The sequence below is a fragment of the Aquarana catesbeiana genome, linkage group LG12, assembly GCF_042186555.1.
Source record: "Aquarana catesbeiana isolate 2022-GZ linkage group LG12, ASM4218655v1, whole genome shotgun sequence".
In the NCBI taxonomy this organism is placed as follows: domain Eukaryota; kingdom Metazoa; phylum Chordata; class Amphibia; order Anura; family Ranidae; genus Aquarana; species Aquarana catesbeiana.
The window spans coordinates 80,913,935-80,986,023 of record NC_133335.1 but is presented as its reverse complement, the minus strand read 5'-3'; the positions used below and the strand labels follow the sequence as shown (position 1 = coordinate 80,986,023).

Below are 72,089 nucleotides of genomic sequence, written 5' to 3'. Positions count from 1 at the left end.
ACTTAGATTGCACACAGGTGGACATCATTTCACTAATTATGTGACTTCTTAAGGTAATTGGTTGCACCAGAGTTTTTTATGGCCTTCATAACAAAGGAGGTGAATACATACGCACATGCCAATTATCATTTTTTTTATTTCTGAAAAATAGTTTTATGTATATATTTTTCTAATTTTACTTCACCGACTTAGACTATTGTGTTCTGATCCATCACATATAATTCAGATTAAAAAAACATTGAACTAAAGGCTGTAATGTAACAAAATAGGTAAAAAGCCAAGGGGGTGAATACCTTTGCAAGGCACTGTATGGCTCTCTCAGCAGAGCGAGCTGTGATTGGCCAAAGCATGCAGGTCAGGTCTCGCAGTGCATTATGGGGCGTTCCGCGGCGCTCAAATTTCCCATGAATGCCCCATAATATTTGCTGTTCCGAGATCAGGGGAACACCCGATGTTCGATTCGAACATCGAGCTCATCCCTAATTATAAGGACAAAAACGCAAACAAGAAGGTATTGCTCATTAGTAAATGTATTTTTGTATTTGTTTAGCTGGCTATGACTTTAATCTGCAATTGATGAAAGTATGAAAATACTGCTGGACCCATAAGGTTATTTTATGGTACTGTGATTTTAAAGTTCTGATATCAATTAGCATAATCTGGTTCCCAGGCAGTAAGCTTCCACATCCCAGAGAATATCCATGGTTTCCTTGGCTTGTAATGTAACAAAAATTAAATTTGCAGCGTCACACTAATGCTAAGAGGTTCAGATACAACTTTATTCCAATAAAACTCAGAGGGACAACCCAAAGAGTAGCCAACAGGTTTTGGGGGCCCAAAAAATGCCCCCTTCATTTGGGTTTAATTGATTGATTACAAGCACAGGTCTTGCCAGCAGCTGGTTTGGTAGCTAGTGGTCATAATCACACTGGAAAAAATATAAAGTTCAATTCTAGCCTATTCACATTATTTCTAATCAAGCCCTGATGAAGACAGCATTTTTAGACCGCTGAAATGCGCTGGGTACTTTTTGAATCATCCTTCTTTTTTTGGACTTTTGTTGGAATAAAGTTGTCTGAACCTCTTAGCAGTGGTGTGACACTTCAGAATACTTTTTTTTAAGTCTATACAGTCTATTTAAAGTGCTTCACGGGGACAGGAAGTGAATGGAGATTTCTTTCATTATAGGCAGGCAGCAAAAAATAAGCTGACAGAGGTTTTGTATCTGCCTGTATTTCTCAGCATTGAGGACACCATTGATCGAGCAGTGTTGAGAATCATAGACGCAGTGATTGGCTAAAGAAAATTGTATGCAAGGGATGAAAGACACATCATGCTTACTTCCCTTCAACATCGGAAGATGTCCAATAGTGCCATCAGCACAGAACAGTGGGACCAGATACACCCCTCTACTGTCTGGAGAAGTATGGCCAGGAGTGGTCTTCATGGAAGAATTGACCCCAAAAAGCCATACCTACGACATGGAAACAAGGCTAAGCGATTCAACTATTCATAAAAAAAATGGACTGATAAATCAAGCTTTGAAATATTTGGCTGTAGCAGGAGACAGTTTGTTTGCAAAGAATACTATAATGAGTGTCTGCAAGCAATAGTGAAGCATGGTGGAGGTTCCTTTCAAATTTGGGGCTGCATTTCTGCAAATAGAGTTGGAGATTTGGGCAGGAGCAATGGTGTTACAGGCAGATACTTATCCATCATGCCATACCATTAGGGAGGTGTTAAACTAGAGCACTGTGCAGCACATAGTGCAGCTGTGCATTGTAGCCAATCAGCTTCTAACTTTAACTTGTTCAGTTAAGCTTTGGCAATAAAACCTGGAAGCTGATTAGTTCCTATGCAGAAGTGGGCCTGATTTTGCACACTCCAGCTTTAGTAAATAAACCCCAGTGTCATTAAGAACTGTCAGTATAAAGAAGAACATGGAGTCCTGGAGGTGATGGTTTGGCCCCCACAGAGCCCTGATCTCACCAACATTGAGCCTGTCTGGTATTACATGAAGGGACAGAAGGATCTGAGTCATCCTACATCCACCGAAGATCTGTGGTTAGTTCTCCAAGATGTTTGGAATTACCTATCTGCTGAGTTTCTTCAAAAACTGTGTGCAGGAGTACCTAGAAGAATTAATGCTGTTTTGAAGGTAAAGGGTGGTCACCCCAAATATTGATTTGATTTGAAGTTCTCTTCTGTTCATCTAATGAGTATGACCAGTAGGGATGGGTGAACGGCCATTTGTCAAACACTCGAATGTGCAGGGTGTTTGACAAATGTCCGAAAACAGTCTGATGAGAGGCAGCTGGAGTTGTTGTCTGCAGCCGGGAGTGGCTCTTGTTTTGGGAGATCTAGGACATTTTGTGCCCCTCCAAAGATCTAATTTTGGGAAGCTACTGACCAGTTCTTTGGATACGCCGATCGGTGAAGTGCTGAGCAGGAGACCGGTTTGGGCATCCTGGTCCGGTGGAATAGCAGGAGAAGCTAGTGAGGAATGTCATAACAGGCTATGGGCAGACCACTGAAAAAGCCACCAAGGGAGACAACCCATGGTTATCCATATATGCCTACCACCCCTGCAGGGGTACTAGGAGCTGGTGAGTGGGGATCCACAAGGGGGAGCACATGAGTCACCTGATCTGTTGAGCACAAGAGTCACTTGATCGTTTGAACACTTGGTCGTTTTGGAGCTCCACCAATCTCACACTGTTTTTGGACTTTTTATTATATATATATATTTTTTTATCACTTGGACTGTTTGATGATACATATATTAATTTTTTGATGAACTTTTTTGATGAATTTGGGAATCATTTTCTGGTATTCATTATTTTTTATACACAGGAGTAAATAATTTTGGTCACTTACTATATATCTGTTAGCTATGATTTGGTTTGGTTGTATTAGTATTTGAGATCCCATGGTGATATCTAAAGATTTGCCCAATCAGGGCGCAGTGTTTGCTGGTTGTTAAGGAGCTGGGTCGGGAAGCTGGCTGCGGTGTCCTTAACAACCAATCAGTCATCAGCTGTCAATGGGTTTCCCCGCTGACAGCTGAAAAATAAAAAACAAGAAAAAACAGTCCATACCGGGCATTTCGGGTCTGGTATGGATTTGGGGGGGAACCCCACACCAAAATGTAAAAAAAATGGAGTGGGGTTCTCCCAAAAATCCATGCTACACCCTTATCCGGGTATGCAGCCTGGCAGGTCAGATAAGGGGGTGGACAAGTGAGTGCCCCCCCTTCTGAACCATACCAGGCCACATGCCCTCAACATGCCCCCACCCCAAAGCACCTTGTCCATATGTTGATGGGCACAAGGGCCTCTTCCCAACAACCCTGGGCTGTGGTTGTCGGGGTATCCAGGTGGGGGACTTGTCGGAATCTGAAAGCCCCCTTTAACAAGGGGGCCCCCAGATCCCACCCTCCTATGTGAATAAGTCTCGGATACATAGTACCCCTACCCATTAACCAAAAAAGTGGCAAAAAATAAACACAAGAGACAGTTTTTGACAAATCCTTTATTAAAAAAATAAAAAAATAGTGTCCCTCAATGTCAATCACGCTGCCCACCAACCCGAATAATAAAATTAAAAAAAAAAAATCCGCTTTGACATTTCTTATATAGGTAAGGGGTGGGGTCACCTAGCTACCTCACCCAGTGGTCTCACCCCCACGTGACATCATATGCCCAGCATGCACCAGTCTGTGATGTCAGAAGGGGCGGTGTCACTGGGTGATGTAGCTAGGTGGCCCTGGCTCTTACCTTTATAAGGAATGTCAAAGCACAGAGCAGGCATTCGGCGGGAGTCCTCCCAGTAGGCGGGAACAATTTTTTTGGGGGGGTCGGCAGGCGGCGTGATTGACAATGGATTTACATCAGGGGACACTATTTTTTTATTTTTTATTTTTTCAAAAGGATTTGTCAAAAACTGTCTCTTGTGTTTATTATATTTTGCCACTTTTTTGGTGAATTGATAAGGGTACTATGTACCCGATACTCATTCACACATGGGGGGCCGGGATCTGGGGGCACTCTTGTTAAAGGAGGCTTCCAGATTCCGATAAGCCCCCTATCTGCAGACCCCGACAACCACAACCTAGGGTTGTTGGGAAGAGGCCCTTGTCCCCATTGTCAATCACGCCACCTTCCGACCCTAAAAAAAAAAAAAAGTTCCCGCCTCCTGGGAGGACTGATGGTAAGAGTGTTGGGTGCTTGTGGCGGCTTTTCTATCCATCCTTATCTGGATTTATCTAATAGAGGACTTTTGTTTCGATCGTCTTCAACAAGCTCAATATTGACAAACTTTATTGTTCATTTATTTATTTTGTATTTTTAGCGCTACACCTCTTTTTATATTTTTTTTTATTGTACCTAGCAATATAGTGTCAGCTGCTTTTTGAGTGTATATTGTTTTTCAAGCGCAACAGATTTGTATGTTTATTATGCTGCTATGTCAACAACAAAAAAATCCCAAAAAGCACCTGCATCGTGCGACCTTTAAGAAGCAGGAAGAGGTTAATAGAGCTGGTAGAGCTGTAATAGGCACTTATCAAGAGAGCCTGAATATGCCTACCCTTTACACCCCCTCCTGCATTCATAGAAGCTGGTACTACAGCATCTATGAATGAAAAACAATCTATGAATGGAGGATGGGCAGATGATTGTAAGGCCTACCTCCTCCATTCATGGAAAAAAAAAAGTAAAAATCCCAAATATCCTCCAAAACAATCTTCAATATACCATTCTTTTTTATTTTCTGAACTCACTTTTAATTTCCTATTTTTCTTTCTGAAAACTGAACCTTCCCTCTTCTGTAGAGGTAAATGTCTGAACATGTTATCTACAAAATAACATTCTTGAAGTAAAAATGCAAGCACTACAGAAAAAGTTTTCTAATGTTTTTTACTCGGCTTTGCTTTGCTTGTTCTATGATAGATAACTGACATGATTTCTATATTCAAGATGAATGGAATTGTAAATTATTTTATACCATATTTGTAAACCACAACCCTTTTGTCTAAAATATACTTTTTATATTGTTATTTCACATATAGTAATTTATTAAAATATTTAAAAAAGCAAAATCCATAGAAATCACTTGAGGATCATGGGTGTAGGGGATACACCCTAAATAATGTAACCACGGCATTAGGATGCATCTCCTATGCCAGGGGTAGGCAACCTAGGCACGCGAGATATGGTGAATATGGTAAAGATACAAATCCCATGGGGCACTGCAAGACATCAGGTAGAGGAATGATGGGATTTGTAATTTCAACACATCTGGTTTCCTACCCCTGTTCCATAGTTTCCAACATTGTAAAAAAAAAATGTGGGACACTTTTGTGGCTGTAGGCGGAGCCGTACAATAATTAGGGGGCGGGGCATTTGTTTGTAGGCGTGGCTTAGAAAAATATACAAGTGTGGTGCGCGTAGCGCGTCGCGGCAAAAAATGGGCGACATAGTGGTCGTGGCTTAAATGGGCATGGCTCAAGAGGGTGTGGTTAGAGTCTGAGATGAATGAGGGATGGAGAGGGAGAGAGGGGGAGAGGGGGAGAGGGATTAGAGGGGGAGAGGGGGAGAGGGAAATGACGGGACAGCAGCCCCAGATCCTACACAGTAAAAATATGTGTATTCTAGAAAGTTTAACAATCAGCAGATAAAGATACTCCAAACACCTGGTGTTAGCACTTCAATCATCCCGGCACCATGGTTGTTATGGTGTCAGGATGATTGAAGTGCATTATTTCTATTATTACATTGTAATATAAAATGAAATAATTCAACTCACTATAATGCAGAATCAGTGGGATCCCTGAGCGTGTCACTAGCCACGTCGCCTGCCACCAGCCGTCCGTCCTTGCGTCAGATGTCCCAGCAGAGTCCGTCCTTGCATTAGGTGTCCCCAGCGGAGCCCCCCTTACATCAGATGTCCCCAGCGGAGCCCCCCCTCACACCAGGAGTCCCCAGCGGAGCCCCCCTCATATCAGGAATCCCCGGCGGAGCTCCTCCTCACATCAGGAGTCCCTGGCGGAGCTCCCCCTCACATCAGTAGTCCCCAGCGGAGCTCCCCCTCACATCAGGTGTCCCCGGCAGAGCTCCCCCTCACATCAGGTGTCCCCGGCGGAGCCCCCCTCACATCAGGTGTCCCCGGCGGAACTCCCCCTCATATCAAGTGTCCCCGGCGGAGCTCCCCCTCACATCAGGTGTCCCCGGCGGAGCTCCCCCTCACATCAGGTGTCCCCAGTGGACCCCCCCTCACATCAGGTGTCCCCAGTGGACCCCCCTCACATCAGATGTCCCCAGTGGAGCCCCCCTTGCATCAGGTGTCCCCAGTGGAGGCCCCCTTGCATCCAAAGGAGCCCCCCCTCACATCAGGAGTCCCACAGTGGTGCGCCCCCCCCACCTCAGAGGTGTCCTAGTAGTGTCCGGCTAGAACCCCCGCCCCTTTCCATATCAGACAGGAAGACGGCTGGTGGGTAGACGGAGCTCCTGCGTCGCCTCACCCCGCCTACCCCCCGCCTACCCCCCGCCTACCCCCCGCCCCGCTGCCAGTCTGATATGGAAAGGGGCAGGGGGTAGGCGGGGCGAGGCGGGTTGAGGCGGAGGGAGGGCGGCGACGCAGGAGCTCCGTCTACCCCCCCAGCCATCTTCCTGAAACTACATCAAAATGGCGGCCGGCGGAGACATTGTCTCCGCCGGCTGCTGACCTCCAGCGGCGGCGGCGAACCGTGAAGAACCGGATTTCTCGGGACATTTCCGGGACACCAGAAATTCGGGAATGGCGTCCAAGTCCTGGGAATGTCCCGGGAAATCCGGGACAGTTGGCAAGTATGCTGTTCTACGCCCTGCTCTTTTCCCCATGTTGCCACTATTACTAGGAATTTTAAGTACCCCTCCTACTATATAAAACATAGAAAGTCCCAGCATTTTGGCACAGCAGGACAAGCAGTGGTGACCCGTCCATTAGGGGCGCATGGGAGCCGCCCCCCCCTATCCATGTGTCCGGCCCCCTGATCAACATGCAGGGTGCAGGATGCATGGATTCCAAATGGGTTTTTTTTTTAAGCACGTGATTAGAGCCACAGGCCATAATAGGCTTCAAAAAAGGGTGGGTTCGGGGCGCAGGGCACTGCGCCCTAAGCCCACCCACTTGTGTGACAATAGCGAACTAATATTCGCTATTGCAACACTGATTCTCCTCCCAGCCAATCAGGAAGCGGGTCATGAGACCTGTTACCCAATTGGCCAAAAGGAGATCCGATTGGATTGGACCATAAGGAGGAGGGAGGAAATGCAGAGGAACTGAGAAAACAAAAGCCCGGAGAGAAGCCGCCGCTGCCCAGATCACCGGGGGGGTTGGCTTTGAGAGGATTATTTGCCCCCCGCCAAAAAAAAGAAAAAACACCAGCGGCCATGGTGGAGAAGCAGCTGCTTCTGTGTAAAATGACACTTGAAGATAGTGTTTAAGGCTAGGTTCACATTATCTGCATTTTGTGTGGGCCGTGTTTACGTGGGCACGGCAGCCCATCAAATGAATGGGCTGCTGTGCCTGTGCTTCCGCAAAAAAAAGTGGCCTCAGCAAAATCGCATGGTTTTTTGACCATGCGATTTCACTGTGGTTCCCACACTTGCAAATGCGCTGCTTGCTGAGATGTGTGGGGTGCTATTCAGAATGAATGGCAGCCTCACAAATCTCCTAAGAGCAGCGTCATTTAGCTTCGGGTGGTTGCGGGTGCAGGAACAAATGCGATTCCCACACCTGCAGCCACAAGCAGAAGTGTGAACTTAGCCTAATGCCCGTACACACAGATTTTCAGACGGAAAATGATCGATGGGAGCCTTTTGTCGGAAATTCCGACCGTGTGTAGGCTCCATCTGACATTTTCCATCGGAATTCCCTTCACACAAAATTTGAGAGCTGGTTCTCAAATTTTCCAACAACAAAATCCGTTCTCGTAAATTCCGATCGTGTGTACACAATTCCGACACACAAAGTGCCACGCATGCTCGGAATCAAGCAGAAGAGCAGCACTGGCTATTGAACTTAATTTTTCTCGGCTCCTCATACGTGTTGTACATCATCGCGTTCTTGACGTTTGGAATTTCCATCCAACTTTGTGTGACCGTGTATGCAAGACAAGTTTGAGCCAACATCCGTCGGGAAAAATCCATGGATTTTGTTGTCGGAATGTGCGATTGTGTGTACGAGACATTAGTATTATTTTTCTTTTTTATCTTTCTTTTTTTTGCCATTAAAGTGAAACGTCTTAAAACTTTTTTTTCCCCTTTTTTTACTCATTGTTCTCAGGGTCACAAACATGTGCAAACATTTCAAATAGTGCTTTTTTTTTTTTCAATTGCAAGTACCAGATTTGGAACATCAAATCATTTTTGTGTCATTATAAATGGCACAAATTATTGAATAAACCGTATACCACTATTAATTTCAAAACTAGCACTGGTTAAAATTGAAAAAATTTATTTTGTAATTGTGATATGTATTTTTACCAATAGATCACATAAAAAATAAAATAGTTTCTGCAAGACAATGTTGCCAAAATGAAAGCCTCGTTTGTTATTAAAAAAAACAATATATGTCATAAATCATTATATTAAATTATGAAAAATTATCGACCAGTAAATAGGCCCATAGTGGAAATGTAAAAAATGATGTAAAAGGTTGTTGTGTAAATCTAATCACAGAAGTGTATTGCTCTGAATCAGCCCTCTTGCCTGCTATAGTAAATTGTCTAATAAATCAGTGATTAGAAACTACTGATGATATAGGCAGCTTCACGATTTAAAAGGGTCTTCTCAGGTGTGGTGTTAGTTCTGGACTGCTCAGAGGAGTCATATAATGGAGTTAGCTGTGAAAGGTGTTGTGCTCTGTTTGGTGTTACTGAGCTTATACTGCAGTGATGTGGTAGGTTCTTCATTTTCATTATGTGTTTGGTGTTGAAATTTAGCTAGCAGTCACTTCTTTGTTTTCCAAACTTCATGGTATATTAGTTGTGGAATGTGAGAACTGCTTGCATGTGATGTTGCATGGCTTCAGAAAGATGGCGGTCATTGGTGCTTATGAATAGGAATGAGCTGAACACCCACTGGTTTGGTTTGCACCAGAACTTGCGAACAGGCAAAAAATTTGTGTGAACATGGTTAGTCTATGGGGCACGAACACGAAAAATCAAAAGTGCTAATTTTAAAGGCTTATGCAAGTTATTGCCATAAAAAGTGTTTTGGGGATGTGGGTCCTTTCCCAAGGGACATGTATCAATGCAAAAAAAAAAAAAAAGTTTTAAAAAAAGGCTGTGATTTTAATAATCCTTAAAGTGAAACAATAAATGAAATATTCCTTTTTAAATATTTGTGCCTGGGTGTCCCCTTAGTATGCCTGTAAAGTAGTGCATCTTTCCTGTGTTTAAAACCATACCACAGCAAAATGACATTGGCATGGGTGTTCCCCCCCCCCAATTACCAGGCCCTTCGGGTCTGGTATGAATATTAAGGGGAACCCTGCACCAAAAAAATGGCGTAGGGGGTCCCCCCAAAATCCATACCAGACCCTTATCTGAGCACGCAACCTGGCAGGAAAGGGTGGGGGGGAAAAGGGAGCGCCCCCCCCCCCGATCCGTACCAGGCCACATGCCCTCAACATGGGGAGGATGCTTTGGCGTCGTCCCGATGTTGATGGGGACAAGGGCCTCATCATCCCTCCCCCCCCCCCCCCCAACCCTTGCCAAGTGGTTGTGGGGGGCTTATCAGAATCTGGAAGCCCCTTTAACAAAGGGGCCCCAAGATCCTGCTACTTAAGGACTAGCCTCATTTTGAGATTTTGGTGTTTTGTGTGTGTGGGGTTTTTATTTATTTTTTTGTGAAAGCTAATGTTACGCCAAGTAAATTGATACTCAACATGTCACGCTTCAAAATTGCTTGTGGAATGGCGTCAAACTTTTACCGTTAATCTCCATAGGCAACATTTAAAAATTTCTACAGGTTGCATGTTTTGAGTTAGAGCGATAATTCTAGCCCTAGACCTCCTCTAACGATCATGGCGATATCTCACATTTGTGGTTTGACCACCGTCTTCATATGCGGGTGCTACTTACATATGCGTTCGCTTCTGTGTATGAGCTCATCGGGATGGGGCGCTTTAAAAAAAAATTTGATTTTTTTTTTTTTACTGTAAAAAAAAAAAAAAAAAAAAAAGTCACTTTTTTTTTTTTTATTCCTATTACAAGGAATGTAAACATCCCTTGTAATAGAAAAAAGCATGACAGGTCCTCTTAAATATGAGATCTGGGGTCAAAAAGTCCTCAGATCTCGTATTTGGACTAAAATGTAATATAAAAAAAAAAAAAAAAATTGTCATTTGAAAAAATGGCCCTTTAAGACACGACGGAAGTGACGTTATGTCGCTTCCGCCCTGCTATGGTATGGAGACGGGAGACACCTGTGCTGAAATCAGGAGATAGTGTCTCCTCCAGCCCCTCCCACTTCACATTCTCACCAATCAGCTGCCCTCTAGTCTCTGCCCCCCCAGCCATGCTGTGAAATGAATGGGCGGCTGCGGGCTCTCCAGGGACAGCCCAGCTGGGCGGCCACAGGCGAAAAGGCTGGGAGAGCAGAGTGGGCTTCGGGAACAGCCCAGGATTCGGTGACCCCTGGCAAATCGTCATTCGACACCCCCCCCCCCTGCATTCTTTAAGGACCAGTTCACACCTCATGCAGTCCAGTGCATGAGAGATTTTATTTTTTCTGCATTAAACTCATAGGTTATGTTTTCCAATGACATAATTTACACCAGTGTGGTCAGTTCCAATGTGTTCCAGGAAAATAGAACATTCTACTGTACTGTACTGTACTGCAATGCAGTAATACGCACATGTCCTTAGTCAAGGTAAAGGAAAAGGGAGGGGGGAATGCACCAGAAAATTTACGTGCAGAAACGCATCTTGACTGCTTCTTTCTTGTGAACTGATCCTAAGGCAGGATTCACATTGGTATGACCTACGCTCTGACTTTGGGAGCACATGTCACGTGATGTGTGTAAATCAATGATTCCTTATGAGGGCCGTCTTAACTGGTCCAACTTTGAAAGGTTCCTGCACTACTTTGGTCCTAATTCAGCCCATTGAATATCATTGAAGTCGGATCCTTGTCCTAACTAGGGATGGGCGAATGGTTCAGCCCGAGCATAAGTTCAGGCTGAACTTTTGGTTGTTTGGATGTTCGGCGAACAACAAACATTATGCAGTGTTCGTGGCAAATTCGAAAGCCGCGGAACCCCGTTAAAGTCTATGGGACACTAATATGAAAAACCAAAAGTGCTAATTTTAAAGGCTTATATGCAAGTTATTGTCATAAAAGGTGTTTGGGGACCCGGGTCCTGCCCCAGGGGATATGTATCAATGCAAAAAAAAGTTGTTTTTTTTTTTTTGGAGCAGTGATTTTAATGATGCTTAAAGTGACACAATAAAAAATGAAATATTCCTTTACATATCGTGCCTGGGGGTGTCTATAGTATGCCTGTAAAGTGGCGCAGTTCTCCCGTGTTTAGAACAATACCACAGCAAAATGACCTTTCTAATTAGAAAAAGTCATTTAAAACTGATCGTGGCTGTAATGAATTGTCAGGTCTCGCCAATATAGATAAAACTCATTTGTAAAAAAACGGCATGGGTTCCCTCCCAGTCCATTACCAGGCCCTTTGGGTCTGGTATGAATATTTAAGGGAAACCCTGAACCAAAATTAAAAAATTGCATGGGGGGTCCCCCTGAAATCCATACCATGACCTTCAGGTCTGGTATGGATATTAAGGGGAAACCTGCGCCAAATTTAGAAAAAAATGGCATAGGGGTCCCCCAAAATCCATACCAGACCCTTATTTGAGCATGCAATGTGGCAGGCCGCAGGAAAGGGGGGTGATGAGAGCGCCCCTCTCACGAACCGGACCAGGCCACATGCCCTCAACATGGGGAGGATGCTTTGGAGTCGCCCCCAAAACATCTTGTCTCCATGTTGATGGGGACAAAGGCCTCATCCCCCACAACCCTTGCCCGGTGGCTGTATATTGAAGCCCCTTTAAGAGGGGACGCCCAGATCCTGGGCCCCCCCCATGTGAATTGGTAAAGGGTACCCCTACCAATTCACAAACATTTTTAAAAAAAATAGTAAAAATGACTTTTTTTTTTTTTTTTTTTAATTTTACTTTAAGCATTATTAAAATCACTGCTCCTGAAAACATCAGTTTTTAAACCCCCCCCCCCCCCAAGTTGTCTTCCAGGACAGTCCTTGAGAGATGGAGTCCCTCCCATCGACCCAGGAAACACATTGCCACGGTTCAAAAAGGCGGTCCCTCAGGTCCCTGGTCAGTCATTTGTGTTTCCTCCGTTGGAGGAACATTTTGCCAGGAACCAGGAGAAGGACTATATCTCTCAGGGGGTGCCTGAAGGGAGCGGAGCTGCACAGGGAGACTGGGTCCTATCCAGTGGTGGCTTGGGTACCGTCCAGCTGACAGGAGCAGACCCGTTACCCCCCCCCCCCCTTTCCAGTGCCGAGGTGTGCCAGTGGCAGGGTGATGCAGGTTCCCCCCAGGAGCGGTGTAGATGGATTCTTCCATCCCAGCTCCTTGCTGTAATGGCGGTGGGGGTCAGAGACATCATTTCCGGCAGAACCGTGTCATCGCTGTGTGCCGAGACTTCCGGTTACGGGTCTCTAGCGGCACAAGGAGGAGGAGAAAGCCCGCGCTGAGCCTACAGAATCCCGACCAGCGTCCAGCTATACCGGACTAGCAGCGGGTCCAGGAGCTCAAGAGGGGGACCATGGAGGCTAATCCCCAGGACACTCCGGTGGATGCAGGCACCAACCAAACCCAGGTAGGCTGCTGGGCAAGCCCTTACTGTGGTTTTTTTTTGTTTTTTTTTTTTTTTTTCTGGGGTTTTTGTTGTATGGCTGGGATTTGTAGTATCTCATGGTGGTGGATACCTCAGTCCCGGATATATACAGCGATGGTTGTAGCACGGGTGTTTTCAATGAGTTAAAAGGTTTTCTGATGCTAAGATCGTTTATTCTATTTCAGGCTAAGGAGGCCCCAAGGGAAGACAAGTCGGGTCGCAAAAAATGCCCTAATTGTGGAAATAAGTTGTCCTCAGGCTCTAACAAAGCTTTAGGCAGACAGTGTATTGCAGGCTTATTTAAAACACGCAGACTCTCCCTTGGCAAAATTCCTTGGCTCCTTTAAAGATGAGATGGCATCAACCTTTAAATCTCTGCTGGAGTTAATCGCAGATGTAAAAACGTCTGCTTCCACCAGTAGAGCAGCTGCGATTCCCCCCTCACCATGCCTTACAACACCCAGCTCTGGGGAGCCCCATACAGTCAGGGAGCATAGCCCCGCATTAGTTAACCCTGAATCCTCTGATGCAGACTCAGACCAGGATGGGTATCAGGCTGTAGCTAACAAAGCAGGAAAAAGAAAGCTAAAGTATTCCCTGTACATAAAGTGCTTTCTGACCTTGTCCGCAAGGAGTGGGTCGAACCAGATAGTCTTCTTTCCTAACTCCCTCAAAAGAAGATTCCCCTTTTGATGAGAGCCCAGAGGCAGTCTAGAATAAAAATCCTAAACTAGACGCCCCTCTGTCCAAAGTCTCAAAACAGTCTGACCTTGCTTTTGAGGATATGGGGCATTTGAAAGGACCCAATGGACAGGAGAACAGACAGTCTTAAAGAGGGCCTGGGATGCTTTTATGGCAGGGTTAAAACCAGCTCTAGCCACTTCTTGCATGGCTAGAAATCTGGAGTTCTGGTTATCCCAACTAGAAGAACACCTAAAAGCAGACACACCTAGGGGGAGCTCTTGAAAATCTTCCCTATGCTTTTCAAGGCGACAAGTTATATCTCTGACGCTTCTACTGATTCCGTAAAGTTTATGGCTAAAATTACAACGCTTTCTACTGCAGCCAGGAGGTCAGTATGGATGAAAATTTAGTGGGGAGACACGGCATCCAAAAGACGCCTGTGCAGTGTCCCTTTTACAGGAGACTTAGTCTTCGGGCCTGAATTAGATACCGCCTTAGAACGGCGGATAAAAAAAACCTTTCCCACTAAAAAAAATTTTCAGAGGAAATTTTTTTTTTTTTTTTTTTTTTTTTTTGTCCCTCAAAGGAACCCTCCAAGTCAGAAAAGGAGCTCAAACCCAAAAAACACTGGACAGGACAAAAAGGTAAAGGAAAAGGAAGCAAACTTTTTAACTGCCCCAATCAAAACCCTAAACCCCAGTGACATCCAGGTCCCTGTGGGAGGAAGGTTAATGACTTTTCTCCCATAGTGGGAAACCAGTCCCTATTCAGGAACAGGGGGGCGGTTTTTACTCGCACATCTTTGTGGTGAAAAAGCCGTCAGGAAAGTTCAGATTTATCATGAACCTCTCTATCAGTTACCCAAAATTTTGAATGGAGTCCATTTATTCAATACGGAATCTCCTCCAAAAAGGTGTTTATGGCTACCCTGGATTAAAGGAATGCCTATCTGCATATCCCAATAAGGAAGGAATGCCAGAAATTTCTTCGGATGGCGATTCAGATAGACATAAAAATGTATCATTTACAGTGCAGAGCACTTCCATTCGGACTGTCATCCTCCCCGAGAATCTTTACCAAGGTTCTCGGGGAGGCACTAGTTCCGTTAAGACTTGTTAGTCTCAATCATTCCATATCTAGACGACTTGCTCCTCACGGCCCACTCGGAGCAACAACTTTGTCAGGACTTAGAGTTAACACAGCTCAGCCTGAGTCAATTGGGGTGGATAATCAGTCTGGAAAAGTCCAAAACTAACCCAACACAGGAAATTCTGTACTTGGGGGGTACAAGATCCTGTCAGAGCAGAGAATAGTCCTGCCGGAAGAAAAGATATTGACTCTATGGCAGAGAATGTCTTTTCTTCAAAGCAGCACCAACTGTACAGTGAGGGAGGTGATGTCGGTCTTAGGGCTTATGACAGCAGCCATTCCAGCTGTACAATGGGCCAGTTTTCACCAAAGAGACCTTCAGAGGTTCTTGTTGGAAAAGTTAAGACAGGGATCTGGAAGAAGAGATTTCAATCCTCACCAGAGTAAAACGCTCCCTCTGGTGGTGGAAGGACACAGAATTTAAACAAAGGGGTTCTCTGGATCTCTCCTATCACATCCATTCTAACTACAGATGCGAGCAGCTGGGGTTGAGGAGCACATCTCAACTCAGGCTGGGCCCAGGGCAGGTGGATGTCAGAGGAGAAACTTCTTCTCTCATCCAATTGGAAGGAGCTAACGGCTATCCTCAGAGCTCTACTAGCATTTCAGAACACAATACAGGGTCATCATCCACAAGTTTGTTCATACAATATGATGGCTGTAGCTTATATAAACAAGCAAGGGGTCACCAGAAGTCCTTGACTAATGTTGGTAGCCAGTCACATATTTCAATGGGCAGAATCCAATCTAGCATCCATCTCTGCAATACATCTGAAAGGGGAGCTGAACAACACTGCAGACTTCTTGAGTCGACAAAGTTTCGAATCAAGAATGGTTTCTACACCCGGAAGTGTTCGACTACATAGCAGCTTATGGGGAAAACCAGTAGTGGACCTAATTGCAAACAAAGAATGCAAAAGTTCCCTTTTTTTTTTTTTTTTTTTTTTTGCGCTATACCCAGGAGATCAGCCCTTGGCAGTAGATGCCTTACAGACTCCATGGACCTTCAGCTTGGCGTATGTGTTTCCTCCGCTTCACCTCATCCCGAGGGTTCTAGTGAAATTTCTAGCGGAAGAAACATGTTTAATCTTAGGTAGCACCGTTTTGGCCCAACCTACTCAGACTTCCCTGCAGACAAGTCCTTCTGTCTCGGGGACCTCTTTCATCGCAAGTAACCATGCTGAACCGCTCATCGTTGTTACTGAGGAAGAAATATTGAGGAGCAAAGGCCTGACTGTAAGAGTGATTCAGACCTTGCTACAGAGTCGAAAACCTGTCACCTCAGCTATTTATAGAAAGTCTGGAGAAAATTTAACAGCTGGCTGAATAGCCTAGGTGAGGTAAACATGGATACAGCAAGTATCCTACAGTTTCTCCAGGAGGGGATAGACAAGGGACTAACTCCTAGTACTATTTGGGTTCAGATAGCCACCTTAAGTGTATACTTGGAGAAACGGTTACAGGAAGATCCTTTCATTGCTAGGTTCTGTAAGGCAATCTCTAGACTCAAACCAGTCAGTTAATATAGCTTCATCCTGGGATCTATCAATCGTTCTAAGGCCTTTTTGGGGGTTACCTTTTTGAACCTATCTCAGAGGCCTCTCTAAGACTAATTACATTCAGGACAGTACTTGTGGCAATCACTTCAGCCCAAAGGGTTAGTGAAATCCAAGCCCTCCATCAGCCATTCCTCCAGATTCTAGAGGATAGTCTTCCTAAAGACGGACCCTGGGTTCTTGCCAAAGGTGGCATCTAGTTTCTATAGGTCACAAGATATTGTCCTCCCTTCTTTCTGTCAGAATGCTTCAAATGAGAAAGAGAAAAACAATTTAATTTATTAGCTGTGAGGAGGTGTATCCTAGAATATCTAAGGGTAACCAGTCCATTCAGAATTTCAGATTCACTTTTTGTTCATTTTTCCCGGACAACTAAGGGGCAAAAAGCTTCTAAAGTCACCATAGCTAGATGGATTAGGCTAGCTATAGCAGAGGGGTATAAGACAATAAACATCCTCGGTGTATTAAAGCCCACTCCACAAGGGCATTGTCTGCATCCTGGGCAGAAAGAGCTGGTGCCACCCTGGAGCAAATATGTAAAGCACCCACATGGTCAAGCTTCTCCACCTTTACAAGGCATTATTGACTAGACTTAATGTCCAGTCAGGATCAGGCTTTTGGGAGGAAAGTCCTCCAAGCCGTTGTACCCCCCCCCCCCCCCCCCCCTAATCTGGTGAGTACTTGGGGATCCTCTCAAGGGCTGTCCTGGAAAACTGGGGAAAACTGGAGCTGGACTTACCGGTAACTCCTTTTCCAGTGGTCTTCCAGGACAGCATGATCCCACCCTTTTTTTGATTATGTTGATGTACTAACGTTATTGCCTGTTATGGTTATATTTTTCAGTTCCATCCTTCGGTTCTTGGTAAATGACTGACCAAGGACCGGAGGGACCACCTTTTTGAACTGTGGCAATGTGTTTCCTGGGTCGATGGGAGGGACTCCATCTCTCAAGGGCTGTCCTGGAAGACCACTGGAAAAGGAGTTACTGGTAAGTCTAACTCCAGTTTTTGCATTGAAGCATGTCCCTTGGGGCAGGACCTGGGTCCCCAAACTTTTTTTTTTTTTTTTTTTTTTTTTTTTTTTTTTTTTTATGGCAAGAACTTGCATATAAGCCTTAAAAATTGGCACTTTCAGTTTTTCATGTTTGTGTCCCATAGCCTTTAAAGGTGTTCGTATGTTAGCCTGAATTTTGTTGCCTGTTCACAAGTTCTGGTGCGAACCAAACCGGGGGGGGGGGGGGGGGTTCAGCTCATCCCTAGTCCTAACCATCTAACATGGTGATTACTGTAGTAGTAAAAGGAATTTATCATGCTGGGATTGTTTTGATTGGTCAAGAGACAAATCAGACTATCTCAAAGTCGGAGCAAAATCTTATCTTCAAGTTGGATGTAAGTAGGACTGATGTCACAGGGCAAAGTAGGATGACAGTCTTACAACAGTTGTGTTGTACCAGTGTGAACACGTCTAAAATGAGAGTTCAAAAAATGGCAGCCTCACTTCTGCTCTGACAGACTAGCTTGAATGTTTTGGTACTAAATTTTTTTTTTTTTTTTTTTTTTTTTTCCAGCAGGGGGCACAGTGTAACATGACTGGTGTGTGGTTCAATTCAGAGGGGTCAGTTCTCAGCCTTCATAGGGATGGACCACATCTTGGTGGTTCTCTGCACTCTTCTGTGAAGCTCTCTCAAGAGGGTGGCGGTGATGAGAAGACCGGAAGGCTGATTGGAACAGTTGGGAAAGGGAAAGAGCCAACCTTTAGCATGTCTATAAGCTGGAAAGGAGGAGGTGAGTGAACAATACTTCATGTGGTTTAATGGAAAAAGCTTGTCTATGGAGGAAATTGCTGGTACGTAATTGCTTAAATTAGGCTAAATTTTACCAAAGCTGGAAACTGCAACAAATGGCTCCAGAAGCCCGCTGGTGTGACCAAGCCATATTTGTTGTACTGGAAGTTGTGGAAAGAGAGAGGCAATTATGGGTTAAGCATAGCTCCCAACTGTCCCTGATTTTGAGGGACTGTCCCTCTTTCCTCATTTTGGTCTGATCTATGTAATATAAAAAAATGCATTATTTATCTTTCAAAACATTTCAGTGCTAAACATTTCATCCAATTTCTAAATTGCTGCATTTGTAATTTAAAAATCCAGAATAAAAGAATTGTAGTTAAAAAAAAAAACAAAAAAAAAAAACACTTGTGGGTGATAGATATCCATCTTGCTTCATTTTTGTTATGACTAGCCATGCCTCGTTTTTTCAATACACCCGTAGTGCTCAGTTTTTCTATAGTTTAATTACAATGCAAATGTCTTTTTGCAGAAACTGTCACTGCATGCATTGGCCAGTGCTTCGTAAAACCTCATTGCTCTTATCTGCACTCCACGTGGCTAATAAGATCACATAGTACAGAAGAAGAGGACTGGAAAGCTACCAGGTAATTGGAACCACTGAAATAGTTTGTTAAATTGATAATTAGGAAGTCTTGCTATATTAGAGCATGGGGTAAAGTCTTGGTGATGTGCAGATAGCCCTGTCCATGGAGACTTGGCTCTTGCCATATGTCCAAACTGAAAGCTTCACCAATGGTACAGAAACTGCAATTACACCTGACTCGCCTGACGAACTAATCTATGCAGAACTCACTGAATGTGGAAGTCTCTAAAAATTGATATGTATGAAGTATCTCACAACTTGGGTGGGGAGAATAATGGGACCTTTCCAAATTAATAAACACATATCCTGTGGTTGTGACACACTTAAACTTCATTTCATAGGCTCTACTTGGCTGACCATACAGACATCCCAACCTGCAAAAACTAATTTCAGGAAGGCGGCGTTTCGAGTTTTTAAAAAACAAAAAATCACAATGCTTTTTGGGGGGGGGGGGGAGGGGGGTTGGGACAGTGGACAGTGTTGGCAGGGGTGAGTGGTGTGTGGGTGTGGTGTGTGTGTGGGGTTTTTTTTTTTTTTTTTTTTTTGAGATGTCAGGGGTCTAAACCCCCAACATCTCCCCTTTGAGACAGGGAAAAGGACTGAGGACACAGATTCCCCAGTCCCTTTCTCAGCACTGAAGATGAATGACAGAGGCTCCTGTTGCTCTCCCCCACCCCCCCCCTCCCCGGTTCTATGATCATTCCCGGGAGATCAGGAGGCGCTTGCAGGTGCTATCACAGAAATGCAGGAGACTACCGCACCTCACGGGAGAATTGGAATGTCTGACCATATATGAGCACATGGGGATGGCCAGCCTTGTCTGTTATGAGCGCTCATGGCAATAACCTGATCTTTCTTGCAATAAGTGTGAGAGATTAATGCCATGGATGCGCTAATGGTTAGCCTGATAGGAAATGGGATCTATTGTAACTTTATTTCTATAATGACAAATGCCCTTTATAACAGTGTTCTGTGTGTGTGGGGGGGGGGGGGGGGGGAGGGGTAGATTTATGGAAAGCATTTGCTGCAGATATTCTTAGCTAAAATGTCTTCTCATTGAGTCTGTGGACCATATACAGTACATAACATGTGGCTTCTTGTTTCAGGATTGTTGAAGACTACTTTTATCCTAAAAATTGTGATGAAAACGAACTGGCATAAAATAAATATTGTGATGAAATGGAGTTTGCATGGATTCTTTTTTTTTTTTGGGCCCTTTCACACGGGGTCGGCGGTAAAGTGCCAATGGGCAGGAGCGGTGAAGGAGCAGTATACACTCCGCTCCTTCACTGCTCCAAAGATGCTGCTAGCAGGACTTTTTTTCCCGTCCTGCTAGCGCACCGCCCCAGTGTGAAAGCCCTCGGGGCTTTCACACTGGAATTAAAGCAGCGGCACTTTCGGGTCGGTTTGCAGGCGCTATTAGCGCAATAGCGCCTGCAAACTGCCCCAGTGTGAAAGGACCCTAAGAGCTCATCTATTACAATGTAGTACCTGTGTGCTGTATACACATCCAGACCAATACTGCAAGCTGATATGTGCTGGCCCTTGTGTTGGGCTTGTCCAATATTGGGATATCCTTTAGATAAATTTGCAAAGCATGCTAATTACAGAAAGCTCATTTAAAGGCCCATACACGGGCCAAATGTCGGGCAATATCAGCCAGTTCAAACCTTTCCAGAAGGTGGGGGGAGGTCTCAGTGATGCTGCCTGTAAGTCATTAATTTCTCCCTGGATTTCTGCCAACCCAGGAAACAGACAAAAACAAGGAAGAGGGGCGCCACTGAATATGTATCAAATTAAATTTATTAAAAACAATAGCCACTCACATGTAAAACTGAAGTGTAGATCTCAGGTACATCTCACAACACAAGAAGGAGCGGAGGACTACAGGTGGCAACAAGTCCGGATGCACTGACATCACCTCTCATAAACTGAAGATGAGCTGCACTAATGTTGTAGTCAAAAAAACACACCAAGTACAGGAGAGCAGGGGAGCCGTCTAGGGCGGTGTGGGTTTCAGAAAAGGTGAGGGCGTCCAAGCTGGTACTTCCGTGTGTAACCCAAAGTCTCGTCCAGCATCCGTGATGGAAGTGAAGCACGGCCGTGTGATCGGAGCCAGAACGAGGCTTGGATCGCAAAACACAGTGGCGCTGAGCTATGATGTCACTCCTGTGCGACGCGTTTCTGAGATAGCTCGCTATCGATGGAGATAGCGGCACTCCTTTATCAAGCATAGGGGAGTGATACTAGACTGCGATATTATAGTCCATCGGGGGTGAGGCCAGGATGGAAAGCATTAAACACACATTGGTAAAAATCAAATGGCACACCATACGGACATACAGTAAAATAGAGATAAAAAAACACAGATTACATTGTTCTATGAAGCAGTAAATTTTACAAAGACTAATCATAAGAATAAAGGAAAAAAGCAGGTATTACTGCGTGCATAATTGGATGAAACCAAAAGAAGCATTGGCCCTGGGAGTGAATGTATGTAATATCAAATGAGAGATGTTGGATGAGAAGGCTCATATGAAGTATACAATTATTTTAAATGAAAATTTATTTTAAAAAGTATATTACGGTTATGGAAAAAACATCCCTAGCTTGGGAGTAAATGGATGTGAGTGGTAATATAATGGTATAATCTAAAAAATAATAATAAAAATAGAAAGGGAGTATAATGTATTAATTAAATCTGAACGCCAGAGGTACTTGGACTATAAAGGTAAATGTCTGATAGACATGTTAAATAAAAAGGCTCATATAGAATATACCTATATTTTATAGTAAGATGTTCCTGTTAAGCTAGAATATCCATATCTAGAAATGGGTTGATATTAGTAGTGGTTTAATAATAGTAGTAAAACCACACATGATATTAATATCTAAAAGTAGCATAATCTAAAAGGACAGAATATAAATATATTATCCAAAGGTAAAATAAATATATATGTGTGTGTGTGTGTGTGTGTGTGAGCACACACATCTATATGGAGATAATGTATAAGAAAATATCTGATCTGTAAAAAAAACTTTTATAAAACGGTAGAGATTTCTATACTCTTGTTGAGGCCACCAGGCGAAAAGAACGTCGAATATAGATCCAAAAAGTCTACCTGGCACAAAGCTTTTGAAACATTCAGGAATTTGTTCAATAACCCACACACGGAGGCCAGTGGTGGATTTTTTATGAAATTCTGCATAATGTCGTGGGACACTGTGCATGTCCTTCCCACCCTCTATAAGTCGGCGATGTTGTCCGAATCGCTGCCCCCTCACCCGCAGGGGCAGGTGAGGGCATACACCACAAAATTAGAGGAGCAATTATAAAATTGGTCCAGCTGATAAGTTTTGCCCTTACAAAAAAGGATTTCTGGCCATGTGTAATATAGGGACAAGTTTTACACAGCACCTTTTTTGCATTGAAACATGCCAACTAAAGGTATTAAAGTAATAGGATGGTCTGTAGACTGGATGATGAGATGATTAGTTTGCTAGGAGCGATTTTGTTTTTTAAATTTTGGGCTTTGCGATATGTGACTCTGGGTTTAGTAGGAAGACTGGTATTCAAAAGAGGGTCCTGTAGTAGGATATCCCAGTGTTTGCTCATTATTTTTTTCCATTTTCCTATATTGAAAATGGAAGGTGGTGATGAATCGCGTGGAGTGGTCAATTTCACTTTTTTTGGGTCTCACAGGTTGCCTTTTAGAGTAGAAGGTGCATGCTTCATCTATCAAATCATTAGGAATATAATTTGTCTGCAAATTTCTTTTTCAAAGAAATGCTAGATGCAGCGTAATCAATATTGGCGGGTGCAGTTCTGTCTAAGGCGACAGAACTGCCCTTTCGGTATATTTTTAATCCACTTAGGATAATGGCAGCTATGAACATGCAAGTAAGAATTGCCAGCCGTTGGTTTGGTATAATTTCGGGCAATAATACTTCTATCTTTATGGCTTAGTTCTAAGTCAAGAAAGATCAAATTATTGGAGTCAAAAACATGAGTAAAAGCCAGTCCGTATGGATTACGATTACAATGTTCTACAAATAAAGTAATTAAGTCAACAGGGCCATCCCAAATCACGATGATATCGTCGCTGTATCGCCCAAAAAATACAATGTTGGCTGAATAGGGATTATTGTACCAAATGTGATTCTTCTCCCAATAGCCCATGGCCAAATTTGGGGGGGGGGAGAAGTATCATTAGGATCAGATCCAGAGAATGCATTCATGAAATAATCATGAATAATAAATAAAGGGGGGGGGGGGGTATTGAACAAATTCCCGAATGTTTCAAAAAGCTTTGTGCCAGGGAGACTTTTTGGATCTATACTCTCGACGTTCTTTCGCCTGGTGGCCTCAACGAGAGTATAGAAATCTCTACTGTTTTTTACAGATCAGATATTTTCTTATACATTATCTCCCATATAGATGTGTGTACTCACACGCAATATTTTATTTTACCTTTGGAAAATATATTTATATTCTGTCCTTTTAGATTATGCTACTTTTAGATATTAATATCATGTGTGGTTTTACTACTATTATTAAACCACTACTAATATCAACCTATTTCCTAGATATGGATATTTCTAGCTTAACAGGAACATCTTACTATAAAATATAGGTATATTCTATATGAGCCTTTTTATTTAACATGTCTATCAGACATTTACCTTTATAGTCCAAGTACCTCCTGGAGTTCAGATTTAATTAATACATATAATACATTATACTCCCTTTCTATTTTTATTATTTATTATTATTTTTAGATTATACCATTATATTACCACTCACATCCATTTACTCCAAGCTAGGGATGTTTTTTCCATAACCGTAATATACTTTTTAAAATAAATTTTCATTTAAAACTGTATACTTCATATGAGCCTTCTCATCCAACCTCTCTCATTTGATATTACATACATTCACTCCCAGGGCCAATGCTTCTTTTGGTTTCATCCAATTATGCAAGCAGTAATACCTGCTTTTTTCCTTTTATTCTTATGATTAGTCTTTGTAAAATTTACTGCTTCATAGAACAATGTGATCTGTGTTTTTTATCTCTATTTTACTGTATGTCCGTATGGTGTTCCATTTGATTTTTACCAATGTGTGTTTAATGCTTTCCATCCTGGCCCCACCCCCTGATGGACTATATAATATCGCAGTCTAGTATCACTCTCCTATGCTTGATAAAGGAGTGCCGCTATCTCGGAAACACGTCGCACAGGAGTGACGTCATAGCTCGGCGCCACTATGTTTTGCGATCCAAGCCTCGTTCTGGCTCCGATCACACGGCCGTGCTTCACTTCCATCACGGATGCTGGATGAGACTTTGGGTTACACCGCTACACACGGAAGTACCAGCTTGGACGCCCTCACCTTCTTTTCTGGAACCCACACCACCCTAGACGGCTCCCCTGCTCTCCTGTACTTGGGGTGTTTTTTTTTTTTTTTTTTTTTTTTATTGGACTACAACATTGGCTTAGTGCAAGCTCCTCTTCAATTTATAACAGAAATTATTAGTCGGCTTATTAACTGCAAAATGTGCCACGTCCAATAATTAAATCATCGAGCAAGAAGAAAGTTCCCCTATTGGTGGACTTTAAAGGCACGTATATATGAATATAAGAGAAGATTTGTAGTATATAAAAAAGCATTTATTCATTTCAGAGACATTTTTTTAAAGAAATATATATCAACAACAATGTGACTATAGCAAACAATAAAAGAAATGCGGTTTATGCATATATACATATGTTGGACATTGATACCAATATATTTGCACCCGACGCGTTTCGGAGAGAGTTGAGCCTCCTTCAGGGGTGGGTGTGGTTTAAATCAAGGATTTCTAAATTGGAGATAATGTATTTACAAGGAGATCATAAGTATGTGTGTGTACTGTATGTATATATATATATATATATATATATATATATATATATATATATATATATATATATATATCTCACGTTTTCACAGATAACGGTACATATCACGTATACATTACACTCACATTGGTAATATGTAGCTTGGCTTCGCATTCCAAACACAGAGTTAAAAACAGAAACGCAGGCGCTGTCAGCCCAAACAGTGTGTTTTTTCCAATTGCGATCAATACGGGTTGACTATCATACCCAAGGTATTGATGTTACATGTGTAGCAAGTACAGATGACTAAGTAGGGGGTATGTGGATAGGTTTACTTCCTCATATACTGGAGGAGAAGCCCGTAAATGTAGGGCATAGAGAGATGTTGGATCTGAGGTTCCACTGAGGGCCAGATGCGAGTCCTGTAAAGTGTGAAAATGTAAAAGTGTGTAGTAACCAATAAATAATTTCAAGTGTAGTTTATTTGTAGGAAAAAGGGGGGTACAACATACCTAATCCCGCCAATGTAGAAAATTCTGAAAAGAGTCAGGGGAGTAGTTGGTATACGTTATGTGTACCAGGTGGCTGGAAGAGAAATGGTATAGAGGGGGGGAAAAAAGAAAATGAGTAATTATCCGATTAGGGGTTGTAGACAATAAAGGACTTGTATATATCTCTAGGGGGTTGCTCTAGTCCAGATATGTCTGGATTGTCTTAAATGAGATGGTGATAATAAATTAATATAAAAATAAATTAGTGAAGAGGAAAGGGAAAGGGGGGGGGGGGGGGGGAGGGAGGAAGGGGGGGGGGTGATGTCAGTGCATCCGGACTTGTTGCCACCTGTAGTCCTCCGCTTCTTCTTGTGTTGTGAGATGTACCTGAGATCTACACTTCAGTTTTACATGTGAGTGGCTATTGTTTTTAATAATAAATTTAATTTGATACATATTCAGTGGCGCCCCTCTTCCTTGTTTTTCTCTAGTACATTGGACCTGGCTTTTTGGTTCTTTCTGGCGGCTGTATATATGTATGTGTTTGTATGGATCCTGCCCCTGTGTACATAGGCAATGGTATATAAGGTATTTTGTATTGCGCTTCTTTTACTTGTCTTACAGGAAACAGACAGGCTTTGCTACCAGCCATGCCTGCATAAATTTACCTGTGCTAAAAACAAACACCTATTTCTACTTCTAGCACTAGAGGGTGCCAATAATTGTATGTATAATTGACATCTAGTTCACACTACAATATTAAAAATTTTGTTATATATGAAATGTGTTATTTGTCATAGTGCAATGCCTTTTTAAAGTCCCTTATTTTCTGGAAAAATCTATTTATTTTTATTTCCCAGCATTTAATGTATCTATAGACATGTCTCCTGTCCCTCCCACCTGAGATTTTGTCAGGATGGGTTGTGTCTTAGGCTGGCCATACACTATACAATTTTCTGATTCAATTTCCTTTAGATTTACCTTCAACTATGTAGTGCAAGGGCCTGTCTGATTGCATACAAATTGAAAGGGTTTAGGTTTGACCTCATATTATATGGTTTTGGTAAATCTAAAGGAAAGTTGAACAGGAAAATTGTATAGTGTATGGCCAGCTTTAGAATGGCTGTGAGCCTCACAGATCTCTGCAGGGACCTTGGACAACAAAAGTGGTGGTCAGGTTGGAAATGTACCTTATGACATCTTCCATCTCTGGATCGGTACACAGTAGGTGCCTCTGGTCATCAGTGCAGCTCACTCATTCGAGTCATAGAAGACTTAAAGCTGCCCATAGTTGGCTTGAAATTCATTTTGCTCATCGGACTGGCTGAACTTCAGCTTATCTATGGCCATTTCCATTCATCTTATGAACAAATGTTAGAAATATTTTTGTTAAATGAGCACAGCGGCCAATCATAATACAATAGAGCAGTGAGGAGGATCCACATCCACTTTCCTTGTGTAGATGGAGGAATCTGTTAGCTGATCGAAAAAACTGATTACTGTATGGCCAGTTTTAGGCCGGGATCATACAGGAATGTGGTGGGTGCTTACCCCCCACACCCCTTCTTCCCCCCCCCCCCCCCCCCCCCCCCTTTAGCCTAACTAGATCGCACAAAGTATTGCATGCACTACTTTTGACAACGCACTGCACCAAATCACATGGTACTGCAATGTTATGTGATCTTCTTCCCCCCCCCCCCCCGACATGCACTACAACTGCAGTCAGTGTTTGGGGTGGTGTTAACAATGTATTGGCACCCACAGCAGACGTGAAGGCGGTGTGTTGTAAATGCAGTGCATGAAACACTCTTTTCTGCACCACTTTCTGGTGTGAACTGGACCTTACAGTATGTGAATCACTCTTCACTATCCATATACCCCAATTTCTGATAGATATGCACAGTGACACCATATTGACCATGTCCTTAGATGAGGCTGTGGGACAGAGAATGACAGTGCAGATAGGCCACAATACAAGAATATATAACACTGGAAAATACATTTTACAGAAATGAGAGCATTCTGTGCATCCTATAGGATTTATGGAAATCGAATATTATTGCTTGAGGTAAAATTTGTACTTTATTTTATCTGCTGTGAAAATTCTCTCTTCCTCTGATTGGCGGTTGTATTTTAGTGCTCATTCACATGAAGGCCTGTACAGTATGTGTTTTATATGCCCCAGGGTGACAGATGGTCCGTGCACCCTGATAACAAAAATCAATGCTAGGCTGACAGACACAGCAGCTTTATAGATCCTCCCACACATACAGGGAAGAGTGAATGTCCTAGGACAGCATTTCTAAACTCCAGTCCTCAAGGTGCCCCAACAGGTCATGTTTTCAGGCTCCATTATTTTGCACAGGTGATTTGATCAGTTTCATTGCCCTAGTAATTACCACAGCAGTTTCATCTGAGGGAAATACTGAAAACATGACCTGTTGGGGCACCCTGAGGACTGGAGTAGAGAAACATTGGCCTAGGACAGTGATGGCAAACCTTGGCACCCCAGATGTTTTAGAACTACATTTCCCATGGTGCTCAACTACACTGCAGAGTGCATGAGCATCATGGGAAATGTAGTTCCAGAACATCTGGAGTGCCAAGGTTCGCCATCACTGGCCTAGGATATAGACAGACTGGGAGAATTAATAGTGCCTAAGACCTACTTTGTCTCAAATGGAGCACAGCCAATCGGCTAACCTTTCTTTTTTTTTTTTTTTTTTTTTTTTTTTTTAATATATCCTGAAAGACGTAGTCAGGATAATGGAACCACCGCCCCGCCGTCATTTTGCTATAGGCTGGGTGCGAAGTGGTTAAATAAAGCCAAATTAATCAAATCATTCTTCACACCCCTTCCTCTCCTTCTTCTTCTTTTTTTTTTTTTTTTTTTTTTTTTTTTTTCATAACCCTCCCCCCACTCCCATTGCTTCAAGCTGAGTCCACTGTTTAGAGAGAAGTCTTGACATATCCCCTCCCCCATTCACTCAGCTTACAGAAGAGTCCTCAATGTAGAAAACAGCTGACACGCCCCCTTGACTTGCACCGCCCCCAATGTTTTATTCTAAATCCCTTGTGTAGAGAAATGCTGACACGCCCCCCTCCCCTTACACCTCCTCTTTTGTATTGAGCTGAGTCTTCTGTGTAATGAAATACCATTCCCGCCGACCGTACGCAGATGTGCGTACTCAGCTTTCCGGGGTTATACCGGGATGATGCCCACAGCTGCAGGCATCATCCCGGTACCGTTGTTTAGAGCCGGCGATCGGCTATCCGAGTATAACAACCGATGCGGCTAAAAGCCGCTCGGCTGTTATACCGGAGAAGCGGGAGGGGACATCCCACCCCGCCGCTCTTACCAGGCCTCCCGTGCGATCGGGAGGCCCGGTGTCCAATCAGCGGCTGGGGGCGGGCTGGAACGAAGCTGTGGGCGGCTTCGTTCCAGCCTTTACATTGTAAACGCGGAAGCGACATCATGACGTCACTTCCCGTTTACTCGGCTGCCAATGGCGCCGGTTTAAAAAAAAAAAATCGCCGTTTTCGGCGATCTGACTACTTTGAAGTGCAGAGGAGGGATCGGGGTGTCTTTTAGACCCCCGATCCCTCCATAAAGAGTACCTGTCACCAGCTATTACTGTCACAAGGGATGTTTACATTCCTTGTGACGGCAATAAAAGTTAAAAAAATTTTAAACACAATTTATAAGTATAAAATTAAAAAAAAAATTTTAAAGAGCTTGCGCAGCGAAGAAAACGCATACAGAAGTTGTGCCCGCATATGTAAACGGTGTTCAAATCACACATGAGATATCGCCGCGATAATCAGAGCGAGAGCAATAATTCTAGCCCTAGACCTCCTCCTGTAGCTCAAACCTGGTAACCGTAAAAAAAAATTTAAAGCGTCGCCTATGGAAATTCATAGGTACCGTAGTTTGTTGCCATTCCACGACTGCGTGCAATTATAAAGGGTGACATGTTTGGTATCTATTTACTCGGCGTAACATCATCTTTCACATTATACAAAAAAATTGGGGTAACTTTACTGTTTGGATTTTTAAAAATTCATGAAAGTGTCCCTTTTCCAAAAATTTGCGTTTAAAACACCGCTGCACAAATACCGTGTGATTATAAAATATTGCAACAATCTCCATTTTATTCTCTGCTAAAAAAATATATATGTTTGGGAACTCTAAGTAATTTTCTAGCAAAAAATACGGATTTTAACTTGTAAACACCAAATTTCAAAAATAGGCTTAGTCATGAAAGGGTTAACATGCCCCTCTCCTACACCTCTCCCTTTTGTATTGGCCTCTGTGTAGAGAAGTGATGACACGCCCCCTCTCCTTGCACCGCCCCCTCTGCTGTGAACTGATTTATATATGTAGAGTGGAAATTCTTTCATACCCCTCCCCCACTCCCATTGCTTCAAGATGAGGTCACTGTTTGGGGAAGAAATGTTGACCTGACCCCTCCCCCATTCTCTGTTGTGAGCTCCTCTGTGTACAAAAGTGTTTACACCCTCCCCTCCCTCTGCACCTCCCCCTCTGCTGTAATCTGAGTCTTCTGTATAGAGAAAATCTGACACGCCCCTCCCTCTGCACCTCCCCCTCTGCTGTAATCTGAGTCTTCTGTATAGAGAAAATCTGACACGCCCCTCTCTCTGCACCTCCCCCTCTGCTGTAATCTGAGTCTTCTGTATAGAGAAAATCTGACACGCCCCTCCCTCTGCACCACCCCCCCCCCCCCTTCCCCCCCCTTTGCTGTAATCTGAGTCTTCTGTATAGAAAAATGTTCACACACCCCTCCCCCACTCCCTCTCCTGTTAGCATTTCCCCCCTACATAGGAGTCAGCTTTTGTTCATAAACCCCCCCCCCCCCCCACTTAGCTTCAAGCTGACTCCACTGTTAAAGTATAACTAAAGGCAAAACTTTTTTTTAATTGAGTGGATAATCGCAAAGGGGGGAATTCAGGACTTTGAATTAAGCCATGGCCAGGTAGGGTTAGATAGAGTGGAGATGGATTAGAACACCTGTCAGGTTTTTATTGCTCCTGTTTACCATTACTATGTGACATATTATATTAATAATATAATATTATATTAACTTAAGTGAAAGTAAAAGAAAATACAAAGATTTGGGTTGTCCCCTGAAAAGTGATAGAGGGGAAACGTTCCAATAGCAAAACTAGTTCTACTGATCTGGGTTCACCAAGGAATTTCCTTTATTTGCAGGGATTTCCTCTCACTTCCTGTTTTGGCTATGGGACAGGAAGTGAAGGGAAATCTGTCCAATGGGACTCAGATTTCAGGGAAAGAAGAAGAAAAAAAAACTGACGGGTTTGTAATGCAGTCAATATAGCTGTGAAAAGACTCTTCTGCCTTTTTCTAGATGATTGTGAGACAAATTTCTTAGTTCTATGACAGAGTCAGCTTGAATCAAATATTGTGATTTTATTTCTACAAAAATACTTACAAAAGTTGCAGATTAAAATACAAAATAAATGTAGGTTCAAATAAGATCAAAGATTATAAAATAAAGTTGTCTGTTTCAAAAATATAAGTTCAAGATGTGCTTATCCACTTCAATACAGGGCATTTTCACCCCCTTCCTGCCCAGGCCAATTTTCAGCTTTCAGCACTAACATTTTGAATGACAACTGCGCGGTTATGCATCACTGTACCCATATGAAATCCCCCCCCCCCCCCCCCCCCCCCACATATAGAGCTTTCTTTTGGTGGTATTTGATCACTTCCTGAGGTTTTATATTTTTTGCGCTCTAAACAAGAGTGTCAATTTTGAGAAACACTTTTTTTTTTTTTTGCTATAATAAATATCCCAATTAAAAAAACAAACCAATATCTTCCTCAGTTTAGGCCAATATAAAGATTCTTCTACATAATTTTTGTAAAAAAATCGCAATAAGCGTATATTGGTTTGCATAAAGATTATAGCGCCTACAAAATAGGGGATAGATTTATGGCATTTTTTTATTATATAATTATAAATTTTTTTTTTTTTTTTTTGTGGCGGACAGATCAGACACTTTTGACACTATTTTGGGACCATGACAGGACTGACTGGGGTGTTGACCGATCGGTGTTCCTCAGTACTGGGAACACACGATTGGTCTCCTCTCCCCTGACAGGTCGTGGATCTGTGTGCTTACACACAGATCCACGTCCTTGCTTTGTGACAAGCAATCGCGGGTGCCCGGCGGACATTGCGGCTGCTGGGCACGCACATTGGCTCCCCGAGTGATGCAGCAGATGGCCGGGAAGCCAAGGACGTCACACGATGGCCACCCGGGATGCCAGTGTCAGGAAAAGGTTCGTCCATTTGGTGGCGCTGTTGGTCTCTTGGATCGCAGTACCAGTGTCCACCAGCAGGTGTCTTCCAACACTCTGAATCTGTAGTGAAGGGATTCACCTGTTGATGGCACTATTGGATACTTTGGCTGTAATACTGGTGTCCACCAGCGGGTGTTTCCTGGCACCGTGGAGCAGACAGCACCTCCTGCGTTCAGGTGTCACTTGAGGCTAACTACAGGCATTCATATAAATACCCTGCTGATGATTGCTCTCATCGCCCTGGTATCTTACTTGTGCCCTGATCCATACCTGCGAACCTGATTCTGCAACCTGTGTACCATGATCCTGTTACCCTGTGCATCTGATCCTGATCTTGTCCCTCCTGTTACCTTGCATCTCTGCCCTGTTGCCTGATCCCTTTGCACCTTTCCCCAGCTGCTGATTCCCTGTGTATGACCCCCGGCCTGCTTACGTTTGTGATTCTGGAACTGCCCTTGTTTATCTGCTGATCTCCTGTGAATGACCCTGGCCTGGCTTCATTTAATATTGTGGTACTTCCCTTTATAGTTATTGTTTGTGGGTCACTGTTAGGTTGTTCACTGTTTATATGGAGGTGTTTATTATTGTTATCACTTATCCTTAAACTTAATTATTCACTTGCATGCGTTTTTGGTTCTCTCTGTACAATCAACACAGTCTGGTCATATCAATTCATGACAGCCAGAGCCACCTTGTGGCCATAATATTACTATGCGCGGGATGGGAAGTGGTTAAGATGGCTGAAATTTCCTTTGTTCGAGAGCAGCTGTCTGTATGCAGATTTCTGTAGATATGTTAGAATTGAATAAAAGACAACAGCATCCAGCTCCTGGGATCGGCGCTTCCTTCTCTGAGCTGGCCACTCAGCTGTTGGCTAATTACCAGCTCCTATCTCTCTCGACAGTTACCCAGCTGTTGTTGATTCTGCTCGTCAGTCCTGCCTACTTAAAGCCGTCCAGCTCACTTGATCTCTGCGTTCGCCTTTTCAACATCACAGAGACTTTCTCCTGCGTTCCTGTTGAAGACTTGCTCGGCTGACGTTCCTTCTTGCTGTACTACTACATTTATCTCTGGCTCTCAGACATTTGCTTGGCTGACTACCCAATCTGGTTACTGAACTCTAGCTTATTTTGACTACGCTTACTCTGTTTACCATAATATTATTAAACAAGTGTGATTTAACTTTACTTCTGTCTCTTACTAACCACTCCCATATTACTCCCATCCACTCCCCACAAGGGTGGGGGTTGGGAGTAAGAATTCCATTTGACCAGCATGTCTAACACCAGACACAGGAATGGGGGTGGGGATGATAATGAATATACACATAGTTCTCAGAGTATCAGTAACATATGAATTTCTTTTAAGAAAATATAACCAGAAATATCAATCAAAATGTCTTGACAGCTTCTTGAAATTGAGAACTCAGTTCAAATGTCAACATCTGTAAGTCACTAGCTTAAAAGACCTTCCATCCACACAATTAAAGGGATTTCATAATCTCAGCTTTATACTTTATAGAACCAAATTAAAATTTAGATATTAAGAATAAAACAGGGTTGCCACCTTTTTTATCAAGCCAAATCCGAACACTTTAGCGGCACACGGCAATTTTTTAATTTCTTAAATTCTTAATTTTTTTTTTTTTTTATTTGCAGTATACATTATAGAAATGTGAAAGACCTGGGACAGTCTGTCCTCTAGTATAATTCCCCCCCCCCAGGTCAATCTGTACCCCAGTACATCCCTCCCCCAAGTCAGTCTGTCCTGCAGTATAATTCCTCCCCCCCACCCCCCCCCCCAGATCAGTCTGCAGCTCAGTATAAACCTTCCCTCTCCCAGGTCAATTGTCCCCCAGTATAATCTCCTCTGTCAGTCTTTTGAGATAAAAAAAGTAACAGAAGACAGTCCTCATTTCCTTTCTCTGCAGCCTCAGTTGCACTGTGTATGAATGAATACATTGCTATTCATTCACAAGCTGAAGCATAGTAACCACAGTTTACTATGTTTCAGTGATGAATGAACACAGGAGCGATTGGTACAGATTGCTCACTGTATTCATTCAGGAAGTGGCTGACATGTTTACCAGCCCAGCATCAGCTGCAGGCCAGGTGGAGGAGAAGCAGGCAAGCAGCGTTGTTTGGTGGATGAGCAAAGGATCGGGATGGGAGGAACAGTACAAGGAGGGGATCAGAGCAGTGGTGAAGAATCTAATTTTACCCTTAGTTGACACTAAGGTGATTTGGGAACCAGCACGATTCCAGCTTCGGTTACCACATCGCTTCTCTCCCGCAGGCAGTTTACACTGCCTTCTGTGAACACCTGTGGGTGTCATTAACTACGATATCCCAGTTTAGTTCAGATTGCAGTGTGAACTCGCACAAGAATCAGATCGCATAGGTGAGCACACCCATGCAACCCGATTCTAGTGCGGGGAAAACAAGTCCCTGCACCATTTTCTGTGCGAATCTATGCGAGTTCAGCCATACAACTGTATGGCTGAACTCGCATTCCTCAGACATTACATGTGAGCGGCACCTGCAGTGCGGGTGCGAATCACATGCGATCTCTGAGATCGCAGCAGTGTGAACCCAGGCCCCCCGGGAGAGTAGTAGGCAGGGCTAATAAAAGTGCAAACAAAGCCAAGCTGCAACATTTGAGATGTATGTGCTAAAATAATGCCAAAGCAGTCAGGGACCCCCCACCACACACACACACCCATCCGGGAATACAGAAACCCCCTTCCAGTTAAAGGAGTCCCCTGACCAGGAGGACTTCAGGGTGGTGATGAGATGGGTTCCCCATCTGGGAATACAGAACCCCCTCCCTCCAGGTAAAGCAGAACCCTGGATCGTGCACAGCTCCGATGTCTGTGATGGAGCTCTGGGCAGACTGTCACTGCTGCTTCTACTTCCTGTGTTCTCCACGCTGCTGAAACTTCTCTCCCTTCACACTGCACTGGGACAGACAATTCTGGGCTCTGCATAATGGGGAGGGTGTGGAGGATCTACAGTGGAGGAGAGAAGTATGTGCAAGGAATAGCACCTCTTTCCCTTATAGGTAAAAACTGTGGAAGCCACCAGTGAGGGAGAGAAGGATTTGTGCTGTGGGGCTGTCACTGTGTCCGGGTCTTGAGTGGACAGAAACCCGGGCAGAGGATTCCAAACCTGTACTGCCCAGTGAGTCCCGGACAGGTGGCAACCCTAGTTATAACCCTCCCTTGCTCAATCCAAAATGAAGAAAAAAGTTTTGCCAATAGTTCTACTTTAAGAGGAGAAGCGTTGACCTGACCCCTCCCCCATTCTCTCCAGGCTTTACAAAGAGTAAAGAAAACATCTGAAGTAAGACAGTATGTAGGCCTAAGTAAACAAAATCTCACCAAAGCCCCAACAGGGCTGATTAACCCCTTGCCGACCAGCCACCGTACAATCCCGCGAGCCGTCGTAGCTCTACGTTGGCTCCTTTAAGCGGGATAGCATGCTCCCACTGCACTGCTGGGGTGCTGATGCTCGTGACCGGCGGTCGCGATGACCGCCGGCCACGAGCGATCGTGGGCACGAGAGGCAGAGCAGGGACAGGTAAACACACACATCCCAGTTCTGTGAGGAGAGAGAGATTGTGAGTTCCTAATAGCTAGGAACCACGATCTGTCCTCTCCTATAGTCAGTCCCCTCCCCTACAGTTAGAACACACATAGGGAACACAGTTGATCGCCCCCTAGTGTTAACCCCTTCCCCGCCAGTGATATTTACACAGTAATCAGTGCATTTTTGATCGCTGTATAATTGTCAATGGTCCCAAAAATGTGTCCAATATGTCTGCCATAATGTCGCAGTCCCGATAAAAATCGCAGATCGCCGCCATTACTAGTAAAAAAACTATCCCCTTCCTCACTCGTAGACGCTATAACTTTTGCACAAACCAATCGATGTACGCTTTTTGCAATTTTTTTTTTCTAAACATATGTAGAAGAATACATATCGGCCTAAACTGAGGAAAAAATTACCTTTTTTAAAAAAAATTGGGGGTAATTATTACAGCAAAAAGTACAAAATATTGTTTTGTTTTTTTTTCAAAATTGTCGCTTTTTTTTGTTTTTATAGAGCAAAAAATAAAAACCACAGAGATGATCAAATACCACCAAATGAAAGCTTTATTTGTGGGAAAAAAAGGACGCAAATCTTGTTTGGGTACAGCGTCGCCCGACCGTGCAATTGTCAGTTAAAGTGACACAGTGCCATTTCGCAAAAAATGGCCTGGTCATTGAGCAGTCAATTCTTCCAGGGCTGAAGTGGTAAAAAAAAAAAATTAAAACTAAAATAGTAAAAATTACTGACACGTCCACTTCTCCCCCCCCCCCCCAAAAAAAAAAAGAGATTGTAAAAAAAAAAAAAAAAAAAGTAATAAAATAAGTCCATTGCCCTACTGAAATAATACACTGCCACAACCCCCTCCCCTAAAAAACATTGTGAAAAAAATGTTTCAATAATATATTATAAAAAATACATTTTAAAAAATAAACGAAAATTAAACTAATCCTGACACTATGCATTGCTCTACTGACTTTGTCGACTGCCCTGACACCATCCACTACCTGCTTCCAGAAACACTGTGAAAAAAATTAAATAAATAAAATTGAAAACAAAAAACACTGACATTGTTCATTCCCCCCAAAAAAGAAAAGTAAAAAACTTATTAAAAAAAAAATAACAGAATAAAATTGAAAAAAAATAATATATTAAAAAAAAAAAGAATCTACTGACACCATCCAATACCCTAAAAAAAAGCATTGTGGAAAAAAATTAGAAAAGAAATTTAAAATGTAAAAATTCACTGCCTTACTGACACCATACACTTTCCCCCCAGAAACACTGTGAAAAAAGTATTTCAAATCAAATTAAAAGATAATAAATAATTACTGAGACCATCCACTGTGCCCCTCCCAGAGGCACTGTGAAAAAAATTCAAAAAATACATCTATAAAAAAAATTTAAATAAAAACGAAAATTACACTGACACAATCAACTTTCTGACCCCCCATTAGCATTGAGAAAAAATTATACAGCCTGAAGTATAATATGGAGAAATGGGAAATCCAGTATAGAGTACAGACGTCTGTTATATAAAGCCAAATTAATCAAATACTTCTTCATGGAACCCCTCCCCCACTCCCCTCTCCTGTCAGCTGATTCCTATATGTAGGGGGAAATTAATTTCTTTCACACCCTTCCCCCACTCCCATTATTTCAAGCTGACTCCATTGTTTAGAGGAGAAGTGTTGACATGACCCCTCCCACATTCACTCTGCTGTAAGTTGAGTCCTCAATGTAAAAACTGCTGACACTCCCCCTTTGACTTGCACCTCCCCCAATGTTTTATTCTGAATCCCCTGTGTAGAGAAGTGATGACACGCCTCCTTCCTTTGCACCACCCCCTCTGTTGTGAACTGATTCCTATTTGTAAAGGGGGAAATTCTATCTTTCATATCCCCTCCCCCACTTCTATTGCTTCAAGATGAGTCCACTGTTTGGGGAAGAAGTGTTGACCTGACCCCTCCCCCATTCTCTCTGTTGTGAGCTCCTCTGTGTACAAAAGTGTTTACACCCTCCCCTCCCTCTGCACCTCCCCCTCTGCTATAATCGGAGTCTTCTGTATAGAGAAGTTCTGACACGCCCCTCCCTCTGCACCTCCCCCTCTGCTGTAATCTGAGTCCTCTGTATAGAGAAGTTCTGACACGCCCCTCCCTCTGCACCTCCCCCTCTACTGTAATCTGAGTCTTCTGTATAGAGAAGTTCTGACACACCCCCCTCTCTCTGCACCTCCCCCTCTGCTGTAATCTGAGTCCTCTGTATAGAGAAATGTTCACACACCCCTCCCCCACTTCCTCTCCTGTCAGCTAATTCCTATATGTAGGGGGGAAATGCTTTCTTTCATAACCCCTCCTCCACTCCCATTGCTTCAAGCTGAGACCACTGTTAAGAGAAGAGTTGACCTGACCCCTCCCACATTCCCTCTATGCTTTAGAAAAAGTAAAGAGAACTCCTGTTGAAGTAAGACAGCATGTAGGCCTAAGTAAACAAAATCTCACCAAAGCCCCAACAAGGCTGATTAAAAAAAAGTTAAAAACTAAATTGTAAAAATATATTATATATATATATAAAATAAAAAGTTAAATAAAAATTACTGACACCGTCCACTCCTCCCCACTATGTTAGCGAAATTTGGTTGTACGCAAAGCACACAGCCAAATCTCCTGTTTCTAAACATAATAGCAATTTCGTCTAATGAAATAAATGCAATGCATCTCACCTTTTGATCGTATCCATCCTCTGGTGTGTGCCCCAGCCATCCAACAAGACAAAACACATGGTTCTTACATTCTCATCTCAGCAAGACTGGCCTTTACAGCTCTGTCTGCCTCCTTTATTCAAAAGACCACAAAAGCAATCACAAACAGGAAGCCCTGGCCCCAACAGCCAATCGTTTCCTTCACAGGGTGTGACCTCAGCCTCACAGGATGTAAGTGACCATATAAGGATTTAACAACAGAATACAAAACAACCAATGAACAATGACTACAGGACATGATACAATATACTAAATGACGATGACTAAAGTTCCTTGTGCATGGGAGATTATCTGCAGGTATACGTCATGGCACCCCAAACATGTTGATCAGGCATACCAGGGGTGACAAGAGCAAACCACCTCTAAACCGATAATGTCTTTGCAGAGTGAACGCATTCCCACCAGACGATCGTTCTGTGCATTGCACAGGGGCCCTTTGCTGGCGGACATGTCCTCTCTCCGCAAACACCAGGAAGTTTTCCACTACCTAACAGGTCTCAGCCAGCGTCGGACTGCTCCAGTCAGCTCTTTAGAACGGGCTGTGGTTGATCAGACACACTGGGAGATTTATGACAACACATTAATATAACATTTTCCACAACAACCAAAAAAAAGCATTGTCAACAAAATATGAAACAAAAAAAATTGTAAAAAATAATTAAAATAAAATTGTAAAATAAAAAAATACTGACACTCTCCATTGCCCTACTAAAATGATACACTGCCCTAACCCCCTTCTCCAAAAAGCATTGTGAAAAAAAATGACCAACATTAAAATATAAAAAAAACCCATAATACTGACACTGTTGATTCCCTTACTGACACGATTCACTACTGGCCTCCAATCAATAAAACTAAAAACCCCTAACATTGTTCACTCAACCCAAAAAAAGCAATGTGAAAAAAATAATAGAATAATATGGAAAAATAAAAGAAACTGACACCATCCAATCCCCCAAAAAAGCATGGTGAAAAAAATATAAGTAAATAAAATGGTAAAAAAAAAAAAAACTACTGACACCATCAATTGCCTTTCTGACTTGATCCACAGCCCTAACAAAAAAATATAAAATTTAAATGTACAGTGGGGACGGAAAGTATTCAGACCCCTTACATTTTTCACTCTTTGTTATATTGCAGTCATTTGCTAAAATCATTTAAGTTCATTTTTTTCCTCATTAATGTACACACAGCACCCCATATTGACAGAAAAACACAGAATTGTTGACATTTTTGCAGATTTATTAAAAAAAGAAATACAAATACAATACAATATAACAAAGAGTGAAAAATTTAAGGGGGTCTGAATACTTTCCGTCCCCACTGTAAAATAATAACTTTGTAAAAATATAAAATAAACTACCATGAACTGCTCTACTGACACTGTTCCCTGCCTTACTGACACAATCCTCTGCCCCCCTGAAGCACTGTGAAAACATTATTTAAAAATAAATGTAAAGAATAAAAAATAAAATTGTTAAAATGATTAAAAAAATACATTTATAGAAAAAAATTATAAAAAAAATACACCATTAAGTGCTCTACTAACACTGCTCACTTCCCTACTGAAACCATTCACTGTGCCCCTCCCAAAGGCACTGTGAAAAAATATATTAATAAAAAATAAAAATAAATTAGAAAAAATATAATAAAAACAAAAGTTCTACTGACATTGTCCACTGCTAGGGATGAGCTTTGAGTTCGAGTCGAGAACATTGCATGTTCGACCATTCGTCGAATTGCAAACAATATGGGCCGTTAGCGCCAAATTCGAGTGGCGTGTCCTGGCCCATAATTCACTGCGGCATCACAGTGCATTGCTGGCTGATGATTGGCCAAGCGTGCGGGTCATAGTGCATGCTTGGCCAATCACAGCGCCGTCTGTACAGAGAGCCGTAATTGGCCAAAGCCAGGGTGGCTCAGGGGGTTTAGTACACGCCCCACACTATATAAGGCTGCCTGCACGTCAGCCCTGTGTAATGTGTTCCGGTGTTGAGACAGAAGAGAGAGACAGTGTCATTTGATTTAAGTTAGAGTAGGCAGGCGAGTCAGTTAGCTGCACTTACAGTGTATTGTATATATGTGTGTGTGTGTGTGTGTATGTATGTGTGTGTGTGTGTATATATATATTGTATTCAGTTTAGCTAGATCCATCCTGTTATTCTCTTCCTACAGGCAGGTGTTTTTACAGTATTTACAGCTACCTGAAGAAAATTACTGGTGTTCTTCTGATCCTATTAGCTACAGTATTTACAGTTAGTGTAGTGCGTCCTCTGCACAGTGTGCACCTAAAGCTACTTGAAGAAAATTGGTGGTGTTCTTCTGATCCTATTAGTACCCCAGGCAGCTGCAGTATTTACAAGTTACTGTAGTGCGTCCTCTGCACAGTGGGCACCTAAAGCTACCTGAAGAAAATTGGTGTCGTTCTTCTGATCCTATTAGTACCACAGGCAGGTAGTTGATTCTGCTAGCTGCAGTATCAGAGTATGTGTGTGTGTGTGTGTATATATATATATATATATAATTACAATACATCCCATCTTTGTGCAGCTACATCTCACTGCAGGCCATTAGTATGTCTGGAAGGCCAATAAGAGGCAGACAGTCACAAGCCAATAAAAGAGGGCAAGCAGGTTCTGTGTCTAGAGGCAACAGTGCTGGTCGTGGAGACGGTGCATCCTCATTAGCACGTGGCTGTGGGACACTCTTGTCCTTTTTTTTGGCAGCTGGCCGTGTTGAGCCGCAACATGCGGAAGACTTGGTAGAGTGGATGACCAAGCCATCCTCATCCTCCTCATTCTCTCTCACCCAGGCTCAGGGTACTTTGGCAAAGCAGCTACCAACGCGGCCTCTTCCCTCGGCTCAGAGGCATCAGTCACTCCTTCCCTAGTCCCACCATGTCCTCCTGATGAGTCCTTTGAACTGTTTGACTACAGTGTTGGGTACATGCCCCAGGAGGATGCCTAGCGTTTTGAAGGCTCCGATGATGGTACCCAGCTAGAGGAAGGCAGTAACGTGAGCCCAGAGAGAGGGGGTGCCCAAGAAAGACAGCAATCTGGCAGTCATGTTCCCCCAGCTGCAGCATACTGCCAGCTTTGCTCCAAAGATGAGGAGGGAGGGGATAATGAGGTTACTGACTCCATGTGGGTGCCTGATGGGAGAGAGGAGGAGGAGGCACATCTCCAACGAGGCAGGATGCCCTCCAGGGGCCAACTTAAGGGCAGCATACCGACTGCATCACACCGCAGAGCTCCGCATGTGCAGGGCGCTGCTGTCTCTGCGTGTTGTTCTAAAAGTTCTTTGGTGTGGGCCTTTTTTGAGACGAGTGCATCAGATCCCACCGCTGCTATTTGCAACATATGTCTCAAGCGTATCTAGCGTGGTCAAAACATCTCCCGCTTGGGCACCACATGCTTGACCAGACATATGTCGACCTGCCATGCAGTTCGTTGGCAAGCGTACCTAAAAGACCCACACCAAAGGGCCTGGTAATGGACTGGGGGGGTACCCATGCCGTTTGTCTCACTGATTTTCATCCATATTGCCGGGATCCGACATTACATTAAAGCTGCAAGCAGTTTTAAATTACTTTTATTCCTTTAAAAATGTAATTGTGTGCAGGGACTGTTCTAAGCACGGGAAACAGGCGCCACTTTACAGGCATACTATAGACACCCCCAGGTACGATATTTAAAGGAATATTTCACTTTTTTTCACTTTAAGCATCCATTAAAATCACTGCTCCTGAAAAAATGGCCGTTTTTTAAAACTTTTTTTTGCATTGATACATGTCCCCTGGGGCAGGACCCGGGTCCCCAAACCCTTTTTAGGACAATAACTTGCATATTAGCCTTTAAAATGAGCACTTTTGATTTAGAATGTTTGAGTCCCATAGACTTTAATGGGGTTCTAAAGTTTGCGTGAACTTTCAGTCCGTTTGCAGGTTCTGGTGCGAACCGAACCGGGGGGTGTTCGGCTCATCCCTATCTACTGCTGTAATGACACCATAAACTTCCTGATCCTCTGAGGAGGTTTCCAAGATCAGATGCTTTCAGGGTGATGTGGCCATAGACTATCACCATTGGCGCCCTCAACCCCCTTGAACTTGGCAATGCCAAGGTGGCAACCTTGGGAAACGAGAACTCAAAAAAAAAAAAAAAAAAAAAAAAAAGCCTACAGCACCTGGTATTCCCTGGCGGTCTCCCATCCAGGTACTAACCAGGCCCGACGCTGCTTAGCCTCTGAGATCTAGCGCTTTCAGGGTGACGTAAGGTCCCTTTCGCAGTGAGGCGCTTGTAAACTGCCAGTAAAACACTGAGCACTTTTGAAGAGCTTTTCAGGCGCTTTTGAAGCGCTATCCATTCATTTCAATGAAGAAGGGCGTTTTTTCACCACCCTGCCAGCGCACTGTCCCAGTGTGAAAGCATTCATTGATCTTAGGGAAAATAGGTTTTCATGAGCTTTTCAGGTGCTTTCTTTAGCGTGAAAGTGCCTGTAAAGTGCCTCATTGTGAAAGGGGTCAAACTGTAGGCGATCACCATTGGCGCCCTCAACCCTCTTGAGTTTGGCAATACCAAGGTGGCCACATTGGGAATAGAGAAAAAATGAGAAAACTCCAAAAAAACAAAAGCCTACAGCACCTGGCATTCCCAGGCAGTCTCCCATCCAGGTACTAACCAGGCCTGACGCTGCTTTTCCTCCGAGATCTGGCACTTTCAGGGAGATGTGGACGTAGGCAATTTCCATTGGCACCCTCAACCCTCTTGAGCTTGGCAACGCCAAGGTGGCCACCTTGGGAAACGAGAGAAAAACGATAAGCAAGAAAACTCCAAAAAAACAAAAGCCTACAGCACCTGGTATTCCCAGGTGGTTTCCCATCCAGGTACTAACCAGGCCCAAACCTGCTTAGCCTCCGAGATAAGACAAGTGTGGCACTTTAAGGGTGATGTAGCCATAGGTGATCACCATTGGCACCTTCAACCCTCTTGAGCTTGGCAATGCCAAGATGGCCACCTTGGGAAACGAGAAAACAAAAAGAGCAACTCCAAAAAAAACAAAAACCTACAGCACCTAGCATTCCCAGTCGGTCTCCCATCCAGATACTAACCAGGCCTGACCCTGCTTAGCCTCCGATATCAGGCAAGATCGAGCGCTTTCAGGGTGATGTGACCATAGGCAATCATCATTGGCGCCCTCAACCCTCTTGAGCTTGGCAATGCCAAAATGGCAACCTTGAAATAAAAATGAGAAACGAGTAAACTTCAAAAAAACTAAAGCCTACAGCACCTGGTATTCCCAGGCGGTCTCCCATCCAGGTACTAACCAGGCTCAACCCTGCTTAGCCTCCAAGATCAGATGAGACTGGGCAGTTTCAGGGTGATGTGGCTGTAGGTGATCACCATTAGCGCCCTCAACCCTCTTGAGTTTGGCAACGGCAAGGTGGCCACCTTGGGAAACGAGAAAAAAAATAGGCCAACTCCAAACAAACAAAAGCCTACAGCACCTGGTACACCCAGGCAGTCTTCCATCCATTTACTAACCAGCCCCAACGCTGCTTAGCCTTCGAGATCAGACAAGATCGGGTGCTTTCAGGGTTATGTGGCACAAGGCAATCACCATTGGTACCCTCAACCCTCTTGAGCTTGGCAATGCCAAGGTGGCCACCTTGGGAAATGAGGAAAAAAAAAAAAATCGAGAAACGAGAAAACTCTAAAAAAACAAAAATTTACAGCACTTGGTATTTCCAGGCGGTCTCCCATCCAAGTGCTAACCAGGCCCGACCCTGTTTAGCCTCAGACGACACTGGGCGCTTTCAGGGTGATGTGGCTATAGGCAATCACCATTGGCACTCTCTTGAGCTTGGTAACGCCAAGATGGCCACCATGGGAAAGGAGAAACTCCAAAAAAAAGCCTACAGCACCTGGTATTCCCAGGCAGTCTTCCATCCAGGTACTAACCAGGACCGACCCTGCTTAACCTCCGAGATCAGATGAAATCGGGTGCTTTCAGGGTGATGTGGCTGTAGTCGAACACTGTTGGCGCCCTCCACCCTCTTGAGCTTGGCAATGCCAAAGTGCCCACCTTGGCAAACGAGAAAAAAATGAGGAACGAGAAAACTCCAAAAAAACAAAAGCCTACAGCACTTGGTATTCCCAGGAGGTCTCCCATCCAGGTGCTAACCAGGCCCGACCCTGCTTCGCCTTCAAGATCAGACGAGATCGGGCGCTTTCAGGGTGATGTGGCCTTAGGCAAACACCATTGGCGCCCTCAACCCCCTTCAGCTTGACAATGCCAAGGTGGCCACCTTGGGCAATTAGGAAACTCCAAAAAAACAAAAGCCTACAGCACCAGGTATTCCCAGGCGGTCTCTCATCCAGGTACTAACCAGGCCCGACCCTGTTTAGCCTCTGAGATCAGGTGAGATCAGGCACTTTCAAGGTGATGTGGCCATAGGCAAACAGTGCTGTTGCCCTCACCGTCTTGAGCTTGACAATGCCAAGGTAGCACCTTACGAAACGAGAAAAAGACGAGAAACAAGAAAACTCCAAAAAAAACAAAAGCCTACAGCACCTTGTACTCCCAAGCGGTCTCCCATCCAGGTACTAACCAGGCCCAACCATGCTTAGCCTCCGAGATTGGGTGCTTTCAGGGTGATGTGGCCGTAGACAATCACCAATGGCACCCTCAACCCTCTTGAGCTTGGCAACGCCAAGATGGCCACCTTGGGAAACGTGAAAAAAAAAATAGGCCAACTTAAAAAAAACAAAAGCCCACAGCACCTGGTATTCCCAGGCGGTCTCCCATCCAGGCCCAACCCTCCTTTGCCTCCGAGATCAGACAAGGTCAGGCGCTTTCAGGGTGATGTGGCCGTAGGTGATCACTATTGGCACCCTCAACCCTCTTGAGCTTGGCAATGCCAAGGTGGCCACCTTGGAAAATGAGAAAAAAACGAGAAAACTCCAAAAAAAAAACCAAAAACCTACAGCACCTAGTATTCCCAGGGGGTCTCCAATTCAGATACTAACCAGGCCCCACCCTGCTTAGCCTCCGAAAGCAGACAAGATCGGGCGCTTTCTGGGCGATGTAGCCATAGGCGATTACCACTGGCGCCCTCAACCCTCTTGAGCTTAGCAATGCCAAGGTGGCCACCTTGGGAAACAAGAAAAAAATGGGAAATGAGAAAAAAATGAGAAACGAGAAAACTCCAAAAAAAAACAAAAGCCTACAGCATCTGGTATTCCCAATCGGTCTCCCATCCAGGTACTAACAAGGCCCATCCATGTTTAGTCTCCAATATTAGATGAGATTGGGCGCTTTCAGGGAAATGTGGCCATAGGCAATCACCATTGGCACTCTCAACCCTCTTGAGTTTGGCAACGCCAAGAGGGCCACCTTGGGAAATGAGAAAAAAATAGGTCAACTCCAAAAAAACAAAAGCCTACAGCACCTGGTATTCCCAAGTGGTCTCCCATCCAGGTACTAAACAGGCCCGACCCAGCTTAGCCTCCGAGATCAGACCCTAAACCCTCTTGAGCTCGGCCACCTTGGGAAATGAAAAAAAAAAAAATAGGCCAACTCCAAAAAAATAAAAGCCTACAGCACCTATTGGAGGTTTCTCGTTTTTTTTCTCGTTTCCCAAGGTGGCCACCTTGGCATTGCCAAGCTCAAGAGGGTTGAGGGCGCCAACAGTGATTGCCAATGGCCACATCACCCTGAAAGCGCCTGATCTCGGAGGCAAAGCAGGGCCGTACCTGGATGGGAGGCCGCCTGGGAATACCAGGTGCTGTAGGCTTTTGTTTTTTGGAGTTTTCTCATTTTTCTCATTTCCCTTGGCATTGCCAAGCTCAAGAGGGTTGAGGGTGCCAGCAGCAATCGCCTATGGCCACATCACCCTGAAAGCACCTGATCTTGCCTGGTTTCGGAGGCTAAGCAGGGTCGGGCCTGGTTAGTATCTGGATGGGAGACTGCCTAGGAATACCAGGTGCTGTAGGCTTTTGTTTTTTTGGAGTTGGCCTATTTTTTTTTCTCGTTTACCAAGATGGCCATCTTGATATTGCCAAGCTCAAGAGGGTTGAGGGTGCCAAATGTGATCGCCTACGGCCACATCACCCTGAAAGCACCCTGGTTTTATTATTATTATTATTTTTTTACTGTTTTTTATTTTTTTTTTACTGGTTTTATTATTTTTTTTTTTTTTTTTTTAGTGTCCCACTTATATTAGTGTCCTACTTTATATGCTCACTCCTCTCTAAAGTTCTTGTCAAGAATGTCCTTATTAAATGTTTCTAACATTTTGTCCCACTTCTCAAATGAATAAATTTGAAACAATCAAGGATATCCAACTTTTTATACGTAACCTGATGGTAAAAAGTATGTTCGCCAAAAAACGGATTGTGTTGATCAAACTTATACACAACAGGAACTTGAGGCAATTAATCAGCCCTATTAGAGGAAAATGACTCTGATGACTCAGCAGAATCTATCAATCTTGAAACAATTCTTGCTGAGGTTGAGGGTGCGATTTCCTCTTCTTCCCCTATGTCTTCTTCCTTTATCAGTTCAAAGAAAAAGTCAAATTGGTATCCAGCCCCTTGTTCCAACCCCAGTGCTGCAACTTTTCTCAAAGCTGTCTCCAAAGACATCCAAGAGATTAAGGTTGCAGCCCACTCGGCAGGTAACCTGACCAAAGCTAAATCACAGGCCCTTAAAAAAATGTAATGTCAAACTCAGAAATCACAATAAAACCGGCTGACAAAGGCGGTAATATTGTCATCCAAGACAACATGGACTACATCCAAATGTGCACAGACATTCTGGACAACCGGGACTGGTATTTACCAATCTCTAAGGTCTCATTGCGGATATTGCAGACCAATTGTACAATTTGGTAGATTGTAAGCACTATCAGTGGTAAATTGTTTGTCTCAACCCTCTAATCGCCACTTTTCCTGGACAGCTTAGTCTGTTCAAGAACATCTTAAAATAGCAGATGCTCTGGCTGGAAACCAGGAGAAAATAAAGAAAAGGAGGCTTAAAAAGAAAATCATTGCATCCACCAGCCCACCAATTATGAACGGGAAGCTGCAATTTATTCGTTTTTGCTTTTTGGGCTTAGATACGTTTTTTACATTTAAGACAAACCATACAATACTGTACAAAGAGATATGTAAAAACAGAGAAAAAAAAATGAGAGGGTGAGCTGTATATATACTTTTATCTTTTTTTAACTCTTCTAATTTATGTCATTTTTCTCCATTATATCTTTTGTCTAATAAACCCTTCTATACAATATTTAAAACCCACCTTCCCCACCTCATCCAAACTATAAAAAAACAAACAAAACCCAACCAACCTAAAACTCCCCAAAAACAAATAAAGGGGGAGGGGAGGTGAGAGAGAAGGGGAGGAGGCAGAAGAGGGGCACAACCAAAGAAAATACTACCATACCAAAAAAAAGTGCATAGAACCTTCCATAAATGATATGGGAAGAAAAAGAAAGAAAATAAATTAAAAAAAAAAAAAATCATTTTAAGACTCTTGTAGAGGAGAACGTAATCTCTTCCTAACCTATGTGCAACCGTGTCTACTATAAGTGCATTGCATACCAAAAATGTGTATGAAGCCTGTCACCAAAAAAAAAAGTAAGACCCCTGTAAAGGAAAACATCACTCCTCCCTAACACATGTGCAATCGTGTATCTATTATGAGTGTATTACTTGATGTTTGTGCCTTTGTCCATATACCGTATTTATCGGCGTATAACACGCACCGGCGTATAACACGCACCTCAATTTAGGAGGGAATTTTAAGGAAAAGAAACTTTTAGGAGGGAAGTTGAAGGGAAAAAAACTTACATTTAAATGCCCATCATTGCAGCCTTCTCAGTGCAGCCTTGCCCCAGTCCAGCCTTGCCCAGTGCAGCCTTGTCAGTGCAGCCATGTCAGTGCAGCCATGTCAGTGCAGCCATGTCAGTGCAGCCTTGCCAGTGCAGCCTTGCCAGTGCAGCCTTGCTAGTGCAGCCATGTCAGTGCAGCCTTGCTAGTGCAGCCATGTCAGTGCAGCCTTGCTAGTGCAGCCTTGCTAGTGCAGCCTTGCTAGTGCAGCCATGTCAGTGCAGCCATGTCAGTGCAGCCATGTCAGTGCAGCCTTCCCCAGTGTCCAGTCCAGCCTTGCCCCAGTCCAGCCTTGCCCCAGTCCAGCCTTGCTGAAGCCTGTGAGCTTCAAAATCGCCGACCGCGATTTGAAAATGGCGCCGCCGGCGCCGAAATACACAGAGCCGGTCCTCGGCTCTTCTCTGCGGCTCTCGTTTACTTTCGGTTCCACTCGGACGGTGAGCGGAGCTATCCGAAACTAGCCGAGTATACTCGGCTAGGTTCGGGCGGCGCTCGAGTGAAACCGAAAGCCGCCGAGAAGAGCCGAGGACCGGCACTGTGTATTTCGGCGCCGGCGGCGCCATTTTCAAATCGCGGTCAGCGAATAGAACCTGGCATTCCATGTAATAGAAAATGTAGAGGCGACATTTCGATGGGTTTATTGGATAACTTTTCTATCTATGGGGCTACCTCTTCCCAGAAAGATCTAATTCCTGGGCAGTCTCACCATATATGAAGACACGTGTCCTTATGACCACAGCCCCTCCAACAATTATCATTTGATGTCCGATATATTTGTGCCAATTTGTGTTGGTGTTCTATACCATGTGGCCATAAACTTACGGCATTTCTTGTGTCAAAGAGTTTATTGATGTATAATGTGTTGCTTTCAATAACTTCTTCATCTGCGACGAGGTGAACACATAATTAAATAAAAGTTCTTTTTCCCATTCCTTAATAAAATAGGGAATTGGGCTATTCGCCACTAAGTGCAATCTTATACATTCTCGACAACAAATCATTAGTCTCTGATGTTTTTATACACATATTTTAAAATATGGTAAGAGAACTCAAAAGCCTTAATTGGTTCTTTAATTTCCCAAAGAAACTGGATATTTGAAAATATCTCCACCTTGCCATAGGTATGTTCCCCAGGGATGCCACCACCTCCTCGAAGGCATACCCAGCACAGACTGCATTCCCCTCCGATCCCCACGCCCCCGCCTCTTCTCCTGGGGGGGGCCAAGGATACCCTCCTAATGGTGCCAACGGAGATACCCAAGGGCATATTTGCCGGTTTTAATCATTTTGTCCCACACCGATAAACAACCCTGTGTTATTGGGGAAGTCCTTGCAAGACCTCTTGACGCCATTGGTATCCAGAGTGCCTCTTCTAAGTTTCTACCTGCCATTGTTTGTTTTTTCTAGTGAGACCCAAACCTTACTTGTATTATCATGGCACCAATTTAGAATACATACTAATGACATCGCTCTATAATACATGGCCATATCTGGGAGCCCAATTCCTCCTTCTCCTTTACTTCTGCATAATATGTCATGTGCTATTCTGGGACTTTTATCTTTCCTTACAAAGGATACAAAAGCTTTGCGTATCTGTTTGGAAAAGTTCTGAAGGAGTAGATTAGGAATAGTAAATAAAACATAAATTATTCTGGGTATTATGTTCATTTTTAGTGTATTAACTCTACCAAACCATGTTAAGGAGCAGCTTCTTCATCTCCGCAAGTCCATCATTATCCTTACCAATAAAGCAAGCACCATAATTAAGTTAGTACAATAATTTCTTATTTGATGTAATACTCCTAAATAATATACAGACTCTGCCTTCCATGCAAAAGGATGTGTGTTGCTGAGATGTAGCTACTGCTAATGATACATGGCTCGGTAGTATCACTGACTTCTCATAATTTATTTTAAAGTTGGATAATTTACTATATTTCTGTACTTCATCCATCTGGGCAGGTATTGATTCCAGGGGTTTTGAGAGATAGAATAATAAGTCATCAGCATATGCTGAGACTTTGTGTTCCTCTTTACCAACCCCTACACCGACTATTTCCTTATTTCCCCTAACTCTACAGAGGAGGGGCTCCAGAGTCAAGGCAAACAGTAATGGGGAAAGGGGACACCCCTGCCTTATACCGTTATGTATGTTAAAATAATCTGAAAGGGTTTCGTTCACTTTTACTCTAGCCCTTGGTCTCCCATACAAGGCCGATACCCATCCTCTCATCCTCTCCCCCAGACCTACTCCCTTCAGTACCTCCATCATAAACCCCCAGTTCACTCTGTCAAATGCTTTTTCTGCATCCATTGACAGAGCTATCCTCCGGATTTTATCAGGTCCATTTTCCATCCAATGGAGGATATGGAGGGCCCAAATAGTGTTGTCTTTTGTTTCGCGACCCCTCATAAACCCTGTCTGATCATAATGGACTAATTAGACTATATGGTCCTGTAGTCCGAGGGCTAAAATCAATAATTTAATATCTGAGTTAAGGAGTGAGATCGATCTGTAATTAGCGCAATATTTCGTGTCTTTCCCAGGTTTCGCAAGTACCGTCACATAGGCTAATAGCGCTTCTGGCGATAGAGGATTTAATGCCGTGATTTTATTAAAATAGCTACATAGAGGGGGTACCAGAATTGTATTGAATTTCTTATAATATGCGTTCATTAGGCCATCTGGTCCCTGACTTTTCCCCATTGGTAGATTTTCTATTGCTTTGTTTACCTCAATTGTGATTGGGCACTCCAGCTTCTCAATAACCGTGTTAGGCAAAGTTGGCATGGCAGTGGTCTTAACCACTTAAGGACCGCCTCACGCCGATGTACGTCGGCAAGGTGGCACGGGCAGGCAGAATCACGTACATATACGTGATCTGCCTCCCGCGGTGCCCGAGGCGGTCCGCTTCTGACCAGCGGCGATCAGAGATGAGGGGGAGACCATCCATTCGTGGTCCCCCCCTCGCGATCGCCGCCGGCCAATCAAATCATTCCTTTGCTGCTGTATGCTAAACAGCAGCAAAGGAAATGATGTCATCTCTCCTCGGCTCGGTATTTTCCGTTCCGGCGCCGAGGAGAGAAGACTGGAATGTGAGTTACACAAACACACACATACAGTAGAACACGCCAGGCATACATTACACCCCCGATTCCCCCCCCCCCCCGATTACCCCTCCCCCCCGTCACACTGACACCAAGCAGTTTTTTTTATTTATTTATTTTTTTCTGATTACTGCATGGTGTCAGTTTGTGACAGTTACTGTGTTAGGGCAGTTACTGTTAGCCCCCTTTAGGTCTAGGATACCCCCCTAACCCCCCCTAATAAAGTTTTAACCCCTTGATCACCCCCTGTCGCCAGTGTCACAAAGCGATCATTTTTCTGATCGCTGTATTTGTGTCGCTGGTGACGCTAGTTAAGGAGGTAAATATTTAGGTTCGCCGTCAGCGTTTTATAGCGACAGGGACCCCCATATACTACCTAATAAATGTTTTAACCCCTTGATTGCCCCTAGTTAACCCTTTCACCACTGGTCACCGTATAACTGTTACGGGTGACGCTGGTTAGTTCATTTATTTTTTATAGTGTCAGGGCACCCGCCGTTTATTACCGAATAAAGGTTTAGCCCCCTGATCACCTGGCGGTGATATGCGTCGCCCCAGGCAGCGTCAGATTAGCGCCAGTACCGCTAACACCCATGCACGCAGCATACGCCTCCCTTAGTAGTATAGTATCTGTACGGATCAATATCTGATCCGATCAGATCTATAATAGCGTCCCCAGCAGTTTAGGGTTCCCAAAAACACAGTGTTAGCGGGATCAGCCCAGATACCTGCTAGTACCTGCATTTTGACCCTCCGCCCGGCCCAGCCCACCCAAGTGCAGTATCGATCGATCACTGTCGCTTACAAAATACTAAACGCATAACTGTAGCGTTCGCAGAGTCAGGCCTGATCCCTGCGATCGCTAACAGTTTTTTTTGGTAGCCTTTTGGTGAACTGGCAAGCACCAGCCCCAGGCAGCGTCAGGTTAGCGCCAGTACCGCTAACACCCACGCACGCAGCATATGCCTCCCTTAGTGGTATAGTATCTGAACGGATCAATATCTGATCCGATCAGATCTATACTAGCGTCTCCAGCAGTTTAGGGTTCCCAAAAACGCAGTGTTAGCGGGATCAGCCCAGATACCTGCTAGCACCTGCGTTTTGCCCCTCCGCCAGGCCCAGCCCAGCCCACCCAAGTGCAGTATCGATCGATCACTGTCACTTACAAAACACTAAACGCATTACTGCAGCGTTCGCAGAGTCAGGCCTGATCCCTGCGATCGCTAACAGTTTTTTTGGTAGCGTTTTGGTGAACTGGCAAGCACCAGTGGCCTAGTACACCCCGGTCGTAGTCAAACCAGCACTGCAGTAACACTTGGTGACGTGGCGAGTCCCATGAGTGCAGTTGTAGCATGGTGAGGTGGCAAGCACAAGTAGTGTCCCGCTGCCACCAAGAAGAAGACAAACACAGGCCCGTCGTGCCCATAGTGCCCTTCCTGCTGCATTCGCCAATCCTAATTGGGAACCCACCACTTCTGCAGCGCCCGTACTTCCCCCCCCATTCACATCCCCAACCAAATGCAGTCGGCTGCATGAGAGGCATTTTCTTTTTTTCTTCCCCTACTCAACGAACCCCCCCCAAAAAAGATGTTGTGTCTGCAGCAAGCGTGGATATAGGCGTGACACCCACTATTATTGTCCCTCCTGTCCTGATAATCCTGGTCTTTGCATTGGTGAATGTTTTGAACGCTACCATTCACTGAGTATTAGCGTAGGGTACAGCATTGCACAGACTAGGCACACTTTCACAGGGTCTCCCAAGATGCCATCGCATTTTGAGACCCGAACCTGGAACCGGTTACGGTTATAAAAGTTAGTTGTAAAAAAAAAAAAAAAAAAATATAAAATAAAAAAAAAAATAGTTGTTGTTTTATTGTGCTCTCTCTCTCTCTCTATTCTCTCTATTGTTCTGCTCTTTTTTACTGTATTCTATTCTGCAATGTTTTATTGTTATTATGTTTTATCATGTTTGCTTTTCAGGTATGCAATTTTTTATACTTTACCGATTACTGTGTTTTATTGTTAACCATTTTTTTGTCTTCATGTACGCCATTCACGACTTTGGTTATACCAGAATGATGCCCAGGGGCGGACTGACCAGTCGGTCCATTCGGACGTGGACTGAGGGCCCGACCGCTGAAGGGGGCCCGTCAGCGCCACCTGCTGGAACCAGCTTGGGGTCCAGGGACAAAAAACTTGCGGCCGCGGGCCCCCGGCGACAATCTTTTGTGCTGCCTCGGAGGGTGAGGGGTGAGGGCGAGCGTCGCTGGGTCACATAGAGCAGTGATTTCCTTTTTACCCAGCGTCTGCTGTCATCGAATGCCCCGCCTCCTGCACTGGCTCTTTTGATAGACATCACACAGGAGGCGGAACATCTGATGACAGCGGACGCTGGGTAAAAGGGAGATCCCCGCTCTGTGTTACCTGGTGGCCCTCCTCTCTAACCCCCATACACTCATCAGACTGCATGGAGGGGACACTGTGAGGCTGCATGGAGGGGACACTGATCAGACTGCATGGAGGGGATACTGTGAGGCTGCATGGAGGGGACACTGTGAGGCTGCATGGAGGGGACACTGATCAGACTGCATGGAGGGGACACTGGTGAGGCTGCATGGAGGGGACACTGATCAGACTGCATGGAGGGGACACTGATCAGACTGCATGGAGGGGACACTGGTGAGGCTGCATGGAGGGGGACACTGATCAGACTGCATGGAGGGGACACTGGTGAGGCTGCATGGAGGGGACACTGATCAGACTGCATGGAGGGGACACTGGTGAGGCTGCATGGAGGGGACACTGGTGAGGCTGCATGGAGGGGACACTGATCAGACTGCATGGAGGGGACACTGGTGAGGCTGCATGGAGGGGACACTGGTGAGACTGCATGGAGGGGACACTGGTGAGGCTGCATGGAGGGGACACTGGTGAGGCTGCATGGAGGGGACACTGGTGAGGCTGCATGGAGGGGACACTGGTGAGGCTGCATGGAGGGGACACTGGTGAGGCTGCATGGAGGGGACACTGGTGAGGCTGCATGGAGGGGACACTGACGAGGCTGCATGGAGGGGACACTGGCAAGGCTGCATGGAGGGGACACTAGTGAGGCTGCACAGAGGGGCTACATGAAGGGGGACACTGGTGAGGCTGCCCTGAGATGACTCTGGGGAGGCTGCATTGAGGAGACACTGATCAGGCTGCATGGAGGGGACTCTGGTGAGGCTGCCCTGAGGGGACTCTGGTGAGGCTGCCCTGAGGGGACACTGGTGAGGCTGCCCTGAGGGGACACTGGTGAGGCTGCCCTGAGGGGACACTGGTGAGGCTGCCCTAAGGGGACACTGGTGAGGCTGCATTGAGAGGACACTGACTAGGCTGCACGGAGGGGACACTGGCGAGGCTGCATTGAGGGGACACTGGCGAGGCTGCATAGGGGGGACACTGGCGAGGCTGCACGGAGGGGACACTGGCGAGGCTGCACAGAGGAGACACTGGCGAGGCCGCACAGAGGGGACACTGGCGAGGCCGCACAGAGGGGACACTGGCGAGGCCGCACAGAGGGGACACTGGCGAGGCCGCACAGAGGGGACACTGGCGAGGCCGCACAGAGGGGACACTGGCGAGGCCGCACGGAGGGGACACTGGCGAGGCCGCACGGAGGGGACACTGGCGAGGCCGCACGGAGGGGACACTGGCGAGGCCGCACGGAGGGGACACTGGCGAGGCCGCACGGAGGGGACACTGGCGAGGCCGCACGGAGGGGACACTGGCGAGGCCGCACGGAGGGGACACTGGCGAGGCCGCACGGAGGGGACACTGGCGAGGCCGCACGGAGGGGACACTGGCGAGGCCGCACGGAGGGGACACTGGCGAGGCCGCACGGAGGGGACACTGGCGAGGCCGCACGGAGGGGACACTGGCGAGGCCGCACGGAGGGGACACTGGCGAGGCCGCACGGAGGGGCCACTGGCGAGGCCGCACGGAGGGGCCACTGGCGAGGCCGCACGGAGGGGCCACTGGCGAGGCCGCACGGAGGGGCCACTGGCGAGGCCGCACGGAGGGGCCACTGGCGAGGCCGCACGGAGGGGCCACTGGCGAGGCCGCACGGAGGGGCCACTGGCGAGGCCGCACGGAGGGGCCACTGGCGAGGCCGCACGGAGGGGCCACTGGCGAGGCCGCACGGAGGGGCCACTGGCGAGGCCGCACGGAGGGGCCACTGGCGAGGCCGCACGGAGGGGCCACTGGCGAGGCTGCATTGATGGGCGCTATTTCTAACATAGACTCTCAAATGGACACAGAGTGGACACGCACACCACGTCATTATGTGTTGCACCGCGCGCATCCGTGCACTGGGCCTGCTGCAAACCTCCTAGTTCTACTGTCCCGTATAGGGCAAAGGCGGCCGACTCCCTCCAAGTCTCTCCCTCACCTCGGCAAACAGTGCCCGGTACAGTGGAACGAGGAGAGGACACATCAGCCAGCCACAGCAGGGCCAGGGCACCAGCCAACTGTAACCCACCCACCCACGGTGACGCACCCACACCAGGGAGCCAGCCAGCCACAGCAGGGTGCCAGCCACAGAGGACGCAGGAGCCAGCCAGCCACAGAGAACACAGGAGCCAGCTACCGAGGACGATGGAGCCGGCCATCCACGGCAGGGTGCCAGCCACAGAGGAAGCGGGAGCCAGCCACAGAGGACGCAGGAGCCAGCCAGCCAGCCACAGAGGACGCGGGAACCAGCCACAGCTACAGTAGCCATAGTTAAGGTAAGAGGAGAGCTACTCGGTGCCAATTTTATTTCTACTTTGTGAGAGGTTGGGGCAGGGGTGAGAGTCATGGCATAAGGAGGGGGTCCAGTGAGGACCAGAGTAAATGAAGGTGTTCACTGTACACTCTGTTAGAAAGAGGCCCCCCTCCAGGTCCCATTATACTCCTTTGTAGTCTCTAATGGGTCCTGGAAGGGGATCTCTCTCTAACAGAGACTCTCTAATGGACACTGTTAGAGAGAGACCCCACTTCAGGTCCCTTTAGACTCTGTTGTAGACTCTAATGGGGCCTGGAGGGGACGTTTTCTAACAGACTGTCTAATGGACACTGTTAGAGAGAGACCTCCCTCCAGGTTCCATTTTAAAAAAGGCAGAAATTGTACTTTGTGCAAAATGTAGAGGCGGGATCAGGGGTGGGCCATGGGCGGGGTCAGAGGTGGACCATGAGCTGGGCCTGACAGGGGGCCCTTGCTTTATTTGGTCCGGGGGCCCTGGGTGTTGTCAGTCCGCCCCTGATGATGCCTGCAGGTTTAGGTATCATCTTGGTATCATTCTTTTCAGCCAGCGGTCGGCTTTCATGTAAAAGCAATCCTAGTGGCTAATTAGCCTCTAGACTGCTTTTACAAGCAGTGGGAGGGAATGCCCCCCCCCCCACCATCTTCTGTGTATTTCTCTGGCTCTCCTGTCTCAGCAGGGAACCTGAGAATGCACCCGGTGATTCAGCCAGCTGACCATAGAGCTGATCAGAGACCAGAGTGGCTCCAAACATCTCTATGGCCTAAGAAACCGGAAGCTACGAGCATTTCATGACTTAGATTTCGCCGGATGTAAACAGCGCCATTGGGAAATTAGGAAAGCATTTTATCACACCGATCTTGGTGTGGTCAGATGCTTTGAGGGCAGAGGAGAGATCTAGGGTCTAATAGACCCCAATTTTTTCAAAAAAGAGTACCTGTCACCAACTATTGCTATCATAGGGGATATTTACATTCCCTGAGATAACAATAAAAATGATTAAAAAAAAAAAAATGAAAGGAACAGTTTAAAAATAAGATAAAAAAGCAAAAAAATAATAAAGAAGGAAAAAAAAAAAAAAAAAAAAAAAAAAAACCCCTGTCCCCCCCTGCTCTCGCGCAAAGGCGAACGCAAGCGTCGGTCTGGCGTCAAATGTAAACAGCAATTGCACCATGCATGTGAGGTGTCACCACGAACATCAGATCGAGGGCAATAATTTTAGCAGTAGACCTCCTCTGTAAATCTAAAGTGGTAACCTGTAAAGGCTTTTAAAGGCTTTTAAAATGTATTTAGTTTGCCGCCACTGCACGTTTGTGCGCAATTTTAAAGCATGTCATGTTTGGTATCCATGTACTCGGCCTAAGATCATCTTTTTTATTTCATCAAACATTTGGGCAATATAGTGTGTTTTTAGAGCATTAAAATTTAAAAAAGTGTGTTTTTCCCCCAAAAAATGCGTTTGAAAAATCGCAGCGCAAATACTGTGTGAAAAAAAAAAATGAAACCCCCACCATTTTAATCTGTAGGGCATTTGCTTTAAAAAAATATATAATGTTTGGGGGTTCAAAGTAATTTTCTTGCAAAAAAAAATAATTTTTTCATGTAAACAAAAAGTGTCAGAAAGGGCTTTGTCTTCAAGTGGTTAGAAGAGTGGGTGATGTGTGACATAAGCTTCTAAATGTTGTGCATAAAATGCCAGGACAGTTCAACCCCCCCCCCCAAATGACCCCATTTTGGAAAGTAGACATCCCAAGCTATTTGCTGAAAGTCATGTCGAGTCCATGGAATATTTTATATTGTGACACAAGTTGCGGGAAAGACAAATTTTTTTTTTTTTTGCACAAAGTTGTCACTAAATGATATATTGCTCAAACATGCCATGGGAATATGTGAAATTACACCCCAAAATACATTCTGTTGCTTCTCCTGAGTATGGGGATACCACATGTGTGAGACTTTTTGGGAGCCTAGCCGCGTACGGCACCCCGAAATCCAAGCACCGCCTTCAGGCTTTCTAAGGGCGTACATTTTTGATTTCACTCTTCACTGCCTATCACAGTTTCGGAGGCCATGGAATGCCCAGGTAGCACAAACCCCCCCCCCCCAAATGACCCCATTTTGGAAAGTAGACACCCCAAGCTATTTGCTGAGAGGTATAGTGAGTATTTTGCAGACCTCACTTTTTGTCGCAAAGTTTTGAAAATTGAAAAAAGAAAAAGAAAAAAAAAAGTTTTCTTGTCTTTCTTCATTTTCAAAAACAAATGAGAGCTGCAAAATACTCACCATGCCTCTCAGCAAATAGCTTGGGGTGTCTACTTTCCAAAATGGGGTCATTTGGGGGGGGGTTTGTGCCACCTGGGCATTCCATGGCCTCCGAAACTGTGATAGGCAGTGAAGAGTGAAATAAAAAATTTACACCCTTAGAAATCCTGAAGGCGGTGATTGGTTTTTGGGGCCCCATACGCGTCTAGGCTCCCAAAAAGTCCCACACATGTGGTATCCCCATACTCAGGAGAAGCAGCTAAATGTATTTTGGGGTGCAATTCCACATATGCCCATGGCCTGTGTAAGCAATATATCATTTAGTGACAACTTTGTGAAAAAAAAAAAAAAGTGTCACTTTCCCGCAACTTGTGTCAAAATATAAAATATTCCATGGACTCAACATGCCTCTCAGCAAATAGCTTGGGGTGTCTACTTTCCAAAATGGGGTCATTTGGGGGGGGGGGGGGGTTGTGCCATCTGGGCATTTTATGGCCTTCAAAACTGTGATAGGTAGTGAGGAGTGAAATCAAAAATTTACGCCCTTAGAAATCCTGAAGGCGGTGATTGGTTTTCGGGGCCCGTACGTGGCTAGGCTCCCAAAAAGTCCCATACATGTGGTATCCCCGTACTCAGAAGAAGCAGCTGAATGTATTTTGGGGTGCAATTCCACATAGGCCCATGGCCTGTGTGAGCAATATATCATTTAGTGAAAACTTTTTGTAAATATTTTTTTTTTTTTTGTCATTATTCAATCACTTGGGACAAAAAAAATTAATATTCAATGGGTTCAACATGCCTCTCAGCAATTTCCTTGGGGTGTCTACTTTCCAAAATGGGGTCATTTGGGGGGGTTTTGTACTGCCCTGCCCATTTAGCACCTCAAGAAATGACATAGGCAGTCATAAACTAAAAGCTGTGTAAATTCCAGAAAATGTACCCTAGTTTGTAGACGCTATAACTTTTGAACAAACCAATAAATATACGCTTATTGACTTTTTTTTTTTTACCAAAGACATGTGGCCGAATACATTTTGGCCTAAATGTATGACTAAAATTGAGTTTATTGGATTTTTTTTTATAACAAACAGTAGAAAATATTTTTTTTTTTGAAAATTTTCGGTTTTTCCGTTTATAGCGCAAAAAATAAAAACGGCAGAGGTGATCAAATACCATCAAAAGAAAGCTCTATTTGTGGGAAGAAAAGGACGCAAATTTTGTTTGGGTACAGCATTGCATGACCGCGCAATTAGCAGTTAAAGCGACACAGTGCCAAATTGGAAAAAGTCCTCTGGTCCTTAGGCAGCATAATGGTCCGGGGCTGAAGTGGTTAAGATATTCTTTAATCTCCTCCGCCTGCCTCCCCTCCTCCAATCTTATAGTAGTTGGCTGTATATTGTAAAGATCTGTATAAAATTGGTGGAACTCCCCCGCTATAGAGTTTGTATCTACTATCAGTTTATTATTACTTGAGATACTATGTACATGGCTTGAGTCTTGTTGTTTTTTTTTAATTGATTAGCCAACAATCGGCCACATTTCTTCCCTTGCTCGTAGAAACGGTGAGCAAAATATCTATGCTTTTCTTTAACTTTTTGATCCAGGCATCTAGAGATCTTTATTCTCAAAATCTCAAGGCATCTGGTTGCATGTTGATCAGGGTTTAATTTATGTTTTTTCTAGAGATCCTGTATTTCTTTCAATAGGTCCTCAATTTCTATCAGTTTTTCTTTTTTTACTCGTGCACCATATGCTATTAATTCCCCTCTAATAACCGACTTATGGGCTTCCCAAACTATCTGTTCTGAGACCAGCCATGAATAAACTTTGTGGGTTTTAGAATAATAGCTTTAATCTTTCTTTTCCGCATGTGTTATCCGCCAGCTGTCTACCAAGCGTAGGGATCTAAGTAGTTGTTTCACATATTTGATTGCTCTAAAGCAGGGGTCTCAAACTGATGGCTCTCCAGCTGTTGTGAAACTACAAGCCCCATGAGGCATTGCAAGGCTGACAGTTACAAGCATGACTCCTACAGGCAGAGGCATGATGGGACTTGTAGTTTTGCAACAGCTGGAGGGCCGCCAGTTTGAGACCCCTGCTCTAAAGGATACCGTTGAGGTATCGATTCTACAGTCTAATGTCACATTAAGGTTTCCCCCTAAGACCATAAATCCTTCCCTAAATTTCTTTAGGAGCCTGATGGTTTTGGACAGAAAGTCCACCATATGTGCGTTCGGGGCATATATAGAGGCAAATGTATATCAATGTCCATTCAGCGTACCTTTTAACAAATACAAATCTCCCTTCCAGGTCCACTACTATAGAGGTCAAGGGGCATGTTCTCCCAAAGGCTATTGTCACCCCCTTGCCCTTGCAATAGGTGATACTGAATGGAACCACTGGTTATATGGATATTGGGGCATTTGAGGTAGCGATCCTTCTGTAAAATGCGTCCCTTGTATAAATACCACATCTGCCAAATAATGGCATAATTCCTGCCACAGACGCCCCCTTTTGTGGGGAGAACACAAGCCCCTCACGTTATAGGTTACAATTTTCATTAAACTAGACATTATTTATATCTTGGGTGGACATATGTTATTCCTGTCATTGCCGTGTGTCTCAGTTTTTCCCTCTCTAGGTGCATCTATAGGACATAACAAATAAACAACAAAAACACAATAAAAGTGAAAAACCTTCCTACTACAATACACCATTCTACCTAGTGGGTTGTACCAACTATAAGGAAGGCAAGTCCATGTGGTTTCCATAGTCCCCACTCTGGTGCCTTCCTTCCCTCTGCCTTCATGCAGATTATTTAGCCCCTTATATCGGGACCCGCCTAATTGAAAAATAATATATCCCATAGACCGAAAAAAGAAGAAAAAAAAGAAAAAAAAAAAAAAGAGCAAACCAGTAAAAACACATATATATCTAGTACATGTGAGGGGTCAAATAGCCCCCGGGCACAATTATTTTTCTTGTATGGCTTCTATGGCTGTAAGAGAGGAAGAAAAAAAGGCAAAAAAAAGCCAAAAAAGGGGGCGATGAGGTAAACTTATAAGGTCTATGGCCTGTTACCCCCCCCCCCAAAAAAAATAAATAAAAAAAATAAATAAAAAAAAAAAGGGAAAAGGGAAAAGGTTATTTCTTAATATTTCAGTTCATTACACAGAACCTTGCATTAAAGATTCATTCCTCTCTGCACAGACCCTGTGTTAGACGGCGGGTGAAAGCAAGCTGAATACCCAGCTGTGCACAAAGCACTTGATTCCACTGCAGCTGCGTGACACTCCACTTGCCAATGAGGCTCTTGACGGGAGACCTCTACAGCCTGCCCATGTGACTCAGGAGACGGTTCCGCTGTCCATGGCCGTAGGGGCTCTTCACCATGAGACAATCCAATTCCAAGTGATTTCCTCTCCTAAGTTTCCGCTGGTTATTGGTTATCCTTGGTTACAGAGGCACAACCCCTCTTTTGATTGTCTCCGTGCTGAGGTTCTCTCCTGCTCACCACAATGAAGTGAGCTGGAGATATTTAAATAGGCGGGACTGACGAGCAGATCCACAACAGCTGGTTAACTGTGGAGAGAGATGAGAGCTGGCAATTAGCCGACAGCTGAGCGGCCAGCTCAGAGAAGGAAGGGCTGAGCCAGCCCTGACACACAGCTAAATAAATGGAACGTAATGAATAATAATAAATAATAAAAACTTTTTAATTTTTTTTTATTGTATTTTTATATTTTTAAATTAAAACAGTAAAAAAATAATTTTTTTTTACTGGTTGTTTTTTTTAACTGGTTTTATTATGTTTTACTTTTTTTACTGGTTTTTATTTTTTTACTGTTTTATTTACTGGTTTTATTTTTTTACTGGTTTTATTATATTTCGACTGTTTTTTTTTTTTTGTTCTTTTTACTGATTTTAGAATTTCTTTATTGGTTTATTTATATTTACTGATTTTAATTTTTTTATTGTATTTTTATATTTTTTTAATTAAAAAAAGTTTAAAAAAATGTAAATTTTTTTACTGTTTTTATTTATTTAATGGTTTTATTCATTTTTTTTTTTACTGTTTTTATTTATTTTTATTGGTTTTAGTTTTTTACTGGTTTTATTATTTTTCTACTGGTTTTATTGTTTTTACTGGTTTTATAATTTGTTACTGATTTAATTTTTACTGGTTTTAGGTTTTTTTTTACTGGTTTTATAATTTTTTACTGTTATTTTTTATTATGAAACAATCAAGGATATCCATCTTTTTATACGTAACCTGTTGGTAAAAAGTTTGTTCGCCAAAAAGGGATTGCTGTTGGTCTAACTTATACATAACAGGAACTTGAGACAATTGATCAGCCCTATTAGAGGAAAATGACTCTGATGACTCAGCAGAATCTATCAATCTTGAAACAATTCTTGCTGAGGTTGAGGGTGCGATTTCCTTTTCCTCCCCTATGTCTTCTTCCTTTATCAGTTCAAAGAAAAAGTCAAATTGGTATCCAGCCCCTTGTTTCAACCCCAGTGCTACAACTTTTCTGTAAGCTGTCTCCAAAGACATCCAAGAGATTAAGGTTGCAGCCCATTCGGCAGGTAACCTGACCAAAGCTGAATCACAGGCCCTTAAAAAATTGTCAAGCTCAGAAATCACAAAGGCAAATATTGTCATCCAATATTGTCATCCAAGACAACATGGACTACATCCAAATGTGCACAGACATTCTGGACAACCGTGACTGGTACATACCAATCTCCAGGTCTCTCATTGCGGATTTCAAAAGAACAAAAATCGGAAAATTAGAAAACCCCAAAATTTCACAATCTGAAATAATAACTTACTAATAATAACTATTACTAACTATTAAATTATAGATATTGGAATTTCCGTTCAAATTTGGCTGTTAGTAGTGAACGTAACAAAAACGAATTTACCGAAGAAACAAATGATCCAAAATAATGAATGCTGCAGCTAAACAAATGGAATGTAATGAATTAATAATAATAAATAATAATAAAAACGTTTTTATTTTCTTTTTATTGGTTGAATTATTTTTTTTTTTGCTGGTTTTATTTTTTTACTGGTATTTTTTTTTACTGGTTTTATTTGTACTGTTTCTTTTAACTGGTTTTATTATTTTTTTTACTGGTTTTATTATTTTTTTACAGGTTTTTTTTATTTACTGGTTTTAATTTTTTTTACTGGTTTTAATTTTTTTTACTGGTTTTATAATTTTATTACGTTTTTTTTTTTATTTTACTGGTCTTTATTTTTTTTACTTTTTTTATTTACTGTTTTATATTTTTTTACTGGTTTTATAATTTTTTTTTACTGATTTTATAATTTTATTACTGGTTTCATTTTTTACTGATTTTTTTTTTTTTTACTGGTTTTATACTTTTTCTACTGGTTTTATTTTTTACTGGCTTTATTTCTATACTGGTCTTAATTTTTTTTTTTTTTTTACAGGTTGTCTTTTTTACTGGTTTGATTTTTTCACTAGTTTTTTTTTTTGACAGTTTTTTAACTGGTTTTATTATTTTTTTTTATTTTACTGGGTTTTTAAATGTTTTTTTTTTTTTTTTTTTACTGATTTCATTTATTTATTTTATGGTTTTATTTTTTATACCGGTTTTGTAATTTTATTATTGGTTTTATTTTTTACTATTTTTTTACTGGTTTTATTTTTTTTGCATTTTTATATTTTTTTAAATTAAAGTAAAAAAAATAAACATTTTTACAGGTTTAATATTTTTATACTGTTTTATAATATTTTTTTCCTGGTTTTAGTTTTTTACAGTTTTTTTTTTTACTGTTTTTATTTATTTACTGTTTTTATTTTTTTTACTGGTTTTATGATTTCTTTTACTGTTATTTATTTATTTTTTTACTGGTTTTAGAATTTTACTGGTTTTGTAATTTTATTACTGGTTTTATTTTTTACTAATTTTTTTTTACTGGTTTTATTTTTTTTTTACTGGTTTTAATATTTTTTTACTGGCTTTATTTTTTTTACTTTTTTCAATTGTATTTTTTTATATTTCTTAAATTAAAGAAAAAGAAAAATTTTTTTTTTACTGGTTTTATATTTTTTTTTTTGACTGTTTTTTTTTAAAATTTACTGGTCAAACTCACAGATCACAATAAAACCGGCTGACAAAGGCGGAAATATTGTCATCCAAGACAACATGGACTACATCAAAATGTGCACAGACATTCTGGACAACCGCGACTGGTAATTACCAATCTCCAGGTCTCTCACTGTGGATTTCAAAATTTCAAAAGAACAAAAATCTGAAAATTAAAAAACCTCAAAATTTCAAAATTGGAAATAACTAACTAATAACTATTACTAACTATTAAATTATAGATATTGGAATTTCCATTCAAATTTGGCTGTTAGTAGTGAACGTAACAAATACGAATTTACCGAAGATACAAATTATCCAAAATAATGAATGCCGCAGCTAAACAAATGGAACATAATGAATTAATAATAATAAATAATAATAAACTTTTTTGTTTTCTTTTTATTGGTTGAATTATTGTTTTTACTGGTTTTATTTTTTTTTTACTGGTTGTTTATTTTTACTGGTTTTATTTTTTTCACTGGTATTCTTTTTTTACTGGTTGTTTTTTATTGTTTTTTTTTTTTTTTTACTGGTTTTATTTTTACTGTTTCATTTAACTGGTTTTATCATTTTGTTACTGGTTTTATTTTTTTTTTTTTTTTACTGGTTCTATTATTTTTTACAGTTTTTTTTTTTAATTTACTGTTTTTTTTATTTTTTTTTTTTACTGGTTTTATTTATTTACTGGTTTTATTTTTTTTTTTACTGATTTTATAATTTTTTTACTGGTTTTATAAATTTATTAGTGGTTTTATTATTTACTTTTTTTATTTTACTGGTTTTTATTTTTTTACTTTTTTTTTTTTACTGGTTGTCTTTTTTACTGGTTTGATATTTTACTGTTTTTTTTTTTACAGTTTTTTTTAACTGGTTTTATTATTTCGTTACTGGTTTTATTATATTTTTACTGGTTTTATTATTTTTTACTTTTTTTATTTTACTGGGTTTTTTTAATTTTTTTTTTTACTGATTTCATTTATTTATTTTTTATACTGGTTTTATAATTTTTTTACTGTTTTTTTTGTATTTTTATATATTTTTTAAATTAAAAAAAAAAGTAAAAAAATATTTTTTTTACTGGTTTTATTATATTTTTTTTTCCTGGTTTTTTTTTTTACAGTTTTTTTTTTTTTTACTGTTTTTATTTACTGGTTTTATTTTTTTACTGGTTTTATGATTTCTTTTACTGTTTTTATTTATTTGGTGTTTGTTTTGTTTTTTACTGGTTTTAGTTTTTTACTGGTTTTTGTTTTTTACTGGTTTTATTGTTCTTTTTACTGGTTTTGTAATTTTATGACTGGTTTTATCTATTTTTTACAGGTTTTTTTTTACTGGTTTTATTTTTTTACTGTTTTTTTATTGTATTTTTATATTTTTTAAATAAAAAAAAAGAGTTTTTTTACTGGTTTTAGAATTTATTTACTGGTTTTATTTTTATTTCACTGGTTGTTTTTTTTACTGGCTTTTATTTTTTTATTTTTTTTTCTACGTTTTTGTACTGTTTTTATTAATTTATTTGCTGGTTTTATTTTTTTTTTACTGGTTTTATAATTTTTGTATTATTTTTATTTATTTATTTATTTTTTTACTGGTTTTAGTTTTTTTCTGGTTTTATTTTTTTTTTTTTACTGATTTTAATTTTTTATTGTATTTTTATATTTTTTAATAAAAAAAGTTAAAAAAATGTAAAGGGTTTTTTTTATTTTTTTTTACGGGTTTTAGTTTTACTGGTTTTATAATTTTTTTACTGTTATTTTTTATTATGAAACAATCAAGGATATCCATCTTTTTATATGTAACCTATTGGTAAAAAGTTTGTTCACCAAAAAAGGGATTGGTGTTGGTCTAACTTAGACGCCTTTCACACCGAGGGCATTTTGCAGGCGCTATAGCGTTAAAAATAGCGCCTGCAATCCGCCCTCAAACAGCTGCTCCATTGTTTCCAGTGTGAAAGCCTGAGGGCTTTCACACCGGAACGATGCACTGGTAGGACGTCAGGAAAAGTCCTGCCAGCAGCTTCTTTGAAGAGGTGAAGGAGCGGCGTGCTTACCGCTCCTCCACCGCTGCTCCCCATTGAAATCAATGGGGCAGCGCTGGGATACCACTGGCAAAACGCTGCTATTGTGGCGCATTGCAGGCGGTTTTAACCCTTTCGCGGCCCCTAGCGGGGGGTAAAAGTGATGGTAAAACGCCGCTAAAAATAGCACCGTTTTACCACCGATGCTATAGGTGGCTCGGTGTGAAAGGGGTCTTATACACAACAGGAACTTGAGGCAATTGATCAGCCCTATTAGAGGAAAACTACTCTGATGACTCAGCAGAATCTATCAATCTTGAAACAATTCTTGCTGAGGTTGAGGGTGCGACTTCCTCTTCCTCCACTACGTCTTCTTCCTTTATCAGTTCAAAGAAAACGTCAAATTGGTATCCAGCCCCTTGTTCCAACCCCAGTGCTGCAACTTTTCTCAAAGCTGTCTCCAAAGACATCCAAGAGATTAAGGTTGCAGCCCATTCGGCAGGTAACCTGACCAAAGCTGAATCACAGGCCCTTAAAAAAAATGTAATGTTAAACTCAGAGATCACAATAAAACCGTCTGACAAAGGCGGCAATATTTTCATCCAAGACAACATGGACTACATCCAAATGTGCACAGACATTCTGGACAATCGCAACTGGTACATACCAATCTCCAGGTCTCTCATTGTGGATTTCAATATGTCAAAAGAACAAAAATCTATATCTAAATAATAACTAATTAATAATAACTATTACTAACTATTAAATTATAGATATTGGAATTTCAGTTCAAATTTGGCTGTTAGTTAACGTAACGAATACGAATTTACCGAAGATACAAATTATCCAAAATAATGAATGCTGCAGCTAAACAAATGGAACATAATGAATTAATAATAAATAATAATAAAAACTTTTTTATTTTATTTTTATTGGTTGAATTATTTTTTTACTGGTTTTATTTTTTTTACTGGTTGTTTATTTTTACTGGTTTTAATTTTTTTTACTGATTTTTTTTTTTTTTTTTACTGTTCTTTTTTTATTTATTTTTTTTTACTGGCTTTTATTTTTACGGTTTCTTTTAACTGGTTTTAATATTTTGTTACTGGTTTTATTATTTTTTTACTTTTTATTTTTTTTTTTTTACTGCTTTTATCATTTTATTACTGGTTTTATTATGTTACTGGTTTTATTATTTTTTACTTTTTTATTTTACTGTTTTTATTTTTATTACTATATTTATTTATTTACTGGTTTTATTTTTTTTACTGGTTTTATTTTTTTTTTACTGGCTTTATTTTTTACTGTTTTTTTTTTTTTTTTTACTGGTTGTCTTTTTTACTGGTTTGCTTTTTAATAGCTTTTTTTTCAGTTTTTTTTAACTGGTTTTATTATTTTTTACTGTTTTTTATTTTATTTTACTGGGTTTTTTAATGTTTTTTTACTGATTTCATTTATTTACTGGTTTTGTAATTTTATTACTGGTTTTATTTTTTATTGTATTTTTATATATTTTAATAAAAAAAATATTTTTTTTTTACTTGTTTAATAATTTTTTTACTGGTTTTATTATTTTTTAATTTTTTATTTTACTGGTTTTTATTTATTTTACTGTTTTTATTTATTTACAGAATTTTATTTTTGTACTGGTTTTATTTTTTAACATTTTTTTAACTTTTTATTTTTTTACTGGTTTTATGATTTTTTTTCACTGTTTTTATTTATTTCTTTATTTTTTTTACTGTTTTTAGTTTTTTACTAGTTTTATTGTTCTTTTTACTGGTTTTGTAATTTTTTTTACTGGTTTTATTTTTTACTAATTTTTTTTCTTGGTTTTATTTTTTTTTTACTGTTTTTATTATTTTTTTTACTGGCTTTATTTTTTTTACTGGTTTTATTTTTTTATTGTATTTTTATATTTTTTAAATGAAAAAAATAAAAAAATTTTAAAAATTTTACTGGTTTTATTTTTATTTTACTGGTTGTTTTTTTAACTGGTTTTATTATTTTTTACATTTTTTTTTCACTGGTTTTTACTTTTTTTATTTTTTTTACTTTTTTTTTACTGTTTTTATTTATTTATTTACTGGTTTTATTTTTTTACGGTTTTTATTAATTTTAGTTTTTACTGGTTTTATTATTTTTCTACTTATTTTATTGTTCTTTACTGGTTTTAGAATTTCTTTACTGGTTTTATTTTTTTTTACTGTTTTCCTTTTTTATTTGAAACAATCAAGGATATCCATCTTTTTATACGTAACCTGTTGGTAAAAAGTTTGTTCACCAAAAACTGATTGGTGTTGGTCTAACTTATACACAACAGGAACTTGAGGCAATTGATCAGCCCTATTAGAGGAAAATGACTCTGATGACTCAGCAGAATCTATCAATCTTGAAACAATTCTTGCTGAGGTTGAGGGTGCGATTTCCTCTTCCTCCCCTATGTCTTCTTCCTTTATCAGTTCAAAGAAAAAGTCAAATTGATATCCAGCCCCTTGTTCCAACCCCAGTGCTGCAACTTTTCTCAACGCTGTCTCCAAAGACATCCAAGAGATTAAAGTGGTGTTCCAGCCGAAATTATACTTTTTAAATAAAAATACCCCTATAATACACAAGCTTAATGTATTCTAGTAAAGTTAGTCTGTAAACTAAGGTCTGTTTTGTTAGTTTATAGCAGTAGTTTGTTATTTTATAAACTTACAGCAGGCCATGGCCATCTTAAGTCTGGGCATCTGAAGCCAGACTGTATTTCTTCCTGGATCTCATCCTTGCAGATCTTGCACATGCTCAGTGCAGCACAAGCAGTGTAATAGGTTTCAGGTCAGGTTTCCATAGCAACGGCGGTGTCAGAGGAAGTTGCCGCCCCTTCCCAGAAGGCATTGCAAACAGGAAATGATGCAATGGGCCGCGGCCAGGGAGGAGGAAGTGAAAATGAATACAGCAGATATACAGTAAGAGCCGGTTCACACTAGAAGCGGCACGACTTGCAGGTCGCCTCACCTGCAGACGACTGCCATGGTGACTTGCAAGACGACTTCTGTATAGAAGTCTATGCAAGTCGTCCCCAAAGTAGCACAGGAACCTTTCTTCTAAGTCGGAGCGACTTGCGGCGCTCTGATTAGAACGATTCCATTGTACAGAACGGGAGGTGACTTGTCAGGTGGCTAGGTCGCCTGACAAGTCGCCCCCGTGTGAACCGGCTCTTAGTGTTGAGAAATTTTTTTTAAAAATATCCAATTTGTTTACAGTGCAAAGTTTAGTGAGGGATGCTGAAGAGTTGTAAAAGTGGGTGGAACTCCACTTTAAGGTTGCAGCCCAGTCGGCAGGTAACCTGACCAAAGCTGAATCACAGGCCCTTAAAAAATGGACAACCGCGACTGGTACATACCAATCTCCAGGTCTCTCATTGTGGATTTCAAAATTTCAAAAGAACAAAAATCTGAAAATTAGAAAACCCCAAAATTTCACAATCTGAAATAATAACTAACTAATAACTATTACTAACTATTAAATTATAGCTATTGAAATTTCCGTTCAACTATGGCTGTTAGTAGTAAATGTAACAAATACGAATTTACCGAAGAAACAAATTATCCAAAATAATGAATGCCGCAGCTAAACAAATGGAACGTAATGAATTAATAATAATAAATAAAAATAAAAACTTTTTTATTTTCTTTTTATTGGTTGAATTATTTTTTTTACTGGTTTTATTGTTTTTACTGCTTTTTTTTTTTACTGGTTGTTTATTTTTACTGGTTTTATTTTTTTTACTGGTATTTTTTTACTGGTTGTTTTTTTATTGGTTTGTTTTTTTACTGGTTTTATTTTTACTGTTTCTTTTAACTGGTTTTATTATTTTGTTACTGGTTTTATAATTTTTCTACTGGTTTTATTATTTTTTACTGGCTTTATTTCTTTATTGGTTTTAACTTTTTTACTGGTTGTCTTTTTTACTGGTTTGATTTTTTTACTGTTTTTTTTTTTTTTTACAGTTTTTTTAACTGGTTTTATTATTTTGTTACTGGTTTTATTATTTTTTTATTTTACTGGGTTTTTAAATGTTTTTTTTTACTGATTTTATTTATTTATTTGCTGGTTTTATTTTTTATACCGGTTTTGTAATTTTATTACTGGTTTTATTTTTTTACTATTTGTTTACTGGTTTTATTTTTTTACTGGGTTTTTTTTGTATTTTTATATTTTTTTTAAATTTAAAAAAGTAAAAAAAAATTAAATTTTTTACTGCTTTAATATTTTTTATACTGGTTTTATAATATTTTTTTCCTGGTTTTATTTTTTTACAGTTTTTTTTTTACTTTATTTACTGGTTTTATTTTTTTTACTGGTTTTATGATTTATTTTACTGTTTTTACTGGTTTTATTGTTTTTTTTACTGGTTTAGTAATTTTATTACTGGTTTTAATTTTTACAATTTTTTTTTATTGGTTTTATTATTTTTTTACTGGCTTTATTTTTTTACTGTTTTTTTAATTGTACTTTTTATATTTTTTAAATTAAAGAAAAAGAAAAAGTTATTTTTACTGGTTTTATATTTTTTTTACTGGTTTTAGAATTTATTTACTGTTTTATTTTTAATTTACTGTTTTTTTTAACTGGTTTTATTGTTTTTACATTTTTTACTGGTTTTTTATTTTTTTAATTTTTTTTTTTTAATTTGTACTGTTTTTATTAATTTATTTACTGGTTTTATTATTTTTTTTTTTTTTACTGGTTTTATAATTTTTTTTAATTATTTCTTTTATGGATTTAGATTTTTACTGGTTTTATTTTTTTACTGATTTTAATTTTTTTTATTGTATTTTTATATTTTTTTAATTAAAAAAATGTAAAGTTTTTTTTTTTTTTTTTACTGTTTTTATTTATTTACTGGTTTTATGTATTTTTTTTTTACTGGTTTTATAATCTTTTTACTGTTTTTTTATTTATTTTTTTACAGGTTTTAGTTTTTTACTGGTTTTATTATTTTTCTACTGGTTTTATTGTTGTTTTTACTGGTTTTATAATTTTGTTACTGATTTTATTTTTACTGGGTTTAGTTTTTTTTACTGTTATTTTTTATTATGAAACAATCAAGGATATCCATCTTTTTATATGTAACCTATTGATAAAAAGTTTGTTCGCCAAAAAAGGATTGGTGTTGGTCTAACTTAGACCCCTTTCACACCGAGGGCATTTTGCAGGCGCTATAGCGTTAAAAATAGCGCCTTCAATCCGCCCTCAAACAGCTGCTCCATTGTTTCCAGTGTGAAAGCCTGAGGGCTTTCACCCCGGAGCGGTGCACTGGCAGAACGTCAGGAAAAGTCCTGCCAGCAGCTTCTTTGAGGCGGTGAAGGAGCGATGTGTTTACCGCTCCTCCACCGCTGCTCCCCATTGAAATCAATGGGGCAGCGCTGGGATACCACCGGCAAAACGCCGCTATTTTTTACTGGTTGTTTCTTTATTGTTTTTTTTTTTTTTACTGGTTTTATTTTTACTGTTTCTTTTAACTGGTTTTATTTTTTTTTTTTTTACTGGTTTTATTATTTTTTTTACAGTTTTTTTTTTTTTTTAATTTATGGTTTTTATTTTTTTTTTACTGGTTTTATTTCTTTACTGATTTTATTTTTTTACTGTTTTTTTTTTGTTTTTTTATTTTACTGGTTTTTATTTTTTTACTGTTTCTTTATTTACTGGATTCATATTTTTTTACTGGTTTTATAATTTTATTACTGGTTTAATTTTTTACAGATTTTTATTATTATTTTTTTTTTACTAGCTTTATTTCTTTACTGGTTTTAAATTTTTTTACTGGTTGTCTTTTTTACTGGTTTGATTTTTTACTAGTTTTTTTTTTTTACAGTTTTTTTTACTGGTTTTATTATTTTTTACTTTTTTTATTTTACTGGGTTTTTTAATGTTTTTTTTTTTACTGATTTCATTTATTTATTTATTTTCTGGTTTTATTTATTATACTGATTTTATAATTTTTTACTGGTTTTATTATTTTTTTACTGGTTTTATTTTTTTTGTATTTTTATATTTTTTTTTAATTAAAAAAGTAAAAAAATATTTTTTTTTACTGGTTTAATATTTTATTTACTG

At 41.7% G+C, this 72,089-nt stretch overlaps 1 protein-coding gene, 1 non-coding gene and 6 pseudogenes across 2 annotated transcripts; 2 read left to right on the top strand and 6 right to left on the bottom strand.

Annotated features, from left to right (window-relative positions):
* Positions 1–8,874: 8,874 nt before the first annotated feature.
* LOC141113349 (avidin-like) lies at positions 8,875–19,893 on the top strand. Its single transcript, XM_073606411.1, has 4 exons — positions 8,875–8,940; positions 17,871–18,087; positions 18,619–18,733; positions 19,839–19,893. Exons 1-4 carry the CDS (start codon positions 8,875–8,877, stop codon positions 19,891–19,893), a joined length of 453 nt encoding a protein of 150 aa, XP_073462512.1.
* A 22,962-nt stretch (positions 19,894–42,855) lies between these two features.
* LOC141114745 (5S ribosomal RNA) lies at positions 42,856–42,974 on the bottom strand (annotated as a pseudogene).
* A 97-nt stretch (positions 42,975–43,071) lies between these two features.
* On the bottom strand, positions 43,072–43,190 carry LOC141114758 (5S ribosomal RNA). The gene has a single exon (XR_012237017.1). It is a non-coding gene; the product is annotated as a 5S ribosomal RNA (ribosomal RNA).
* Positions 43,191–43,705: 515 nt separating this feature from the next.
* On the bottom strand, positions 43,706–43,824 carry LOC141114760 (5S ribosomal RNA; annotated as a pseudogene).
* A 104-nt stretch (positions 43,825–43,928) lies between these two features.
* On the bottom strand, positions 43,929–44,047 carry LOC141114664 (5S ribosomal RNA; annotated as a pseudogene).
* Positions 44,048–44,133: 86 nt separating this feature from the next.
* Positions 44,134–44,252, bottom strand: LOC141114610 (5S ribosomal RNA; annotated as a pseudogene).
* A 103-nt stretch (positions 44,253–44,355) lies between these two features.
* Positions 44,356–44,464, bottom strand: LOC141114742 (5S ribosomal RNA; annotated as a pseudogene).
* A 1,207-nt stretch (positions 44,465–45,671) lies between these two features.
* LOC141114675 (5S ribosomal RNA) lies at positions 45,672–45,790 on the top strand (annotated as a pseudogene).
* The last annotated feature ends 26,299 nt before the right edge of the window (positions 45,791–72,089 follow it).

Bases quoted from the DNA above. Each gene is read 5' to 3' on its own strand.
- LOC141113349 (XM_073606411.1), top strand. From the start codon at position 8,875: ATGGAGTTAGCTGTGAAAGGTGTTGTGCTCTGTTTGGTGTTACTGAGC. The intron at 8,941-17,870 runs GTAGGTTCTTCA...TTTTTTTTCCAG, and splicing joins GCTTATACTGCAGTGATGTG to CAGGGGGCACAGTGTAACAT. The intron at 18,734-19,838 runs GTAATTGGAACC...TTCTTGTTTCAG, and splicing joins GAGGACTGGAAAGCTACCAG to GATTGTTGAAGACTACTTTT.